A 72,089-nucleotide genomic window follows, 5' to 3' on the forward strand; every position below is an offset into this window, starting at 1 on the left:
ACTATTGCCTGGTTCAAGACCTCTGACTCATTAACTCCACAGTGGTCACTCTTCATCCTGTAGTGCCTAACTCTTACACACATCTTTCCAATAATTCTTCCAGGAACCTCCTACTTATCAGCTTTAGACTTCAAAGATGTTTTTTTCTCTATTCCTCTCAGATCTCAATCTCAAAACATGTTTGTATTTACGTGGACTGACCCTGACACTCACCTCTCCACACAGCTCACTTGGACCATTCTTCCCTAGGGATTCTGGGACATCCCACACCTGTTTGTCAGGCTTTACCTTCTGATCGTCTCTCACTGTCTCTCCCTAAGTCTAAACTCAAACGGTATACGAAATTTTACTTTGTAGTCCATATTTGGAGATCAGCAAAAGTGATACCGCTGCTCTTTTCAATTTCATGTCCAAAGGGGCTATAGAATCTCACCCTCTAAGGACCAACTGTCTATCGCTCATGTCATTTACTCGGGATTAACTATTATCCCAACCTAAAAAGCTATTACCCTAGACAGAAAAAAGCTAATTCAGTCCCTTGAAGTTCCTTACACAAAAGAAGAGGTTTATCGTTCCTAGAAATAGCTGGCTTTCTGCATTCCTGGATCCCCTCTTTTTCTCTCCTTGCCTACCCCTTATATGAGGCAGCTCTTGAATCTCTGCATGAGCTCCTTCTCAATCCTATTAATAAACCTTTCAGAGACTCCGCCAAGCTCTTATCCAGGCCCCAGCTCTTCATCTCTCAGATTTAACTTGTCTTTTCTCCCTCTATGTACCAGAGAAGGAGGGATATGTCCTTGGTGTCCTAGGACTTCAGTTGGGACCTTCCTTTTCACCTGTAGTGTACCTGTCAAAGAGGCTGGATCTCATTACACAGGGCTGGGCACCCTCTATGTGTGCTTTAGTGGCCACTTAGCTTCTTATTCATGAGTCAAAGAAACTGACTTTTGGGTCACCAACCACTGCCTTCTCCCACCACAATCCATCCCATCTGTTAATTTACAAAGACTTATAAACCTTATCCCCTTCCCAAGTTCTTTCCCTACAGGTGGCACTAGTGGAAGATGTCTCACTCACTTTCCAATGCTGCCCACCTTTTAATATCTCAAATCTCCTACATCAGCCTAACATTAATTGTTCCCCATCTCACACATGAAATGATTTTAAAAAGTATTATATTGCCCCAATATTCTAATTCTGCTGTTCTGAAATTTTATTCAGTTTTGTGCTTTTTCTCTGTGTGTGTGTTTATGCCTATGTAGACTATGTAGCACATATTTTGAAACTCACAATGATATTCTTTTCACTCTGTCTGGAGTACTGGTACTTAAAGAATCCTGGAGACATAGTTTTTATGGTATATATCATTTGTCTTATGTATTTGTTGTGGTTACTTTTACAAACTAATTGTAATCATTATTTCATATGTATTGGAGTTTTTCCAGTATGCATGTCTTTTTGTCCCATTCATGTATGGTGTCTAAGAGGCCAGGAGACGGTGTTAGAACACCTGATACTGGAGATACAGAAAGTACTGAGCTTCAATATGTACTGGAAATGACACCTGGTTACTCTGGAAGAATCTTCAGTCCACTTAACTACTAACGTATTTTTTACCCGAAGTTTTCTCTTCTTCATTGTTTCCTGTCCAAGACAACCTAATCACAGTCAGATCCCTGATACTGATTTAAAACAGCTTAACAGCCATCCATGTAAATAAGTCACCTGTACCGGGAGCTGTGGGCTGCGTTCCTGCCACCCGGCTCCCGGCCGCCTGGCTAGCTTATGCCCAGAAATAATTACACGAAAACTGTATTCTTTTAAACACTGCTTGGCCCATTTCTATTAATGTGTGTAGCACCACGAGGTGTGCTTACCAGGAAGATTCTAGTCTACGTCCATCCTGGGTTGGAGCTTCATTGCATCTGCCTCAGAGAGCAGAGCTTTGTTGTCTGTCTGAGGCATCTTACCTCATTTCCTCTTCCTCCCAGCATTCTGTTCTGTTTACTCCACCCACCTATGTTCTAACCTATCAGGGCCAAGCAGTTTCTTTATTAATTAACCAATTACCTACCTCTATCAGCCACCAGTAGGGAAAAGAATTCCTAATTGTTTATCAAATACAGTATTGTCAGCCCGTAAGCCATAAAACTACTGTTGTAATATGAGCGGTGGGGTTGCGTTCCTGGCACCCGGCCGCCCACACGGCTAGCTTTACCTGAAATAATTACATGGAAACTGTATTCATTTAAACAGTGCTTGGCCCATTAGCTCTAGCCCTTACTGGCTAATTCTGATATCCCGATCAACCCATTTCTAATAAACTGTGTAGCACCGGTCTTACCAGGAAAGATTCAGCATGTCTGACCTGGCGGCTTCATCACATGCGTCTGCCCGGGAGAGGGGAGCATGGCCTCTCTGAGCTCACTTCCTCTTCCTCCCAGCATTCTGTTCTGTTTACTCCACCCACCTATGTTTTAACCTATGAGGGCAAGCAGTTTCTTTATTACTTAACCAATGACCTTCCTCCATCATTTCCCCTTTTTCTGTTTAAACAAAAAGGAAAGGCTTTAACTTTAACATAGCAAAATTACATATAACAAAACAGTTATCAAGTAAAACTTACAATAATCTTTATCATAACTAAGGAAAACTATAACTATAACTAACTATTCTTCAACTCCATCAAAGACTTCAGAAAGATACAATATTACCTAAGCAAACAAGAAATAAGCAACTTTCAAATGCTAGAAATGACAGAGACATCTTGCTGCCTGGACAGTCACCCAAAGTTTCTCAGTACCATTAGGGCATCCATCTTTGGCTGACAGGCCCATAGTATCCATAGACATTTCCATGAAGCAGGAAATTTCAAAGTCAGTTCAGTCACTATCTGTTGTGTCCTGCAGAACGTCCCGCAGACTTTTTCATGAATCAGGAACCCTGAAAGATCATCTCACCTTTAGGCAAGTTCAGTAGTCCTCTCTCTGCAGGTTCTCTGTGTCCAGTTTATGCAATAGTCCAGGCAAGAACAATTTCTTGCCCAAATGGCTATCAAACTCCATAAGGATCCTCTTTGATGCCCATCTTCTTCTTGAAGTAGATTGGTGCTGCCAGGAAGAGAGTGTCTCATTGTCATGAAAAGTCCTAAGTTATTAAAACATTTAAAATGCCATATTCTATAATCTTTGAAAGATATAAAGAATGCCTATCTAAAATATATTTATGTACATCTAGAAAATCTTAACTAACATGACTACAAACTTGACTATTATGATTATCTATTAACAACCTATATACTTTACATTTTTACATAAACTACACAATCACAATACCTTAATCAAGAGCAGAAATACATACATACATATATATATATATATATATATATATATATATATATATAACAAAATTGACCTTAAAATCCATACCAATGCAAATTTTTCATATCTATATCATATCCCCCTTTAAATGTAAAAGAACATTTATAAACAATATTTGGGAACATGGGCGCAGTCTTTTCTCTCCAAACTGCTTCCTGCTGAATGGGGGCATCGTTAATTAGGTCTTTCATGGTATTACTTGTGTGCTAGTTTCATCTCAGTTGGCAGTTGAGTGAATCAATTTTCTGAAGGTGTTCACAGCAACCCTTCAGGAGGTGTGGTCCATTATACCATATTGGGATAGAAGCAATCCACAGACTCTCACCCTCTGTGAAAACAAAATAAGAAACTCCTTTCCAAAGCATCATGTCCTTAGATCCAAATTTCAAAGTCAAGGAATTTTCAAAATATCTATGTTGGATTAGTTCAGCAGCATTTATAAACAAATATCTTTTAGCAGCTGTTGCTCTTTTCTGAGCATTCAAATAATTCAAAGAGAGCATAATAGCACATGGTAGGTAAGACTTGGCATAACTGTAGTCTCTGGATTATTGTCCCTTCTTATGGGCTCTGTAATTACTGTGCACATACACATGAAAACAATACATATATAACTATAATTTATAGTTTAGAAAAAGTAAAGAGTCAAATTCTCTAGAGTAATGCCACAACCCTGAGACAAGAAACAGGCAGGGTTAGTTAAATAAACTAATTCTGGTCTTCCATGGAAGCAGCTGTGGCCTTCTTCTGAGCCAGCCTGCACAGAGACTAAAGCAGCTGGTGCTCAGGTTAAAGACGATAACTAGAGCCGTTCCTCTAATAACAGATTACTGATAGGTGACTCTTCCTTGATGTTATCTGTGTTTGTGTTCTCTGTCATTTGGATATGGAGAATTGTGTTATTGCCACATTTAACTTTTAGATCTAACATCACAATTATGTTAACAAAAATAACAAAAAGGCTCCAAGCATTCTGCTTCACAGTCTCTTTTATTTGATGCTCAACTAAGAAGTTTTAGTGTAAGATAAACTTGCCAGGAAATTTCTTTTCATTTTTTAAAAATTTACAAAGGTTCCTGCATGAGTTTTAGATAAGAATGCCCCTAAATATCTCTCTTTTTACATTGTGATCATGTTGATCATATTTAGAAGTGGATTTGTTGACTGACTATGCTTAGGAATTAGGCAGAATTCCACAGGAACATGTCCAGATTCTATAAGTAAAATCTCCTCCATGCTTTCCTTCTTTAGGAACAGCTTTGCTTTGGAAGTAATACCCATGTTCTCCTTGTCACCTGAGGTAAGTAAGCTGTCTCATTTCTTCAGTTTTGGCTGCTGTGAAATCTGTTCTAGGTAGTCAATCTGTCTACCTCTGGAATTAATTAAAACTCAAAAAGTTGGGCACACCTATAGGGGTTTTTCTTATTTAAGGTTTTGAAATGGGAAAACTCACCTTTAATCAGAATCTTTTGAGGTGAAAGCATCCACCTTCACCAATTCTTGGTGGTGAGGATCTTTAATCCCAGCACTTGGGAAAATGAAGTCGTTGGATTTTCTGAGTTTGTGACCAACCTGGTCTAGAGAATGTGATCCAGGCCAACAGAGATAAACAATGTCTCAAAAAAATCAAGAAAATCAATCAAACAAAAATATACACTTATTATCTGGATCCCCCCTTCTGGTGGCAGTTTACTTAATAGGGATATTGAAGGAAAAAAGCACTGTCTCTATTTGTCTGCCATAATTCAGCCTCTCTCTCTCTCTCTCTCTCTCTCTCTCTCTCCCTCTCTCTCTTTCTCTCTCTCTCTTCCTCTACCTGCTGGTTCCATATCTGGCTAGGAAGTTTATTCTTTTAATAGATTTAGAGCCTTCATCGTTGGAATTCTCATGTATACTGCAAATCTGCTGAGTCATCTAGTTCATGGATTTTCATTCAGCTTTCAATTAGTAGGTAGCCATTGTTGGAATAGCTGGACCACAACCCGTGAGACATTCTGATAAATCCACCTTCTACATATATGAAGAATTTCATTCTACCAGTCCTGTTCAAGTAAAGAACCCTGAATAATGCAAGGATTTTTTTCACCTGCTCACTGAGGAAGATGTGCTGACTCATGATACTGCCCATTAAGGCATTCTTCTAGCCCTGTTCTCTCCAGGTGTTCAACTGCCATGAGACAACACTTATTATTATTCTTTTCTCAAGATTTGGACCTCAAATTCAGGAATTAAAATCCTGGATGTATCAACTAGGTTTTTTTTTTTTTTTTTTTTGGTTTTTTTTGAGAAAGGGTTTCTCTGTGGTTTTGGAGCCTGTCCTGGAACTAGCTCTTGTAGACCAGGCTGGTCTCGAACTCACAGAGATCCGCCTGCCTCTGCCTCCCGAGTGCTGGGATTAAAGGCGTGCGCCACCACCGCCCGGCCTTCAACTAGTTTTCTTTCAGGAGAAAAATATAGTATGTTGTTGTTGATGTAGTTCCTGAATTGCTCTCATGGTTGTCAGAAGGATCTGTGACAACCAGATAAAAATTATCCTTAGTTCTGATGTCAGCCTGAAGCCACGGAACAAACTTCAACTTTTGTATTCTAAATGTGTAATTTTGTAATATTCAGGGCATCCTTCCATCTGTTGAACAGGAGAATCACTCCACTCCATAGTGTGTAATGGGCTGTGCAAGCCGGGCACATTGTGTCCAAGAGGAAGAAGTCCATGTGCCTATCCATAAATTCTGGTTTTAGCATGGAGGCCAGAACCAAGGACTGCTGCGCTGTGCCTTTAAGAACACAGTGACGCTGAGATATTTGTTCTTGTCACTCAAGTCTCACTAGCCAATCACAGCCTCCAAACTGACCTGTCAGTCAAAAGTCAGGTGGGACGTCCTGGCGCCGTATTACAGGTTTGATTTTAAAGCGGACCACGCCTCAGTGGATTGCGCACTGTTTTGTGAGTGCAACAGCTGGGAACTGTGAGGAGACCATGGGTGAACACGGAAGCCACGACGTGGTGAGTAAGGGGCTGCTGTTCCGATATGGAGAGGAGAGGAAGGTGAGCTATGTGGGACTGTGTTGCAGGTTTTTGCGGAGCTTGGGTGGGAGCTTAAGGCCACAGTCAGGGTTCTCTTAGGTCCCATGTGGTACTCGCAACTCCCCAGGCACAGTTTCTGGTCGTGAAAAAATTCCTCTGTGGGCTGTATCTGTAAAAACATTTCGACGAGGGAGTTGTGTGTAGAAACTTCTTTGTAGTCAATATCAACGTGATTTTGATGCATATGGAAGCCAAGGTGTTGGAGAGTTTTTCTAGGTTCTCCCAGAAGTTCGGCGTTTTGTGTTTAACACTTAGTAGTAAGATCCATTTGGAGTTAATTTTGTGGAGTTTGTAAATGGCATTTTTTTTTTTCGAGACAGGGTTTCTCCGTAGCTTTTTGGTTCCTGTCCTGGAACTAGCTCTTGTAGACCAGGCTGGCCTCGAACTCACAGAGATTCACCTTTCTCTGCCTCCCGAGTGCTGGGATTAAAGGCGTGTACCACCACTGCTCGGCTGTAAATGGCATTCTTGTGTTTGTTCCCACTCCACTACTAACCTTAATGCAGAAGAGTAGAAATTTGATATAAAGGCTTCACCAATGCTTAGGAGATATTTAGCTGAGTGAGAGCTGCCTCTAAATTACCCAAAGATAAGTCGTATGCTACCTAGGCCTGTTAGAGATTAGGATGCTAGGAGAAGTATTTGTTCTCCAGGATTGTCCAAACATTTGGCTGTAATCCAGGACGCAGTAGACACTCTGATTTACAGCCACGTGGCCTATTCCCATATCAAACAACATGCCTCTCACAAGCTGTTCAAGGGGACATTAGAGGGTCACAATTAACTCGTGGGCCTGGTTTGCCATAAATACCCAGTTTTCTTTTAGGGAAAATTAATGTTCTGCCCAATGCACATGATTTCAGCTGTTTGAAAAGGAAAACACTTGTACAGAGGACTGGGCTGATCAAGCAACACTTTTCATTTAAGTTCTCCCTCATGGAGATGGAACACAACCGCTTCTCAAACCCAGGGACTTTTTGGCAGAGCCAGGAACAGCCTAGTGTCTAGGCGTTAGTAGTTTCTCCGAAGTTCCTGAGCTATGCAGAATAAGACAGAGCTCCTATATTGGAAGCAAGAATGTGCTAGGGAGAGGTGGTATGGTCTGGAGCCTGTGTCCTTGTGAGCAGGGTCTTCAGATCCTGAGAACAGTACTCTTCACATCAAGCAGGGCTACAGTTATCAGTCCCAAGGCCACTGAGTGCTTAGTCCACAATATTCTAGAGATATCCTGTGATCCCTTTGTGCTGTGGTATTTGATTAACTGTCTCCTGAGTTTGTCCCATTGTATGGTAATTTCTGCTGGCTTCCATTTTCCTCTGGAAGTAGTATACAAGAAGCTATTACTTTTAAGAAGCTTACTTGGAATAAGACACATCATATGCAAGACTCCTCTGCCTCAGCTTTTATCTTTTCTTTCTTCTACTTTTTCTATTTTTCTCACCTTCTGGCACCTCCACCTCAGACCCTATCATTAAAGTATGACCTGCTCTTTCAGGTCTCTGGTATACTTATGTAATAATAATTATGGTAATATCTTTGCTTAAGTCACAGAGATCCGCCTGTCTCTGCCTCCCGAGGGCTGGGATTAAAGGCGTGCGCCATCCCTGCCCGGCTGTAAATGGCATTCTTGCATTTGTTCCCACTCCACTACTAACCTTGAGTCTCTCATTTGCCTGACTGGCTAGACAGTTTCCTGTCACTATTTAAATTCTTCTGAGTGTAAGCAAGAGTCTGAACCTAAGAGAAAGTTAAGAATGGCGGCACATGTGGAATGCAGTGTTTGTTCTCGTCTCCTCTTTGAGCATTTACTAGAGATGGGTGCATGCTATCATTGCAAAGCTTTTTCTTTATTAATCTCTCAAGTGAATGGAATGATTTCTCCCTGGAAAGACTATTCTAGAACAGCTGCACTTCTAGCCTTTTAGAAAAATATTTCTGAGACAAGCTCTCCTATATTGACATAGGTGACCTTTATGCCAGTGTGTTGCTTTCTGGTCAATGTCCTTGCTATCCTTTTGATTACATCTCCAAAATTCTTAAATTAAATGACTGCAACCTCAGACTTTTTTGTTTTGTTTTGTTTTGTTTTTGTTTTTTTCGAGACAGGGATTCTCTATGGCTTTAGAGCCTATCCTGGAACTAGCTCTCTCGACAGGCTGGTCTCAAACTCATAGAGATCCGCCTGCCTCTGCCTCCCGATTAAATCCCAGCATGCGCCACCACCGCCCGGCTAACCTCAGACTTTTAAAATTACCCACGTGAGTCATGTAGTCGACTATCCATTACAGTCGCAGGAGAAGGATTTGCATGTAGAACATGGTTTCTGCCTTCAGACCAGAGTAGAAAGAATAGTTTATTGAGTAAACTGCAGGGGGAAATGATAGGAAATCAGCTGCTGGAGTCAGCAGTATGACAAAGAACCTGGTTGTGGCATTGAATGTAATTGGCCCCTATATTCTCATAGGGTTGTGGTACTATTAGGAGGTGTGGGTTTTTTTAATTGGGTATGGTCTTGTTGAAACAAATGTGTCAATGTGGATGGGTTTGGAAACTTAATATTTTCTGGATACTGCCAAGCATGTCAGTCAACTTCCTGTGGTCTGCATTCCACGTTGTAACCAACACCTCATCATCATGCCCCCACCATGATGAAAATTCACTGAACTCTGAACTCGAAATGAGCAAAATTTATTAAATATTTTCTTTATACAGGTTATCGTGGTCATGTTGTCTCTTCACATCAATAAAAATGAAAACTAATACAGACATATTTAGTGATTTTTTTTAACATGCCAGGATGTATTCATTTATTTTTCTTTTTTTTTTATTGAGAAACGGAGAAAAAAAAAGTTTCCACCTCCTCCCAGCCTCCCATTTCCCTCCCCCTCCTCCCACCCTTCTCCCCCTTCTCCCACCCTTCTCCTCCTCCCCCCACTCCTTTCCCCCTCCCTCTCCAGTCCAAAGAGCAGTCAGGGTTTTCTGCCCTGTGGTAAGTCCTAGGTCCTCCCCCCTCCGTCCATATCTAGGAAGGTGAACATCCCCTTGATCCCCTTATGTTGTCTTATTGCTATTGCTAGAACTTCAAACACTATATTGAAGAGGTATGGCGAGAGTGTACAGCCTTGTCATGTTCCTGAGTTAAGCAGGATGGCTTTGAGTTTCTCTCCGTTTAATTTGATGTTAGCTGTCGGTTTGCTGTATATAGCTTTTATTATATTAAGGTATGACCCTTGTATCCCTAATCTCTCTAAGACTTTTAACATAAATGGATGTTGAATTTTGTCGAATGCTTTTTCTGCATCTAATGAAATGATCATATGGTTTTTTTCTTTCAGTTTATTTATATGATGGATTACATTGATAGATTTTCGTATGTTGAACCAGCCCTGCATCTCTGGGATGAAGCCTACTTGATCATAATGGATAATTTTTTGGATGTGTTCTTGGATTCAGTTTGCCAGTATTTTGTTGAGGATTTTTGCGTCAATGTTCATGAGTGAGATTGGCCTGTAATTCTCTTTCCTGGTTGAGTCTTTGTGTGGTTTTGGTATCAGAGTAACTGTAGCTTCATAAAAGGAATTAGGTAATGACCCTTCTATTTCTATATTGTGGAATACATTAAGGAGTATAGGTATTAGCTCTTCTTTGAAGTTCTGGTAGAATTCCGCATTGAAACCATCTGGTCCTGGGCTTTTTTTGGTAGGGAGGTTTTTGATAACAGCTTCTAATTCTTCGCAACCAACAGGTCTGTTTAGATTGTTCACCTGGTCCTGGTGTAACTTTGGTATATGGTATTTATCTAAAAAAGTGTCCATTTCTTTTACATTTTCCAGTTTTGTGTTATACAGGCTTTTGTAATAAGATCTAATGATTCTCTGAATTTCCTCTGTGTCTGTGGTTATATCCCCCTTTTCATTTCTGATCTTATTAATTTGCGTATTCTCTCTCTGCCGTTTGATTAGTTTGGATAGGGGTTTATCAACCTTGTTGATTTTCTCCAGGAACCAGCTTTTTGTTTCATTGATTCTTTGGATTGCTTTCTGTGTTTCTATTTTGTTGATTTCAGCCCTCAGTTTGATTATTTCCAGTCTTCTACTCCTCCTAGGTGAGTCTGCTTCTTTTTTTCTAGAGCTTTCAGGTGGGCTGTTAAGTCTCCAATATGTGCTTTCTCTGTTTTCTTTAAGTGGGCACTTAGTGCTATGAACTTTCCTCTTAGCACTGCTTTCATAGTGTCCCATAAGTTCGAGTATGTTGTTTCTTTATTTTCATTGAATTCAAGGAAGACTTTAATTTCTTTCTTTATTTCTTCCTTAATCCAGGTATGGTTCAGTAGTTGACTGTTCAGTTTCCATGAGTTTGTAGGCTTTCTGGGGGTAGCATTGTTGTTGAATTCTAACTTTAATCCATGGTGATCTGATAAGACACAAGTGGTTACTAATATTTTTTTGTAACTGTGTAAGTTAGCTTTGCTACCGACTATGTGGTCAATTTTCGAGAAGGTTCCATGAGCTGCAGAGAAGAAGGTATATTCTCTCCTATTTGGGTGGATTAATCTATAGATATCTGTTAAGTTCATTTGCTTCATTACCTCCATTAATTCTCTAATTTCTCTGTTAGGTTTCTGTCTGATTGACCTGTCCCTTGGTGAGAGAGGTGTGTTGAAGTCTCCTACTATTAGTGTATGTGGTTTGATGTCTGCCTTGAGTTTTAGTAATGTTTCTTTTACGTACGTGGGCGCTTTTATATTAGGGGCGTAGATATTCAGGATTGAGACTTCATCCTGATGAATTGTTCCTGAGTATAAAATGTCCCTCTCCATCTCTTCTGATTGATTTAAGTTTGAAGTCAACTTTGTTAGAAATTAGTATGGCCACACCTGATTGTTTCTTAGGTCCATTTGCTTGATAAGCCTTTTCCCAGCCCTTTACTCTGAGTAGGTGCCTGTCTTTGTGCTTGAGGTGTGTTTCTTGTAAAGAGCAGAATGTTGGATCCTGTTTTCGTATCCAATCTCTTAGCCTGTGCCTTTTTATAGGTGAGTTGAGCCCATTAACATTAAGTGATATTAATGACCAGTGGTTGTTAACTCCGGTCACTTTTTTAGTAGTAGGGTTTGTGTGTTTCTCTTCTTTGAGTTGCGCTGGTGAAGGGTCTCTAGATGACTGAGTTATTGTGGTCATTGTTGGACTCCTTGGTTAGTGATTTTCCTTCTATTATTTTCTGTAAGGCTGGATTTGTGGCTACATATTGTTTAAATTTGTTTTTATCCTGGAAAATTTTGTTTTCTCCATTTATAGTGAACGAAAGCTTGGCTGGATATAGTAGTCTGGGCTTGCATCCATGATCTCTTAGTTTTTGCAGTACATCTATCCAGGACCTTCTGACTTTCATGGTTTCCATAGAGAAGTCAGGTGTAAATCTGATAGGTTTACCTTTATAAGTAACTTGGCCTTTTTCCTTTGCGGCTCTTAATATTCTTTCTTTATTCTGTATATTTTGTGTTTTGATTATTATATGCCGAGGGTATTTTTTTTTTGATCCAGCCTATTTGGTGTTCTGTATGCTTCTTGAACCTTCATAGGTATATCTTTCTTCAGGTTGGGAAAGTTTTCTTCTATAATTTTATGAAGTATATTTTCTGGACCGTTGAGCTGCCCTTCTTCTCCTTCTTCTACTCCAATTATTCTTAGGTTTGGTCTTTTTATTGTGTCCCATATTTCCTGCATGTTTTGTGATGAGAATTTGTTGGTTTTGCTGTTTTCTTTGATCAGTGTGTTTATTTTCTCTATGGTATTTTCAGTGTCTGACATTCTTTCTTCTATCTCTTGTAATCTGTTGTTAGTACTTGTCTCTGTAGTTACTCTTCGTTTACCCAGATTTTCCATCTCCATTCTTCCCTCGGTTTGTGCTTTCTTCATTGCTTCCATTTCATTCTTCAAGTCTTGAACCGCTTCCCTAACCTGTTTGATTGCTTTTTCTTGTTTCTCTTGGTTTTCTTGCGTGTCTTTGAGCGATTTATTCATTTCCTCTACCTTTTTGTTTGTAATCTCTAATTGTTTATGGCAGTTTTTCACCTCCTGTTTAAGGTCCTCTATTATTTTCATATAGTTCACCTTTGAGTCGATATCTTCTATTTCTTCTGGAGTAGGGTGTACAATTCTTTTTATTTCGGGATCCCTGGATTCTGGTGGTGTCATGTTGCCTTTCAGGTTGTTGGAGGAATTCTTGCATTGGTGCCTTCCCATCTCTTCCTTCAAATGGAGCCAGGCGATGCCTGGTGTCTTGGTCCAGTCTTTGCTGTGATTGACTCTCTGGGTGTATCTCTTCAGTGTAGAAGCATGGACCGTTCCCGTCCAGATGGGATTCCTCAGCAACTAAACAGGGCTGCTGGTAGCCCAATGCTCCAGTGCCAAAAGGATGAATGGAGCAAGGGGGGGAGGGCGATATCCAGAAGAGCACAGGAAGGCCTGGCGCAGGAGGTGAAGGTGCCCAGGCTCCCTAACAGGGAAACCTGAAGCCTGCCCACTAGGCAGGCACTCACCACTCTGGGTGGGTAGCCTTAGTGTAGGAGCTTAAAACTATTCTTGAGCACTGGTCCTAGCATACAGCAGGGCAGGGTTGGGGAGGGGTGCTGGGGGGCTGGGTCGTGCGAAAGAAAGACAGCCCTGCAGAAGGAGCTGGGGGAGGGCGGTTTGTGCTTTCTTCCGGGACAGTCCGCCCCTGGGTAGCACACACTCACCCGTCCAGATGGGATTCCTCAGCAACTAAACAGGCCAGGATGTATTCATTAATGGCATGTGAATGAAGACAGACACGATTTGTGAGTTTATAATTTGGGAAGATTAGCTTGAGCCAGTGAATATTGAGTTTCCAGTTAGGTAACTGTCCTGTGCAGATGTGTTGAATCCTGCTTGACTCAGTAAAGTCAGCTGTGAGGATTGAGAAACAGGCCATTGACAGTAAGTAAGTGTATCAGGCTACACATCTCAGCAGCCAACATGTGCATTTGAGGAATACCAATCAGTCTATTATTAGTGACATTCAATCTACAATGAAATGATCTAATCTTTTTCAAAGTCAAAATACCTGAGGTATATCTTATTGCTTTTAAAACAAATTGTTTTTATTTGTTTTAAAAAGTGCATTATTTGTATCCTTTTTCAAATTTCATTTCTTTAAATGCATTCTGACACTATTTTTTATTTGGTTCTGTTCTCCACTGTTACTTGGTTATTACAGATTTCATTCTTTATTTTTCCAAGCACTATTTATTTGTTTATCTTTAGAGCAAGGCATTTTTTCAATCAGGCTTGCCCCCACAGTATATAGTTGGAAATTTGAAATTGGATGCTAAAAAGAAATCCTACACTAGCTCAGAATTGAGGATAATACAGGGTTATTTATTTAGATCACAGTCCTCTGCTCGAACAGGGAACAGCAAACAAATCTGCAGCCAGAAGTGAGAGGGAGTGCATGCTTAACATCAGCACTTATAGTATAAGAGGCCATGAACAATTGAGTGGGCCACATAAAGGCTACTGGCTGTAGGATTTCCTACAGCACTTCCCCCTTTTATTTAAATAAGAGAGTTCTACGCCTAATACAAAATTATATACAATAGAACAAATATCAAGTATAAAAATTAGAATTACAACAAGCATAAACGATATCAAGCAAGAAACATATGATAAATGTTTCAATAATTATCCTATCCTAAGAAGTTTAAGTCTTGTATTTTAAATAAATTGGCCAAGTCATGAGAGGAAAGTAACTATAGCTATCTAGTCATCAACCCCATTGAAGACCGAAGAAAGGAAATAATATTTCTTCAATAAGCAGGAGATGCAATCAAGCAACTTCTAAAATGTGCAACAAATGACAGAGACAACTGGCTACCTGGGCAATCACCCAAAGTCTTATTTGCAACGTTGGAGCAACCAAATTTGGCTAAGGCCCAGAGTAACTGGCAGACTATTTTCAGAGGCAGGAAATCTTTCAAAACCATCTTACCCTGTCTTGGCAAGAGTTGAGTCTTTTTTCTTCTATCCTGCTTGTCCTGTCTGGACATCATGCATTTTGTGAATGGTTCATGCCTGGGCAGTTCCTTGTCCAAAGGCCAGTTTTGCCAAGAAAAAAGAAGATCCAAGAGGGGTGACTTCCATGCTCAACATTCTCTCAGGTATAGATTTGATAAATCATTTCTCACGTCAACATAGCCATAAGTTATTTAAATGCCATGTTCTACAGCTCTTTGAAGTGGTTGAAGACTACTTACCTGTCTAGGCAGAATACAATCTCTATGTATCTAAACAACCTGATTAGTCTAACTATAAGTATGACAAATATGGAAGACTATTGACCTTTAATTCTTAATACCTATATAACCTAAGACTTCATATTAGAATAGTAAACAATCTTAAAACAACTGTCCAACAAATGAGGATAGTGACCTCAAAATGTAAACAACTATAAGTATCTTAATCAGAGGTAGAAATGTATATTGCAATATGATAAATACACCCTAAAGTTGTATCGATATACAAAATGTCTTTAGCAGAGGTATAAGCATGCATACATTCAATATGACAAAATAATTTTGCTTAGATATACAAATATTATAGATGAAAATAGGAACATATTCAAATTTAATTTAAGTTTATATCAATATACAAGAATCTATTCCAATGGAAATTGCTTGTTGCTCACAAGTAAAAATCAAATTTAAATGCTCCATAGCCAGACCTCCCAAAAGTGCCAGACTCATTTGTGCTGGCAAATCAGGAAGCCATGTTTTGAAACTCTGCCCCCCAAGCTGCTAAATCAGAAAGACCTCTCTTAAGGGAGTTATGACAAGCCAGCAGCTAAAAAATGAAGTGCAGATAAGGGTCAAAAAAAAGCTTAATAAAGGACTGACTTTATCATGAGACCAAATTGCTGGAGTTATACTAGTTCAACCAAAATAGAAGATTTATAATAGCCTATGGAAGAGTACAGAAGATCTTGAGCGGATCTTAATATTGGAAGGTTGGAATTCTTTAATTAACCAAGATGTTAGAGATCCCAGGGTCATAGGTTACCTGCCAAGGAGAGCTACTAATGGGGAATGAAACCAACACAGGAAAAAGAAGTGTGCTGCTCTCAACAAAGGCAAACAGGATTTGAGACCTAGAGATCTATTTGTCGTGGAATTAGTTATCATTACATTGATTTTTTTCTTTATTGTTACTTGTATTTGGTTCTACCCTAGTTCTCTGAGCCATGCAACTTCTGGATCCTGCATATCTAGGCACTTTTCCTAGCAACCCTGGTCCTCAAGTTGGACCAGTCATTGGTTAGCCACTGCACAAATCTTGAGCCACCATGTTCCTGGTGTATCTCCCAGGCACAACAAGTGTGTGCTGAATATTTTATAGCTGGCTTGGTTTCCTATTCCCACCACTGGGAGCCATATATGATTACAGAAGATGGCCAGTACAGGCCCCATATTTCTGAGTTATACAGAGTCCTCACTATAATTAACCTCAAAGATTGCAGAAAGTTGTTACTGCACTGTTTCAACATCAACCCTTGAAAGCTTTCTTATTCTATTAATTTCTTGCTGTGTTTTCCTGCTCCATCCCTCCATTTGCTTCCATGTTCCTTCCTGTTCTTGCTCTGAGTACACCCACAGATCTAGTCTATTTGATCTTCTTGTTTGGGAGCCATGAACTTCTGCTACAGCCATCTTTGTCACTTACCCAATCTGGGTCTGTGGATTGTACTATGATTAGTCTTTACTCAACAGCTAAAATCCACTTACAATGAGTACACATCATGTTTGTCTGTATAGTTTGGGTTTACTTGCTCAGAAGCAAAAAAACTCAAGAAGGAACACATCAGGAAATAAAATAATTGAATAATATTGTGGTAAAGATTTAAAAAAGAAATTCTTTTTTAAAAAATATTTATTTATTATGTATACAATTTTCTCTCTGTGTGTATGCCTGCATGCCAAAAGAGGGCAACAGATCTCATTATAGATGGTTGTGAGCCACCATGTGGTTGCTGGAAATTGAACTTAGGACCTTTGGAAGAGCAGACATTGCTCTTAACCTCAGAGCCATCTCTCCAGCCCCTTAAATAAGAAATTATAAGTAGATAAATCTAAACTGTCTTAGAAACACTTAGCTAAATGTTCAATATACTTAGCCGTCAATAAAATGTAAATCAAAAGAGCTTTTTAAATTCACCTTATACCGGTCAGAATAGCTAGGTTCAATAACACAAGGGACAACTCATGCTGGCAAGGATGTTGAGTAAGGAGAACATTCCTCCATTGCTGCTGGGAGAGCAAAGCTGTGTAGCCACTATGGAAACCAATATAGCAGTTCCTCAGATAATTGGGAATCTATCTACCTTAAGACTCAGATAAACCACTCTGATAGTTTGAATGTAGTGAGATCCAATAATCTCCTAGGGAATGGCACTATTAGGTGTGGCTTTATTGGGCTGGGTTATGGCCAATCAAGTCAATATCATGATTGTTATAAGAGACTTCACACTGAAACAAGTGTTTCAGTCTATGACTATCATTGAAGTTAGACTAAATACATTTTTTATCATGGGATGACCGTGAATATTTATGGATCAGGATTGGAATGTAGTTGATCAAAGGAAAAAGTCCTAGATTAGAAGAAGTGGTTGAACACTTATCTTTCCAGGGTGCTCTTCTTTGTTGTATTTGTAGAACATTGAGTAGGAGAAATCGTTTGGATGAAATATCTATATTGAGGATTGGATTTACATGTTTATAGCCACAACCCATTTCTGGTTATGTGTGTCCTGCTGTTATGACTTCACCGCCATTATAGATGGTGTCACTCAATGACAAAACATGCAGTTGAAGCAATTTCTGTTCACTCTTAAGCCTTTTGCAATCCTGATTTCTATTTTAATTTTTTTCTTACTTTTGTTTTTGAAAGACAATGTTTTCTCTGTAGCTCTGGGTACTGAATGTAGCTCCTTAGACCATGCTGTCCTCAACTCACAAATACAAATGATCCTGGCTTCTGCACAGAGGGATTAATGGCTAAGCAGCACACTTGTATTTTTTTTTCGTGTGTGTGTGTGTGTGTGTGTGTTGTTTTATTGTCTGATGAGCCTGGAATGTAGGTTTTTGTACATATCAAGGATAAGTTTCTATGCTGAACTTCACCTACATCTTGAAATTTGAAGTTTGGTGGAGTAGGTATCATTCTTTTTCCCAGGAGAGTAGTATCCATGACACTAATTCTTCTGCCTTCTGAATCATTGCACTGCAGGGGTGTGACTTTCTACCTGCCTCTAATTTGTTTTTGTTTTGAATGCTTTCAATGAATATGAGGTTGTATCTATATACAAGGGTATGTATCCCATGCAAGCCTGATCCTCATGTTAGTCACAAGGGGCCCCAGAAGTTGAAGTAATGGATAATTACAAGCCCCCTTTTAGTACTGGCAAATGTACCCACTTATCTGCAGGTACAGCAAGCCCTCTTAATTGCTGACCCAACTCTCTTACTTTTTGTTATTTATGATCATCATTTGCAGGGCTGATGTTTTCTTTGGTCCATTTGTAACTGTTAAACATGCACTCCCTTCTATTAAGATCTTATTATGAAACAGTTTAAACTAGACCACTGTAGGTTCTGGAGATTGAATATAGAACTAAAGTGAATAAAAACTTTCTGTAAGAACTTCAGTCAAACCTCTGATTTCTGTTAACCTTTTTATTTGAATGATTTTTCTATGGATACTGGGTTTTATTAATTTGTAACTCTGCCTTACCTGTAACTCATTGTGTAGGCTTTGGCTGACATCCAACTCAATTTAATTCATCTGCTTTTATAGTGATTGCTGGGATTAAAGGCAAAAGTCAGTATACCCAATTTTCCCATCACTTTTTGAGATAATCATTGTTCTTATTATTTCTGTAATTTTTTTCTCAGTAGTATTGATTTCTTGTCTGTCTCTGTATATCTTTTTATTGGCATTTCTTTCTCAAGGCTGTATCCCATTTAAAGGGCCAATGAATGGCTCATATGAACCTCCTCTTCAGTTTCCTTCTTAAGTGACTGGTGATTACATTAATTGTAATGTCATGGCAGAAGTGTGGGAAGCAGCAGCATTATACAAATATATCATTTAAAAAGAAGTATCCAATGTCAGGATCACACTTTGTTTTACTGTTGTTTGGATTATTCTAGACTTCAGTGACTTATGAAGATGTGCACATTGACTTCACTCAGGATGAGTGGATTTTGCTGAATTCTTCCCAAAAGAGTCTCTACAAAGGTGTGATGCTAGAGACATACAGGAACCTCACGGCTATTGGTAAGATTGTGAACTTTCCTTCACGTTTTAAAATAAGGGGACACCTCTGTATTATTTATTGATACTTTTCTATGTTTGTGTTTGAGCAAGAGTAAGAATGAGCCAAATAACTAAGGCATAGTTCACTTAAGATATTCAATTTTGTACAACATCCTTTAATATATTATCTACTTTCTGTTCCTATATTTTAGGCTACAGTTGGGAAGATGATAATTTTGAGAAGCATTGTCAAAGTGCTAGAAAACATGGAAGGTAATTTTTATTTGCAACTTGGTGTATATTTGACTCTGAAGAAATTTTAATTTGTCTTGGAAGATTTAAAGAAAAACAATAGTATAAATGAGAACAGCTTTAAGTATGTTGATGATTATTGATTTCTCATAAAATCATATGCCTCAATATGAGGTAACTGGTCTGTGTTTCCAAGGCATTCCTCTAAAAACAGAAGAGAAACAAATGATTCCTTACCTGATCCCACCATTTGAGTCCTAGTCCCATGAGAAGTATGCTGTAGAGCTGCCAATCCATTTAGTTTTCTACCACTCAGATATTGCACAGGGAACACACGTACACACATTGATTAGATAATAAGCCTATATTTAGAACTGACCAAAAAATAAATACTCAGTAGGAAAGCCAGTGTTACTCATGTACTTGTGACTTTGCCAAACTTATTGAAAGAGTTGGTTTATGAGAGTAACAAAGGCTCTTGTGGAGAAACTTTCATTCTTATACCACATTTCTGTGAGGAAGAGAAAGTCAAACTGTGTGAATTCAAGGGGCAATTGTTCTTCCTTTAATAAGAATGTCATATGTCACAAGTGAGCTTCCCAAAATGGAAAGAGGGACTGTATCTCTTTCAGAATAATGAGAAGATAGGAAAGATATTTATTATTTCAACAGTGCATAGATTTATTGAATGTGCTATAAGATTATATTTAACTGGTTTTCAATCTTCCTTGGGAAGACATCAGCAGCAAACTCACACTGAAGATAAGGCCTATGGGTGTTGGACTGTGTACTTACTTTTGTTTGTCCTAGTACACTTTCTTGTGGTAGATATTGCACTACAGGAAAACATAAAAATGTAAAGGGAATTCAAGGTTATTTAACACTGAGTTAGTCTAGTTCCTTTTAAATAAGTAAAAAAACTCATAGAAAATGATACTATAAATGTGGGTCAATTGACAAAAGACCCTTACTGTCAAAAGTTCTTCATAGACACAAAACATCCCATACTGGAGGAGAGCACCATGAATGTAAAACTTAAAATCTGATTCCTCTTTACAATTAAACAAATTTATAAAATTAATTCCTACAGATATTAATATTCATCAGTGTAATATACATGGTAAAACTTTTACATGTGCCAATTATCTTTGCAGATATGAAAGAAACCATAATGGAGAGAAACCCTCTGAATATACTCAGTATGTTAAATCCTTTGCATGTTATAGTCATCTTCAAAGGCATGAAAAAATTCATTCTGCAGAGAAGCCATATGATGATATTCAATATGATGAAGCCTTTGCAGGTACCAGCTGTGTCCAAATATTTAAAAGAACACAAGCTGCAGAGAAATCCTATGAATGTAATGAATGTGGTAAAGCCTTTACACTGAACAACAGTCTTCGAATACATCAAAGGACACATACTGGAGAGAAGCCTCATCAATGTAATCAATGTGATAAAGCTTTTGCGAGTCATGGTGAGCTTCACAGACATAAAAGAACACATACTGGAGAGAAGCTTTTTGAATGTAAGCAATGTGGTAAAACCTTTTTATATATCAGCAGTCTCCAGCTTCACAAAAGAACACATACTGGAGAGAAACCCTATGAATGTAATGAATGTGGTAAAGCCTTTACAGTGAGCAGTAGTCTTCGAGAACATGAAAGGAGACATACTGGAGAGAAACCTTATCAATGTAATCAATGTGATAAAGCTTTTGTGCGTCATTGTGAGCTTCAAAGGCATAAAAGAACACATACTGGAGAGAAACCCTACACATGTAATCAATGTGGTAAAGCCTTTTTAGCGAACAGTAATCTTCGAGTACATCAAAGGACACATACTGGAGAGAAACCTTATCAATGTAATCAATGTGATAAAGCTTTTGTGAGTCTTGGTCGTCTTCACAGTCATAAAAGAACACATACTGGAGAGAAGCCCTTTAAATGTAATCAGTGTGATAAAGCTTTTTCAGATCACTCTAATCTCCAAAAGCACAAAAGAACACATACCGGAAAAAAGCCCTTTGAATGTAATCAATGTGATAAAGCTTTTTCAAAGCACTCTAATCTCCAAAAGCACAAAAGAACACATACTGGAGAGAAACCCTATGAATGTAATCAATGTGGTAAAGCCTTTTCATGTATCAGTAGTCTAAAAAGACATAAAAGACTTCATACAGGAGAGAAACCCTATAAATGTGATCAATGTGGTAAAGCCTTTTCACATCTCAGTAGTCTAATAGTACATAAAAGAACACATACTGGGGAGAAGCCATATGAATGTAATCAATGTGATAAAGCCTTTTCACAACTCAGTAATCTACAAAAACATAAAAGACTTCATACAGGAGAGAAACCCTATGAATGTAATCAGTGTGGTAAAGCCTTTTCACAACTCAGCAATCTGAAAATACATAAAAGTACACATACTGCAGGAAAAACTCTAGGAATGTAAAGAATGTGGTAAAGACTTTTCACATCAATGTAATCTCAAATACATCAAAGAACCTTATGTATTTGAGAGAAATAATGGATAGGAACCTTATTACTTTAATCAATGTAGTAAAGCCTTTGCATATCATAGAAGTGTACACATCCATCAAAGAACACATGCTGAATAGAAACCATACAATTTTAACCAATGTGGTAGAGACTTTGTATTTGTCATCAGGCTTTAAAATCTTGAGAAAAAAATCATACTGCAAAGAAAGTCTTTTTTTCTTTTTTTGTTTATGACTCCTGTAAGGAAAGAAAGGGAACTTGCAGGCATGAAGAATGACTTTTCTGAATGTGATCATAGTCTGCTTCCCTGATGACTGTAAAACTTTCAATTAGGAGACTTGAATGGTGATGACTTCAAATGACGTGAAGGTTTTCAAGAAATTCTATCAGGAACTCTCCAAGGCCAGCTAGCCTGGGTTTGAAAAAGCATGGGATAAAACCGGACTCGCTGAACATAGCGGACTGAGAACTCAAGAACAATGGCAATGGGTTTTTGATCCTACTGCACGCACTGGCTTTGTGGGAGCCTAGGCAGTTTGGATGCTCACCTTACTAGACCTGGTTGGAGGTGGGTGGTCCTTGAACTACCCACAAGGCAAGGAACCCTCATTGCTCTTAGGGCTGACAAGGGAGGGGGACTTGATTGGGAGAGGGGGAAGGAAATGGGAGGCGGTAGCAGGGAGGAGACAAATCTTTAATAAATAAATAAATAAAAAAGAAAAGAAAAAAAAAGAAGTCCTAATTCTAGTCACAGGATGGCTCCCATCAAATGCAATCCTTCCTTAAAGTCTACTGTCATCCAACCATTAAAAACAAAGTTTTTCTTTATCATTGAGTCTCTTTTAACTCATCAAGTGACTAGCCCATACTTCTGTATTTATTCTAAAGATAGTTAAACCCAGACTCACAGAGATCAGTGCTATTATAATGTAGTTAGCTGTAATGCACTTTTTATTCATCCCATCTATCTTATGCTTGACTAAATGAAACTGGAGCAATCTAAGTCAAACATGGTGGCACAGACATGTAGTCATGGAACTAAGAAAGTGGAGGCAGGAACTTGAGGATTTTTAAGTTATCTAAGATGAGAATGGTGAATGAGGTGTGGAGGGAGGCCCAGAGTTCCAAGGAAGCCTGTGATTGTCTCAGATCAATGTTCAGAGTGTTTGCTGCAGGGCTAGAATTTCTGAATCATTAATTACACCAGCAAGTGTCTGATGAGGTATTTGCACCAAGGGTTTTCTAATTTTGAAAATGTTTCCTACCCAAGGAAGCCTAGGTCACTGTAGGGCCAGATAATTTTGTTCTTTAATGACTGGAGTTTCATTTAAGTGGGAGAATTTGACTTAGGCAGGGATGAACTAACTGAGTATCCAATGGAACATGTTCAGCCCTGGCCTATATATACACAACCAACAGAAATGGCCTCCGCAGGTTTTACAATGTATTTGCACACAGTTAGTCACACATGCTTAACAAGGAGGAAATTGGAAGGAAATAATTTATGAACAGGTGAAGAGAGAACAAAGAAGGTTGAAAGTGATATACTATATTTTATGTAAAATGTATGAAAATAAATTTTAAATAAAAAAGCAGCTGTAGAGACAGCTTATAAATTAAGAGCACTATCTGTTGTTAAAAAGGAAAAGGATCTATTGCCAGAAACCATGGTAGCTAACCATCTCCTGTAACTCCAATCCCAAGGCTTCTGATGCCCTCTTCTGGCCTCTTAGGTACTGTGCACAGAAAATGGCAGGCAAACACCCACATACCTAAGACATAATAAAGCCCTGAGACAGACAGAGGGCAGGTCTGGTTAATCTGAACTCCTGAATCTGCAAGGAAGCAACTGTGACTTTAATATCTAGCTAGCCCTCTCAGAGGAAAAGGCAGCCTTATTCTAACATTTGAAGAGCTCAGCAAATCTGTTCATTTAATAACAACATTCACGGTGGGGACTGATGACTTTTCCTGGCATTCCCCCTCCCCTGTTTTTGTGTTATTTCTCTTTCATATATGTGAGGATTGTGGCAATGGTACATCTTTGAAATATATTAGTGTCACTGTCAATTCTATAGAAATCTTGTGAAATCAAGGCATTTCTCCCCTTCAAAAAGTTATTCACACCAAAGTAGCCAAGCAGTATATGGATACCAAATTACCTTCTCTCATTCATATCTGCCATGGGGCCTTTCAGCAATAACTTTCACTCTATGTTGAATAGTCAAGTCTACATTAAATTAATACCCCAAAATTTCCTTTGCTAATATAGGAGAGTCATTAATTACAGCAGCAAGTATCTGATGAGGTATTTGCACCAAGGGTTTTCTAATTTTGAAAATGTTTCCTACCCAAGGAAGCCTAGGTCACTGTGGGGTCAGATCATTTTGTTCTTTAATGACTGGAGTTTTCATTTAAGTGGGAGAATTTGACTTAGGCCGGGATGAGCTAAATAATTGAGTATCCAATGGAACATGTTCAGCCCTGGACTATATATACACCACCAGCAAGCACAACCATGGAGGAATTCCAAAAGTATAGGAAGACAGCATGCCCACCCTTGTTGGCAAACAGGTCTGGGTGTCATCAATAGAGACTGGAGTGAGGGGAGTGGGTGAGTTCAGGGTTTGTGGATGTCTGCTGATCCTATCCAATGGTTCGGAATGTCAGATATGTCCCCTTGGATACGGGCCCTTCTTGTGTGGTGTCACTTTTCCTACAGTGCTGCTTTGTCAGGTCCTTCCTCCCTGTTTTTTATGATTCTGTAGTCCATGTCGAGATGACTGTTAATGTCTGTGTGGGTTATGTAGACTGAAACCCCATGGTGGGTGAGAACAGCAAGCACAACATAACCACCAGGAACGGCAAAGAACTATGAACAGTGTGGGTAATAGAGAGGCCATAGAAAGAATAAACAGGACGTGATAAAGGATGTATGTGAGTTAATTTATTTATTTATTTTTGTGCTGAGATTCTATTAGTCAGATTTTTCACTGCTATATCAAATCTTTCTGAATGCTGAATGGTTTAGTGGGGTTTACTCCCAAAATAAACCTTGATAGGAGGTATTGAAGCTCTAAATGATCAGTTGTGGTTCTTGATGCCTCTCTGCCACTCTGGTCATTGGTAGTGTAAGTCTGGAGGCCCCAGAAAAAGATGAATTGTCTTCTCTGGGCAGTGGGCAGATATTTAATTATTTTTCCTGCTATCTGGGAGAGTAAAACATAAGTAGTATGACTCATGACCTAAAGTCATCTATAAATTGAGGTAAAGGTGAGTATAAAGATTTAGAAATCTTTCACAGCAACGTTACTTTAGGCCAATCTATTCTCCTATCTGTAAATGTGGTAAAACCAGAGTATACTTATTTTCTACCTATTTGAGTGACTATCAGTCTACAGTCTTATGAATATAGTATTTCTATGCTATTGAATATCTACGAATGGCTTTAATGAAGTACTTTTGCCCGGACACTTAATGCTGGCCAAATGACTGCCAATAAAGATAATCACAGGCAGTTATAGTTCTGTGTTTACATTGGAAAAAAGGAATGAAAATCTGGTAGGGGGGAGCAGATTTTTTTTGACAATGTGTGTGTTTTTGCACTTAATTAGGGGAAAATGTGCCCAAAAGTGATCAAATAGTACTAAACTGTGGGAGATATATCCCAATAGGTAACAGATGTGAGTAAGCTATGGAAGAAATCTGTAGCCAGAAAACACACAGTTCATTTACAAGGCACTTATGCCAATATGCCTTATGTCTTGTTTAAATCCTTCACAACAGAATCATTGATTCTGATGGGTCGATCTCATGAAATGATGACTGTATAATTCCTGCATAATTCTGTGGCTTGTAGTAGGGCAATGATTCTGTAATTTCCCAGCATGTATTAATTCATGTCATGTGAATGAAGACAGACCTGATTACCGGGCAAACAATTTGGGGGCTTCTCTTGAGCAAATGAATATTTAAGGAAGGGGTTTTCTGTTGTTTTTTTCTTTTTTTGCAAATAGGTACTGTGGAATACTCCTACACACCATGACAATGTGTTGATGTTGTTGTTATTTAAAAAAATTAGAGAAAGGAAAACCAAACTGAGGACTATAGGAAGCACAAGGGCAAAGTCAGAGAACTCACAAACCAGATGCAGATGTATCAGGAGATGAATGTGTCGTGATAATCAATGTACCACCACATGGCAGAGCATAGATAAGAGATATGGGTTAATTTTAAATGTTAGAGTTAGCTAGCAATAAGCCTAAGCTCTCAGCCAAGCATTTATAATAAATATTAAGTCTCCACGTCAGTTATTTGGAAACTGTCAGAACAGGAAATCTCTGCCTACAAATGTGTATAGTCCTGATTGACACAACTGGGTCACCCAGAGGTTTCATATGCAGGCCATTGACTGTAGTAGTGTGTTTTATGTTACAGATATAAATCAGCTCACATTACACAAGTTCAAACTGCTGTGGGATAATGCTTTTGTACTCTTTGAAAATGTATCCCTTTCACTGGTTAATAATATACCTGAATTGGCGTATAGTTAGGCAGAATAAGGCTAGGCAGGACTGTCCAAAGGAAATACAGAGAAAAAAGAAGGACAGATTAAGGAGAGATGCAAGCCAGCTCCCAGAGGAACAAGGCACGTAGGAGAACAGGTGAAGTCATGTTGTCAGGTGCCAAAATGTAGATTAATTAGATTAATTAATTAGAAACTGGCTAATTTAACTCTAAGAACTAGCTTGTAATAAGCCTGAACTAAAGGTCAAAGGTTTTCTATTAATATAAGGTGCTGGGAAGTGTGGGTGCATCTTTAATCCTAGCACTCAGGAGGCAAAGGCAGGCATATCTCAGTGAGTTCAAAGTCAGACTGATCTACAAGATCTACTTCCAGGATAGGCTTCAAAGCTGCTGAGAAACCCTGTCTCAAAAAAGCAAATACATGTATAAGCATTGTATGATTATTTAAGCCTGGGCAGTCCAGACAAAGAAAAACTCTGCCATTATTAATGCCATTCCTCTACCAGGGAGTGCCCTTCTCATCTCCAAAGGTAGGATAGCTATGTGTTTTTTCAATTATATATAGCTTTTTAAAAAGCTGATTATTAGTTTCATGGTTTAAATTTGATTTTCTTTAAATGCATCATTGTTGTAATCTCTTAAGTGCTTTTATTCTCCAGTGTTTCCTAGTCATTAATAATTTATTTTCATTTTCTCAGGCACTTTTGATTTTTTTTTTTCTATTTAGAATGGTTTCTTCTAAAGATCAGCTTGCCTTGTATTACGTAATTGAGAATTGCTTTGAACATTTATTCCTGTATCCATTGTACAGAGCTGGGAAGAAAACTGTGAAGGCACATAAATGTGAGCCTGTTCTGCTTTGACTAAAAGTCAGAGAGACCGAGCTTATTTTTACTATTTCAAGGTTCTTGACGAGAAGTGTGGCTACAAACAAGAAATATTGACTAGTGTGTAGTTACTTTGTGTTTTGGACATTAAGATGGTCCATTGCAGAGAATATGCCCCACCCTGAACAAAGGTCACAAAATTAAAATCTATTCCTTGTCCTTCATTTTAAAATAGGAGGTTTGACATATGGAGTGGTTTCTACAGAATATTTGGTCTGGGGTGTATTTGTTGCATATCCTGCCCAAAACATCAAATGTTTTACTCAGGAAATAATGGCTTGATGTCTCAAGGATTGAAACAAATAACTCTTCTGGTTATCCTTTGTGTCACGTTAAAGCAGTCTTTTGCCTTCTTCTCCCTTTATTTATTGTATTACAAAAGAACATGAAAATTAATTCTGATTTGAATATTCAGAATTCACAGAATTGCCCTCTCACTACTATCCTATGTCTCTGTATTTCTTTTGTATCTCTGAGTAAACCTTTTCCACAATGGCCCTCCTTTTTATTGAGTGGATGTTTCAAAATCATTGAGTGGGGTTTTGAAGGTCTGCATGGACAAAACAAGTGATCAATAACCTCAGTCCTCATGGATTTCATTGACCCTATAGAGAAATGGGATAAATACAAATCCTTTTAATTCCTCTAAACACTTTAGGATAGCCTCCAAACTGATTATTGAACACGTAGAAGATCAGCTGTACACCATTTGGTACTTTTAACTACTGTGCAATATTTATTTTATTTTATTTTTTTTTAACTTTTTTTTTTATTGAGAAAAGAGAAAAAAAAAACAAATTTCCTCCTCCTCCCAGCCTCCCATTTCCCTCCCCCTCCTCCCACCCTTCTCCCCCTCCCCCCACTCCTCTCCCCCTCCCTCTCCAGCCCAAAGAGCAGTCAGATTTCCCTGCCCTGTGGTAAGTCCTAGGTCCTCCCGCCTCCGTGCATTTCTAGGAAGGTGAACATCCAAACTGGCTAGGCTCCCACAAAGCCAGCACATTACGTAGGTTCAAAACCCCGTGCCATTGTCCTTGGGTTCTCATCAGCCCTCATTGTTGGCCATGCTCAGAGAGTCCAGTTTTATCCCATGCTTTTTCAGTCACAGTCCAGCTGGCCTTGGTGAGCTCCCAATAGATCAGCTCCACTGTCTCAGTGGGTGGGTGCTCCCCTCGTGGTCCCGACTTCTTTGCTCATGTTCTCCCTCCTTCTGCTCCTCATCGGGACCTTGGGAGCTCAGTCCAGTGCTCCAGTGTGGGTCTCTGTCTCTGTCTCCATCCATCACCAGATGAAGGTTCTATGATGATATGCAAGATATTCGTCATTATTGCTCTAGGATAGGGTCATTTCAGGTTCCCCATCCTCAGCTGCCCAAGGAACTAACTGGGGACCTCGGCTTGGGTATCTGGGAGCCACTCTAGGTTCAAGTCTCTTGCCAACCCTAAGGTGGCTCCCTTAACTAAGAACCGTGCTTCCGTGCTCTCCCATCCAACCTTCCTTCATCCCAATCCTCCCCCTTTCCCAAGCTCCCCCCATTCTCCCCCTCTCCCCCCTCTCTCCCCATCTCCCCTTACCCCCATCCCACCCCACCCCCAAGATCTCAATTTTCTCCCCGGCAATTTTGTCTACTTCCCATAGCCAAGAGGACAACTATATGCTTTTCCTTTGGTTCACCTTCTTACTTAGCTTCTTTGGGATCACCAACTGTAGACTCCGTGACCCTTGTTTATGGCTAGAAACCAATTATGAGTGAGTACATCCCATGTTCATCTTTTTGGCTCTGGGATACCTCACTCAGGATAGTGTTTTCTATTTCCATCCATTTGCATGCAAAATTCGAGAAGTCATTGTTTTTTACCGCAGCATAGTACTCTAATGTGTAGATATTCCACACTTTCTTCATCCATTCTTCCATTGAAGGGCATCTAGGTTGTTTCCAGGTTCTGGCTATTACAAATAATACTGCTATGAACATAGTTGAACAAATGCTCTTGTCATGTGATAGGGCATCTCTTGGGTATATTCCCAGGAGTGGTATTGCTGGGTCCAGGGGTAAGTTGATCCCGAATTTCCTGAGAAACTGAAACACCGATTTCCAAAGTGGTTGCACAAGATTGCATTCCCACCAGCAATGGATGAATGTTCCCCTTCCTCCACAGCCTCTCCAGCAAAGGCTATCATTGGAGTTTTTTATTTTAGCCATTCTGACAGGTGTAAGATGATATCTCAAAGTTGTTTTGATTTGCATTTCCCTGATTGCTAAGGAGGTTGAGCATGACCTTAAGTGCCTTTTGGCCATTTGAACTTCCTCTGCTGAGAATTCTCTGTTCAGTTCAGTGCCCCATTTTTTAATTGGGTTAGTTAGCATTTTAAAGTCTAGTTTCCTGAGTTCTCTATATATTTTGGAGATCAGACCTTTGTCTGTTGCGGGGTTGGTGAAGATCTTCTCCCAGTCAGTAGGTTGCCTATTTGTCTTGGTGACAGTGTCCTTTGCTTTACAGAAGCTTCTCAGTTTTAGTAGGTCCCATTTATTCAATGTTGCCCTTAAAGTCTGTGCTGTTGGGGTTACACATAGGAAGCGATCTCCTGTGCCCATCTCCTGTAGGGTACTTCCCACTTTCTCTTCTATCAGGTTCACTGTGTTCTGACTGATAGTGAGGTCTTTAATCCATTTGGACTTGAGTTTTGTGCATGGTGATAGATATGGGTCTATTTTCATTCTTCTACAGGTTGACACCCAGTTATGCCAGCACCATTTGTTAAAAATGCTTTCTTTCTTCCATTGTATACTTTTGGCTCCTTTATCAAAAATGAGGTGTTCATAGGTTTGTGGGTTAAAATTCGGGTCTTCTATATGATTCCATTGGTCAACTTCTCTGTTTTTATGCCAGTACCACACTGTTTTCATCACTGTAGCTCTGTAATAGAGTTTGAAGTCAGGGATGGTAATGCCTCCAGACAATCCTTTATTGTATAGGATTGTTTTGGCTATCCTGGGTTTTTTGTTTTTCCATATAAAGTTGATTATTGTCCTCTCAAGATCTGTGAAGAATTTTGATGGGATCCTGATGGGGATTGCATTGAATCTATAAATTGCCTTTGGTAGAATTGCCATTTTTACTATGTTGATCCTCCCAATCCAAGAGCAAGGAAGGTCCTTCCATTTTCTGGTATACTCCTCAATTTCTTTCTTCAATGCCTTAAAGTTCTTGTCAAATAGATCTTTCACTTCCTTGGTTAGAGTTACCCCAAGATATTTTATGCTGTTTGTGGCTATTGTGAAAGGTGAAGCTTCTCTGATTTCCCTCTCTGCTTCCATATCCTTTGTGTATAAGACGGCGACTGATTTTTTGGAGTTTATCTTGTATCCTGCCACATTACTAAAGGTGTTTATCAGCTGTAAAAGTTCTTTGGTGGAGTTTTTGGGGTCGCTTATGTACACTATCATATCATCTGCAAATAACTAAAGTTTAACTTCTTCCTTTCCAATTCGAATCCCTTTGATCCCATTATGTTGTCTTATTGCTATTGCTAGAACTTCAAGTACTATATTGAAGAGGTATGGCGAGAGTGGACAGCCTTGTCGTGTTCCTGAGTTTAGTGGGATGGCTTTAAGTTTCTCTCCATTTAATTTAATGTTAGCTGTTGGCTTGTTGTATATAGCTTTTCTTATATTTAGGTATGACCCTTGTATCCCTAATCTCTCCAATACTTTTATCATAAAGGGGTGTTGAATTTTGTCAAATGCTTTTTCAGCATCTAATGAAATGATCATATGGGTTTTTTTCTTTCAGTTTATTTATATGCTGGATTACATTGATAGATTTTCGTATGTTGAACCAGCCCTGCATCCCTGGGATGAAGCCTACTTGATCATAATGGATAATTTTCCTAATGTGTTCTTGGATTCGGTTTGCCAGTATTTTGTTGAGGATTTTTGCATCGATGTTCATGAGTGAGATTGGTCTATAATTTCCTTTCTTGGTTGAGTCTTTGTGCGGTTTTGGTATCAGAGTAACTGTAGCTTCATAAAAGGAATTTGGCAATGACTCTTCTGTTTCTATATTGTGAAATACATTAAGGAGTATAGGTATTAGGTCTTCTTGGAAGTTCTGGTAGAATTCCGCATTGAAACCATCTGGTCCTGGGCTTTTTTTGGTAGGGAGGTTTTTGATAACCTCTTCTAATTCTTCGCGACTAACAGGTCTATTTAGATTGTTCACCTGGTCCTGGTTTAACTTTGGTATATGGTATTTATCTAAAAAAGTGTCCATTTCCTTTACATTTTCCAGTTTTGTGGCATATAGGCTTTTGTAGTAAGATCTAATGATTCTCTGAATTTCCTCTGTGTCTGTGGTTATGTCCCCCTTTTCATTTCTGATCTTATTAATTTGCAAATTCTCTCTCTGCCGTTTGATTAGTTTGGATAGGGGTTTGTCAATCTTGTTGATTTTCTCTAGAAACCAGCTTTTTGTTTCATTGATTCTTTGGATTGTTTTCTGTGTTTCTATTTTGTTGATTTCAGCCCTCAGTTTGATTATTTCCAGTCTTCTACTCCTCCTAGGTGAGTCTGCTTCTTTTTTTTCTAGAGCTTTCAGTTGGGCTGTTAAGTCTCCAATGTGAGCTTTCTCTGTTTTCTTTAAGTGGGCACTTAGTGCTATGAACTTTCCTCTTAGGACTGCTTTCATAGTGTCCCATAAGTTTAAATATGTTGTTTCTTTATTTTCATTGAATTCCAGGAAGACTTTAATTTCTTTCTTAATTTCTTCCTTAATCCAGGTATGGTTCAGTAGTTGACTGTTCAGTTTCCATGAGTTTGTAGGCTTTTTGGGGGTAGCATTGTTGTTGAATTCTAACTTTAATCCATGGTGATCTGATAAGACACAGGTGGTTACTAATATTTTTTTGTAACTGTGGATGTTTGCTTTGTTACCGACTATGTGGTCGATTTTTGAGAAGGTTCCATGAGCTGCAGAGAAGAAGGTATATTCTTTCCTATTTGGGTGGAATGTTCTATAGATGTCTGTTAAGTCCATTTGCTTCATTACCTCCATTAATTCTCTTATTTCTCTGTTAGGTTTCTGTCTGTTTGACCTGTCCATTGGTGAGAGAGGAGTGTTGAAGTCTCCTACTATTAGTGTGTGCGGTTTGATGGCTGCCTTGAGTTTTAGCAATGTTTCTTTTATGTACGTGGGTGCTTTTAAATTAGGGGCATAGATGTTCAGAATTGAGACTTCATCCTGCTGAACTGTTCCTGTTATGAGTATAAAATGCCCCTCTCCATCTCTTCTGATTGATTTAAGTTTGAAGTCAACTTTGTTAGAGATTAGTATGGCCACACCTGCTTGTTTCTTAGGTCCATTTGCTTGATAAGCCTTTTCCCAGCCCTTTACTCTGAGTAGGTGCCTGTCTTTGTGGTTGAGGTGTGTTTCTTGTAAACAGCAGAATGTTGGATCCTGTTTTCGTATCCAATCTCTTAGCCTGTGCCTTTTAATAGGTGAGTTGAGTCCATTGACATTAAGTGATATTAATGACCAGTGGATGTTAACTCAGGTCATTTTTTTAGTCGTAAAGTTTGTGTGTTTCCCTTCTTTGATTTGTGTTGGTGAAGGGTCTCTAGATGTCTGAGTTATTGTGGTCATTGTTGGACTCCTTTGTTAGTGATTTTCCTTCTATTACTTTCTGTAAGGCTGGATTTGTGGCTGCGTATTGTTTTAATTTGTTTTTATCCTGGAAAATTTTATTTTCTCCATTTATAGTGAACGAAAGCTTGGCTGGGTATAGTAATCTGGGCTTGCATCCATGGTCTCTTAGTTTCTGAAGTACATCTATCCAGGACCTTCTGGCTTTCATGGTTTCCATGGAGAAGTCAGGTGTAAGTCTAATAGGTTTACCTTTATAAGTAATTTGGCCTTTTTCCTTTGCAGCTCTTAATATTCTTTCCTTATTCTGTATGCTTTGTGTTTTGATAATTATATGGCGAGGGGATGTTCTTTTTTGATCCAGCCTATTCGGTGTTCTGTATGCTTCTTGAACCTTCATAGGTATATCTTTCTTTAGGTTGGGAAAGTTTTCTTCTATAATTTTATTAAATATATTTTCTGGACCATTGAGCTGCACTTCTTCTCCTTCTTCTACTCCTATTATTCTTAGGTTTGGTCTTTTTATTGTGCCCCATATTTCCTGAATATTTTGTGATGAGAGTTTGTTGGACTTGCTGTTTTCTTTGCTCAGAGTGTTTATTTTCTCTATGGTATCTTCAGAATCTGAGATTCTTTTCTATCTCTTGTATTCTGTTGGTTATGCTTGTTTCTGTAGACTCTGTTTGTTTACTTAAATTTTCCATGTCCAGCCGGCCCTCTGTTTGTGTTTTCTTCTTTGCCTCCATTTCAGTTTTCACGTCTTGCACCGTTTCCATTATCTGTTTGATTGTTTTTCCTTGGTTTTCTAGGGTATCATTCACTGATTTATTCAGTTCTTCAAACTTTCTGTTATATTTCTCATCCATTTCTATAAGGGCATTTTTTACATGCTGTTTAAGGGCGTCAATCACTTTCATGAAGTCAACCTTTTCTACTTCTTCTTGATTAAGGTGTTCATGTCCTCCCGTTGTGAGGTCGCTGGTTTCTGGTGGCTTCATGTTGCTTTTCAGCTTGTTGGGTGAATTCTTGCCTTGGTGTCTACCCATCTCTTCTTCCAAATGCTCCCTTATGGATCTTCTTTACCGGATCAGGTCTCCTTGCCTACCCAATGCTGGATCTCCCCAACGTTGTCTCTCCCCAATGCTGGGTCTCCCCAAGGCTGGGTCTCCTGGCGCCGAGAGATCAGGCCTCCCTGCTGATGGGCAGGTGGCAAACAAAGCGCCTACTCTGCTTGGTGCAGGCAGGCCAAAGAAACAAAGGAAGTCCCGCCTGCTTGGGTGCCCCGAGGATTCGGACCCAGTGCCCAGACAGGCTGGGCTGGGTGATGTTATGTGCAGAAAGAGGGCGGTGGGGCAAATTGGGGAGGGTTCTGGATGGAAGCTGGGTGGGCTAGGAAGAAAGAGGAGGTATGCAGGGAGTGGGGGCCCTGCCGAGAGCTCAAGAAGGATAGGGGGCCAAGGAAGCTCTGAACTCCCCTTCCCGGGCTGGCACCGCAGGGTCAGAAACTCACCCCAATGCTGGGTCTCCTGGCGCCTAGAGATCAGGCCTCCGTGCTGGTGGGCAGGTCGCAAACAAAGCACCTACCCTGCTTGGTGCAGGCAGGCCATTGAAACAAAGAGACTCCCGCCCGCTTGGGTGCCCCGAGGATTCGGAACCAGTGCCCAGACACCCTGGGCTGGGTGATGTTATGTGCAGAAAGAGGGCGGTGGGGCAAATTGGGGAGTGTTCTGGATGGAAGCTGGGTGGGCTAGGAAGAAAGAGGAGGTATGCAGGGAGTGGGGGCCCTGCCGAGAGCTCAAGAAGGATAGGGGTCCAAGGAAGCTCTGAACTCCCCTTCCCGGGCTGGTGCCGCAGGGTCAGAAACTCACCCCAACGCTGGGTCTCCTGGCGCCTAGAGATCAGGCCTCCGTGCTGGTGGGCAGGTCGCAAACCACTGTGCAATATTTAAATAGTCAGATATACCTCAACAATTTTTTGTTTGATGTACATTTTGTCAAGTTGTTGAAACAGTTGAAACCTGATCTTACCAATTTTAGTACTATATATCATCTTTAAATCTCATTTTTGTGAATCATAAATAACTTACTCAGTTCTTTTTAACTTGGAAATCTATTGGATATCTTTATTCTGATACCATCAAGTCATTATTATTTTCATGCATCTATAGCCTTTTTACTAAGGCAATTTTCATTAGATTCTTCTAACATGTTCTTTTATGTACTGGTTCATTTTGCCATCAACATGACATACAGGGATATTAACAAATGTCTTTATGATTCATGATATGTTGTGAGAATTTTCTCCCCAGCAAGGGGGGCAAAGCAGTTGTCTATCCCATCCCTGTAAATACCAATAACATTGCAAAGTACAACTTCACCAAAATTCATCCCGGGGAACCAATGAGTTTATTGAAGTTATTAATGAACACGATTGAGGAGATACTTATAGGAGTTTGAATACTGTGGCAGTTTTAATCAAAATGCTCTCTATAGTCTCAAAGGTAGTATTATTATTAGGCAGTGGGGCCTTATTGGAGAATGTGTGGCCCTGTTGGAGGAAATATATCACAGTCTCTTTGTGTTTCCTGCTGATCTAGATTTAGAAATATTAGCTTTTTTTCTAACCCAGGTCTGCATGCACACTGCCATACTTCCTGTCATGTTGATAATGGACTAAACCCTCTGAAATTATAATATTGCAGGTATTTGATTTTACTGTGAATACTTAGATTTAGTTATTTCCTGGAGAAACCCGACTCTAGCTGTGTTGTGTTTCAGACTGTTACAGGAGAGAGGGCCTTGTTGGTTCCTGGCCACTTAACTCTGAAATAATCACACAGGAACTATATTAATTAAATCACTGTTTGGCACATTAGCTCTAGCTTTGTATTGGCTAACTCTTACATCTTAATTTATTAATTAAATTTTTATTAATCTGTATATCACCATGTGGCAGTGGCTTACTAGCAAAGATTCAGCATGTCTGACTTTGGTAGCAGCTCCACAGCATCTCTCCCTCTACCTTCCTTCTCCCAGCATTCAGTTTCCTTTTCCATGCCTACCTAAGTTTTGCCCTACAAAAAGGCCAAGGCAGTTTCTTTATTCATTAACCAAGAAAAGCAACACACAGACAGAAGGAACTCCCACACCTTCAGACCTAGCACACACCTTTTATCCAAGAGCTTTCTGCTTGAATATTGTAAAGAGGATTAAATAAAAATAACTCCAGGACCAGACACAGAACAAGTAACCATTTGACAGGAGGAAAATTTTCTAGAGTTCGGATGAATTGGGAAGAAGGATGGCGAGGTGCACAAGGAATATAAACGAAGACCACTCAGTAAGAAGAGGGTTATTTGGGAGATCTTCATGTATCATTCCTGTACTATTGGTAACAACAGAAAATGAAGGGCAAAACAACACAGGACATGCAGAGGCAATCAACTTCAAAGGGTCTTTATAATAATCTGCTCAGTGGTATGTGAAGAAGAAACATTAAATATGAAGCTTCATGAAGAAAAAGTTGTTACAGAAATAAGATGCAAATGTATTATTATTTATTTTGCTGGTATGTGAACTTTCTGTCAATGAACCATGATGAATAGAACAGTAGAAATAAGCAGCAGAAAAATTTGTTTTGTTTTTATTTAAATAATGACACAAAATTTTAGTTTGACAAATATGTAAAGTACTAGACAAGTGAAGATTCTCTTTATTTTTTAATAAGAAATTAACCCACCTTAAATAGTAAGAACTTCATTTTTGCTTTGAAGAATGTATTTAAAAGTTTAAGATTTTTATATATTAGTTTTTAATACAGCATATAATTGGTGCAGCAATGCTCCATCATTGCATATGTATTTATTATTTGATTATTATGCAAACATTTGATTTTCTAAAGAGTGGCAAGAATATTCTTTTTGAATTAAATGAGGAAGAAACACTGTAATCACACATTTCAAACTAGTGAAACATAACACAACGAAAATGACATGGATTTGTTTCCTGCATGATATATATTTCACATTGATGAGCAAAAAACTCATGATTTCACAGATCTATTCAACACCCAAGTGTGAGCTTTTCATAAGCTCTTGTGTAATGGTCATATTGTACACATACAAAGAACTGTATCTCTCAAAATCATTCTTTCTCAGTCTTCACTATTTTGCTTCTCTTTGTTCATTTTGTTTCCATTCTTTGCATTTTCATTTAGGAAATGTTGTATTAATATTTGAAAATTGAAAATAAATTCTCCTCTCATACAGTACATCACGAACAAGAGTCTCCCCTCTCTCCAGTTGTCCTGGTTTCCACCAAGCTTTTCTCCTCCCTGGATCCATCCCCCCAGAGGTTTCTCTTCAGAAAAGAACAAGACTCCAAGAGTGGCCAAATAAGACAAAAAGATACAAAAATCCAAAATGAAATCCTTCATAATGAGTCTGGACAAGGCAACCAAATAGGAGAGAAAGACTCTAACAAGCAGGTGAAGAAGTCAGAGATACACCCATTCCCACCATTATGAGTTCCACAGAAACACCAATATAACAGCCATAACTCCATTGTGTATATGTATCACATTTTCTTAGGTGGAAGCAGGAGTTTGACATCATGGATCTTCCTTAATCCTTATTCATTTGAGGATTTTTATTGTTGTTGCATTTGCCATTCTCTCCTTGAATGCAGTACTCACCTGCAGCTTACAATACTTGCTCATCAATAAGGTCTGGGGCCCTAGTGTCTCCTACATTGTCTTAGTTTTCCTTTCCTTGCTGAAAAAAAAACATTGACTAAAAACATCTTCAGAAAAACACATATACATTAAACCTTATAATTTATGTTCCATCGTGAATAGAAGTTATGGCAGAAACTCAGGCAGGTAACTGAAGACAGGAATTGAAGCTGAGACCATGGAGAAACACTGTTGAGAATAGTTAGATTTTCTTTTAATCTAGCCCCCTATTGGAATGACAAAAAGTTGTTGGTATTTTCCTCTTTACTTTTTAATTTTGGGGGATCCACCACCTAAAGCATGATTAATAAAACGTCACACACTGAAGTTGGGTTTCAACCTGTATGTCAGAAAAGCAAAACAGGTAGTCACTGGCTCTTATCTTGACCTAAATCTGAAATGGCGATCTAGCTTCCAGCAAGTGCAGAATGAGTCTGTCAGAGAACCATCTTCTCCCATTTTATAATCTTCTAGATCTGGGATTACAGGCGTGCTCCACTGGGATTAAAGGCACACATTGTTCGGTTCCTATGGCAACTAGTATGGCTACTGGGATAAAAAGTGTATCTTCCCACTGACTGGTCTATAATGCTGACCAGTGAGGCTATTTTACTCTCTAATCTTCAGACAAGTTCGTTTATTGACATAAGATAGAAATTCCAATACAACTACACAGCTTCCAAATATCTCACACAGAGAGAGACCGATTCATACTTATAAACATCTGGCCTCATCTTGGCTTGTTTCTTTTCAGGTTCTCTTATATTATCTCAACTACCTTTTTTCTCTGGGCTTTTATCTTTCTGTTATTTCTGTAAACCTTGCTTTCCCTCTTATTCTGTGTTTTGCTGTGTAGCTGGGAGACTGACCCGTGATGTCCTCTTCTTGTTCTACCTTGTTCCTTTCTCCTCTGCTCCCAGATTTCTCTTTCTATGTATTCTCTCCTATTCCAGGGCCATTCTTTTTCCTCTCTAGCTTTTTGACATTCAGTTCTTTATTAGTCCATCAGGGATTTTAGACAAGGCAAAGAATCACAGCCTTAAACAGTAAAATAAATGCAACATAAATAAAAGCAACAGTAAATCTTTGCAACATTAAAACAAATGTTCCACAACAGAAAAAATAAAACCCACCTTAAAATGGTATTCCCCTCCAGCTGACTGGCCTGCTCTTCATGGTTTGCTCAGCTTTCTTTCTTAAACCACCCAGAATCACCAGTGCAGGTGTAGTACCGCTCATAGAGGGCTGCCCATCCCAAGTTAAGCACTGAGCAAGAAAATGCTCCATAGACTTGTTTTCAGACTGCTCTGATAGAGGTATTTGCTTGACTAAGGTTCCCTCTTCCCACCTGACCCTACCTTGTATCAAGCTGGAAAAGAAAAACAAACTTCCAGCATATACGATAACAGATGCAAACAACCATAACATTATTCAAAATATGAGTGCTGGGTTTCCATATTATGTCCCTATGCTTTCTAAGCAGGCAGCATACTGACAGCCATCTCCCTATCACCAATGTGTATTGTTTTCAGGCTGTATCAAACCTGCATAGGGACATTGACATAAGCATTCCCACTGCTATTGATAGTAATCAGATTAAATGTATAGATTGATTCTTATGTCAATAATTAAAAGAATGGTCATTTAATTAAAGGAAGGTCATGAACCTACTATTTCTGCATCTATTGACTTTTCTTGTCTTTTTGTTCCATGTTATAATTTCTGTTACACGTCTTACTCATTGCTTACCTTTCCTTCAATATTTCTGGGGGGGAAATTAGGTACATGGTGGAGAGCGGTGGATGAAGCAGTAACAGAATTTATGACTGCTTACATGGCTGGATCTGCCGTTGAACACATATATTTAAGCTACGTGACACTTGTTTATATTTTTATCATCAGAACTCTTTTTCAACTAGCATCATTATCAATTGGACAGTACAACATGACAAGAAATTATCTTCATAGTAATTCACCTGTTAAAATTCCAATATAATGAAAAGATTCCATGAGCCAAATCACTACATTATAGGCAGTGGTCATTTCCCCACATCCTGTGAATTCAATGATAAGGTAATCCTTTTTTTTTTATTTTACTCTTTTCTTCAATTACATAAACATACGTATCCAGATGTAAAATTTTGTAGATATGTATGAGTGCCTCTTCTTTTCTGTGGTAAAACAAAATGTCTAAGTCAATTTCTGAAAGACTTTAATTTGACCCTAGGTTCCAGGGGTTTACAGGACCACTTTGAAAGCAAAGGCTTTAACTAACCTATTACCCACTAAAAGTTTTACTCCTGTATAAAGAAAGCCAAAAAGAAGAAAACTTTATCACACTGGTTACCCTTAAAAAGGTGCTCTGGCCAGACTGTATTGGCATAACCCTTTAATTAATCCCAGCGCTCAGGAGGAAGAGACAAAATAATCTTTCTGTGTTCAAGGCCAGCCTGGTCTACTAGTGTCACATGGCAGCTACATTGGGAGCCTAAGAAATCACATCCTCAGCATTCAGCATTAACCAGGGACAGGAACTTGAAACAGTGTGGGGATACTTTCTCGGGTATAACCTTCATGACATATTTCTTCCAGGAGGACATTGTTTTCTAAATCTTCCCAAATGTTGCCACCAGTTGAAAAAGATTTATTTCTCTAACTTCAAGTCTACATGAGCCCATTCTTAATGCAGAAAAACTCTGTAAGTAAGCCTTTAAATGCCTCAACACCTGGGTTACAGGAAAGAATGTTCATAGAAGACAAACATTCATGTGTGAAAATTTGTTTGCTTAAACATTGGATTTATTTTAATTATGTGATGTCATTGTGTCTTTGTGAGGTATGCGAATGCTCGTGATTGTTCCCAAAAAGGTTAGACCCTTGTGTATTCCTGCAGCATGAACTACAGGATATTCTTAAAAATTGGACCATAGGGGGGCTGGAGAGATGGCTCAGCGGTTAAGAGCACTGACTGCTCTTCCAGAGGTCCTGAGTTCAATTCCCAGCAACCACATGGTGGCTTACAGCCATCTATAATGAGACCTGGCACCCCCTTCTGGCTTGTGGGCACACATGGAAGGAATGCTGTATACATAATAAAAAAATAAATATTAAAAAAATTGGACCATGTTGTCTGGCAATGAACTTGATATACCTGCTTGTCCATGTATATCGGCCTGTAAATATTTTAACAACTTTTTGTTATCTTGATATCAGGTAAAAGGAAAAAATACTGCAAGAGAAACACCATCTTTGTGTAAATTATTTGGCAAAGATTTTAGACATCACAGTTGTTGGTAGTTTCAAGAAATTCTAGTTTCATGTCTTTTTCATTTTGAAGAAAGTTAATTATTTACTATCATCACTCAAGACTTATGGAGATCACAGCATTGTTGTATCTAAATTGCAGCATTTGACACAGATATTAAAATGTTCTCTACATTTAGCAAATCTATTTATTAGTATTTATTTTGTGGTCTTTGTGTTCCTTCTCAGAGTCTTCTACCTCTCCTATTGTGCTTTTTCTTAGTGATAGGTACTCTTCTGCTGAAATATATAGAATAAGATGCCCATCATCTAAGTGTTACATTGTTCATTTAAATATGCAGTGTGTGATCATGCTTTTCAAGTAAGGGTGAATGTGAAAGGGTAGCAATTGTTGTTGCTGGTTTTGTTTTTCATATTTTTCTTTTTTTGGAAATAGAATGTATATTTTATTTTATTTATTTATTTATTTTTGGATTTTCGAGACAGGGTTTCTCTGTGGCTTTGGACCTGTCCTGGAACTAGCTCTGCAGACTAGGCTGGTCTCGAACTCACAGAGATCCGCCTGCCTCTGCCTCCCAAGTGCTGGAATTAAAGGCGTGCGCCACTACCGCCCGGCTTTATTTTATTTTTTTATTTTTACTTAAAAATTTCCACCTTCTCCCATTTCCCTCCCCCTCCCCCCATTTCCTCCCCCTTCCTCTCCAGTCCAAAGAACAGTCAGGGTTCATATTTTTCAAATTCTCTTGAGATGTTGTTTGTTATCCAGCCTATCTTGTATGTCAATAATTGGTTATGGCTATATTTGTACTAATAATCATCATGTGTAAGTCTCTTGAGTGTAAGTCCAAGGTATATGACCTATACCAATATTTGATGCTATGTCGACACCTTCTCACAAAGTTAGTGTTAAGGTGCTTAATAGAAGAGAATATAAGAAACATTAAATACCTCATATGTGTATCCAAAGCAACCTTTTCATCAAATGTGTACAGATAGGATAATGTAAATAGTCAGTCATTAGTTGTATGTTTCATAGTAAAGCTTGATGTCCTATTGAAATGTATATGTTATTTGAAGTTCTATTCATCTTCTTGTGTCCATTAGTTATCCATTTCTCACTTTGTCATGAAGTGCTTCCTTCTAAGGAAATTACCCAGAGATGCCATTTAATGTAATATTAATGATATTCATTTGAAAAAAAAGCTTCTGTTATATATATGTGTAATATGATTATGGGGTTTTAGGCCTGACAGGTATGTGAAGACCATAAGACAACATTGTGGTGTTGACATTTGTCTGACTTCATATGTTCAAGATTAGGTTACTAGCTGGGTGGTGGTGACACACGCCTTTAATTCCAGCACTTGGGAGGCAGAGGCAGGTGGATCTCTGTGAGTTTGAGGCCAGCCTGGACTATAAGAGCTAGTTCCAGGACAGGCTCCAAAGCTACAGAGAAACACTGTCTTGAAAAAAAACAAAAAAAAATTAGGTTGCCAGTTTTGCATACCATATACATTTCCCTATAGCCATCACCCTGATAAGTTAAAACATTAAGTCAATAAAATGTTGCCTTCTTTCCAGATTGTAAACATATTTTTATTGAAGGGTAGAGGAAAACAGAACAATTGGAATAATAAAACCTTTTTGCAATTGAAAATGATAAACTGCTATCTCTTTTTGTTCTTTTTTCCTTTTTTTTTGTGGAATGTGTTATTTTGAGTACTAAAAACATGTTCATAACATTTTCTCAGAACCCCAAATAAATGCTTTCTCAGTGTGTAAAATTTGTGGCTGTTAAGCCTGATGACTTGAGTTTCTCATTGTATATACCAAGTGAATGCCAGGTACCAGTGGAGCCTCAAGAGGGTATCTGATCCCCTACAGCTGGAGTTAAAGAGAATTGTGAGCTGTCTGGTAGGTTCTGGGAAACAAAGTCAGACCCTATGGATGAGCAGCCAGTGTTCTCATCTGCTGAGCCATCTATTCAGCCAAGTGAATATGTCATTATAGCAGTGAGGTGTGAATGGATGATAATGAGTTCATCTCTACCTTACCCCTTATGACTCCTCCCCCCAAAATACAAGATGGGCCTGGCAGTGGTGGCACACGTCTTTAATCCCCACACTTGGGAGGGAGAGGCAGGTGAATCTCTGTGAGTTCAAGGCCAGCCTGGTGTACAAGAGCTTGTTCTAGGACAACCAGAACTGTTACACAGAGAAACACTGTCTCAAAAAACAAACAAAAAAAAAATACAAGATGGATATAATCAGAAATTAACTTAGACATGATGCATAAAGATGTCTCTGGGCCCAAATCTCCACAAAACATGGGAAGAGTACAAAATTCTTCAGGAGAGAATCTGTCAATACAAGTCTTTAGAAAGTGACAGACACATGATGAAACCGCAAGATTAGTTTTGCCCAAATGTGGTAAATAATCAGCAATGGGAACCACAAAGAAAAAGCCTAGGTGTAACTCTGCTGGAGTTTATGCCTCCTGTAAGGATAGACAGGGAATGCAACATGAAGAACGACTTTTCTGAATGTGATCATAGTCTGCTTCCCTGATGACTGTAAAACTTTCAGCTAGGAGCCTTGAATGGTGGTGACTCCAAATGACATGCAAATTTTCAAGAAATTTTGAGACTTAAAAAGAAGACACTCTAAGGCTTGGACAATCAGGCGTTTACAGAGAGCTATGGAGTATTGAATGGTTAGTGGGGTTGCTTTGCTTATGGAAGCCAGATCAAATGGCCAGAGGGCAATATTGGGGTGTACCTGAGAACAAGTTTATTCTTACTGTGCTCTCTGAATTCACTCAGTTGTTGGGTGTCAGGGACCAGCCTCGACAAAAATACCTCTTGCCAGATTAGAGGCATGAGGATTCAGGAAATATTAGTGAAGAATATAAAGACATGAATGAAAATAAGAAAGTGGGAAACATATAGGATAAGATTGAAAGGGAATTCCCGTGAGTACTGACATTCTCCCATGTTTAATTTCCAATTGCTTTAAATACCCCCGAGGAGAAAGACAAAAGACTACATCAACACGATACAAGGAAATAAACAGACCAATTGAAAGTTGTGGCCTACATTCATAGTTACACATTTTGTTCATAGAACAAAGAAAGTCACACTTACACCCTAGACCAAAATATTCTGTAGGCAAACCACTCCCTTGGTGGAATCCAACCTTAACTTCTTCTTTTTTTGGTTTTTTGAGACAGGGTTTCTCTGTGGTTTTTAGAGCCTGTCCTGGCACTAGCTCTTTTAGACCAGGCTGGCCTTGAACTCACAGAGATCCGCCTGCCTCTGCCTCCCAAGTGCTAGGATTAAAGGCGTGCGCGACCACCGCCCGGCTCCAACCTTAACTTCTTAAGGAAACTTAAACTTAGTTGGATCTTTAGACTTTTGTTTGTGTTAGGAACAGATCTACTTCTCCATGGACTACAATAACTAGCTATTAGCCACACCTGTTGACAATAACCTCGAGAGAGCTGAACTCTCTGTCTGACCTACCTCTAGGTAGGACCTAACTCTAGGTAGGATCCCACCCTTTCAATCACTGTACTGGGCCAGCTTGCTGGGAAGAAGGATTTTATAAGGAGACTTATCTCTCTCCATGGCTAACACCTAGTGAAATTGTGGATCCCATGAAATTTAAATTTGCTTAGGATTCTCATTCTGGGAAAAGACTGAGTGAGAACCCAGGGTAAAAATTTCCTGAATGAAGAACATTACACCTTATCTGACCACCTTGCAAGGGAAACAGGAGGTGAGAATCAAGGAGAGTTTTGCATGTGGGAATAATCATTATAAGACTTCATTAGAGCTGGGCGGTGGTGGCGCACGCCTTTAATCCCAGCACTCGGGAGGCAGAGGCAGGCGGATCTCTGTGAGTTCGAGACCAGCCTGGTCTACAAGAGCTAGTGCCAGGACAGGCTCCAAAGCCACAGAGAAACCCTGTCTCGAAAAACAAAACAAAACAAAACAAAAAGACTTCATTAAATTGCTTTTTGCATGTATTTTACATTCTATCTAAACCTGTTAGGACACCTAGGGTGAACTTGTTAACTTACATTTTCATCACTGTTCCAAATTAGTCACACTGGACAAAGACCATGTTTTAATTGTTATTAAGAATTTGCTTTGGTCTTTTCTACTGTTTTTATTTTTCAAAAATTATTTACTTGAAATTTGTTATTCATTTTACATACCAACTTCAGGTGCCCCTCCTCCCGTCATCTTGCTCCAGTCCATCTCCCCTCCACCTCACTCCACACTCACTCCGCCTAAAGGGCTGAGGCCTCCTATGCGGAGTCAACAAAGCCTAGCACATTAAGTTGAGGAAGGAACAAGCACCCCCCCCACCTCCATCAAGGTTGAACAAAGGGTCCCACCATAGGGAATGGTTTCCAAGAAGCCAGTTAATGCATCGGGGGTAGATCCTGGTCCCACTACCATGGACCCCTCAAACAGACCAAGGTACACATCTGTTGCCCACATGCAGAGGGTCTAGTTTAGTACCATTCAATCTTTCCAACAGTTGTTCTAGTGTCCATGAGTTCCCATTAGCTCAGATCAGCTCTCTCCATTAATGTCCCCACCATGATCTTCATACCCCCACTTGTTCACATTATCGTTTCTTCCTCTTTTTGACTGGTCTTCCAGACTTCCGTCTGGTGCTTGGCTGTGAATCTATGCACTTGCTCCTTACAAATTACTGGATGAAGAGTGTTTAATGACAGTTAGGGTAGTCACCAATCTGAATGCAAGGGAAGGTCAATTCAGACACCCTCTCCACCATTGCTAAGATTCTTAGCAGGGGTCATACTTGTAAATTGCTGAAAATTTATCCAGCACCATATTTCTCCATAAACTCATGATTGGTCCCTCTTTGAAGATATCTTTTTCATTTCTCTCCCACTCCGTTCCTCCCCCACCTTAAACATCCTGACCATAAGCATCTCCTCACCAAACTCTGTTCCCTTTTAAATGTTTAGATTATCTTCTTCAATACTTTATCTCAAAGCTATTTGAGAAAATATTTTCATTTAACATTCAGTTGTTTTTAAAGCCTTGTTCCAGCTGTGTTGCACCCCAAAACACATCTCCCAATATTAAGATTGAAAGAATTTAAACTAGTTGGGCTACTGGGACTTGACAGTTTTCTTAATTATTGCCCTATGTAACAGTCTATACAGTCCTGAAAAGAAACTCATATGTTCTAGCTATGTGACACTTGTTTATATTTGTATCATCAAAATTCTTGTTTATTTAACATTATTATTATCACATATACAGTATAGCATAGGAAGAAATCATCTTCATAGTAATTTACAGGTAGTAATTCCTATAGAATGGGAGGCTTCCATGAGCCAGACACACTGCATTATACACAGTGGTGATCTCCACACACATTCTCACCATGCCAGATCCCACAGAATGATAGCAGCAGCAAACATGTAAGGACACAGAAGAAGAGAAACACATTCTGGGATCCTTGGTGTAGGGGCTTTGCTTATATAAGATTCACCCATCAGAAATTCTCCTTCTGGTGTGCTGATGCCTTATATTACAGTTGCCACCTGCTGCTCCTCTAACATGACCACAGGCAATCATTAAAACAGTCATCTCAAAAAGAGCTAACTGGACTAGGAAGTGGTTGCACACGTCTTTATTTCCAGTACTTGGGAGACAGAGGCAAGAGGATCTCTATAAGTTTGAGGCCAGCCTAATCTACAAAGTGAGTTCCAGGACAGTCAGGATTGTTATATTGTGAAAACCTGTCTTGGAAACAAAATTTAAAAAGCCCTATAAAATAAACCATAACTGGAAGTAAAGTAATGTCTCATTTGGCTCCCTGTCCATTTGGAAGACAAGGAGTCAGCTTGCCATTATTCCTACATTTTGTCAGCTGTAAGCTGATTACTTCACATCTATCCTGGGAGCTCAGGTGGGTCCCCCTTAATAAGGTGCTACAAGATTTGATAATTTTCCTTCCCGGTTTTGGTCTAGCTTTGATGTGATCAATTCTTATGCTCAGATTCATTCTTTGTGAACTAGGAATGGTCATTCTGTGTCATAGAATTTTGGAAACAGTAGTCTCACTTAAGTAGAAGGTAGAGTGCAGTCAGATAAAAAGTTGTTGTCACTGTCTAAGTCTTGGATAAATGTGTTGGTTAGAACATATGGCATCCATAGCCAGATTATTTTCGAACGAGTGTTTCCCCAGTTGATAGACACTTTTAGGAATGAGTAGTGTTGTTACTTTTTGAAAAAGGTGTGCCCAAGTGGGTGCACTTTAAGACTTCAAAAGCCTGGAGTCATGCACAGTTGCTCCTTATGTCCTTCTTGAGCTTCCAAATTTTTTTCTTCTTTGTTTTCTAGGCAATCATTGGTTTTAGCTGTCTAGATCTCTAGACCTAATTTAATGCTTTATTTTATACATTGTCTTGGACATGGTGTATTTTATAAAGAAGTGTTCTGTGGAAGATCAGAACACAGAAAATCTCCCATTCCAACTATAGAAACCAGGGAGGAGCTTTTTCGTAAATTTAGTTTTAGAGCAAATCTCGTGCCTTTGAAGATAGAAGTGATCCCAAGAATTGCAAGACTTCGATGAAGAAACTATACTGTAATAAACGTTCTAATTTATTTTTATTCAACCAACATGAAATTATTTGGAAAATCTCTCTTTTTCAGTAGAGTGCCATGCTAAGAATGATGGTTCAAAGGCTCAGAATTAATATGTATTAAATAAAAACTCAATATGTGGGCTGGAGAGATGGCTCAGAGGTTAAGAGCACTGTCTGCTCTTCTGGAGGTCCTGAGTTCAATTCCCAACAACCACACGGTGACTAACAACCATCTATGATGAGATCTGGTGCCCTCTTCTGGCCTGCAGGCATACATGCAGGCAGAACACTGTATACATAATAAATGAATAAATAAATATTTTTTAAAAAAAACTCAAAATGTGTAGTATTATTCTTAGTGTATCAGCATCAACTGGGGGCATCAAATGAGTCCCTGTTTTAATCAAAGAAAATAAATCACAATTATATACTTATTTACAAATAGTTTTAGGATTTTCAGTGATGAACCATATTTGGAAGTGAATATATAAAATCACCATTGACTCAGATTTACAGGTACCAGTTTGAATTTGTCTACCAACGCCTGGGATTTATAACCTGAGTTATCATGTTTGCAATTTTTAACTTTGAAATTTTTTCTGTCAGCACCAGTGGTAGACAACTGTAATGATTTTAAAAGGTATTGCATTGCTCCAATGTTCCAATTCTTCTTTTTAGCTGTGTTAATTAGTTTTGTACTTTTCGTGCGTGCGCGCGCGTGTGTGTGTGTGTGTGTGTGTGTGTGTATGTGCTGATATCGACTATGTAGCACATGATTTGAAATTCACAGTGATCTTTCTGCCACAGTGTCTTAAGTGCTGATACTAAAAGAGCGCAGTACTATGCACAGCTGGAGAAATAATTCTTTTTTTTTTAAATTTATTTATTTTACATATATAGTGTTCTGGGCACCAGATCTCATTATAGATGGGTGTGAGCCATCATGTGATTGCTGGGAATTGAACTCAGGACCTCTAGAACAGCAGTCAGTTCTCTTAACCTCTGAGCTATCTCTCCAGCCCTGGAGAAATAATTCTTATGGTTCATATCATTTCTTCTTGTGGTTTAGCTTTGGTTATTTTTTTATGAATCTAATTTCATTCATAATTTCATGCGTATGGGTATTTTTCCTGTATGCACATCTTTGTGTCCCCTAATGCCTGGTGTCTAAGGAGGCCAGTAGATGGTGGTAGAGCACCAGGCACTAGAGATACAGACAGCACTGAGCTTCTGCATGTACTGGGAATGGAACCTGTGTACTCTGGTAGAATCTTCAGTCCTCTTAACTACTTAGATATTTTCCCACCAAAGTTTCCTGTTGTTAATCATTTTCTGTCCAATGCAGCCTAGTCATGGTCAGATGCCTGAAGCTTATTTAAAAGACTTGAATTCTCCTCCAGGTGAGAAAAAGATCCCAGGTAGGGGTGAAGTTCCATAGTATTCATCGAATAGATTATTGTCAGCCCCTGAACTGTGAAATACAACTAATAAAACAGACTCATTGGATTTTATTTCAATATTTCAGTGGACATGTTCACACATACCTAACAAGTAAAACATTGGAAGGGAAATATATGAGAAGGAATGAAGGGAAGACAAAATAGAGGAATGTGATGTAATGTCTTTCAATTAAAAGTTACAGAGACAAATTTAAATGAAAGAAGTATGGTTGGAGAGATGGCTCAGCAATTAATAGAACTGTGTGTTGTTACGGAAGACTCGGGTTCAGTTCCCAGATACCGCATGATAGCTAACCATTTGCTATAGTTCTAGTTTCAGGCATCTTATATCTTCTGTCCTCTGAAAGCACTGTGCACTTACACATGCAGAAAAAGCACACAGACAACAAAAATTTTAAGAAAAGGTTAGGAAAAAATAATCATGGAATTCTTTCCAGTGAGGTCACAGCCCTGAGACGAGAAGCTGCCAGAGTTAGTTAAAAGAACTCCTGGTCTACAGTGGAAGCAGTTGTGGCCTTTTCTGAGCCAACATGTTGAGACTAAAACTGTCTTTTTCTCAGATTATAATTAATCCCTAGAGACATCCATCTAATAACTGATTACTGATTGGTTACTCTTCCTTGATGCTCTCTGTGTTTGTGTTCTCTGTAATATACACTTGTGGAATTGTGACATTGGTACACTTTCTTGTTAGATCTAACATCCTGATAAACAAGGAGGATATGTTCCAAAGCATTCTGCTTTCATAGTGACTTTTACTTGATTATCAGCTAAGAACTTGTAGTACAAGAAAAACTTGCCAGAAGCATTTCTTTTTTTTTCTTTTTTTTTTTTCGAGACAGGGTTTCTCTGTGGGCCAGAAGCATTTCTTTCCATTATTTTTAAAATTTACATATTTCTGTATGACTTTGAGATAAGGATGTCCCTAAATGTCCCTGCTATTACATAGTCATCATGTTTGTCATGGATTTGTTTAGGTGGATTTGTTGACTGACTATGTTTAGGAGTTAGGGAGAACTCCACAGAAACATGCCCAGACTCCCTAAGTAAAATCCCCATGCATTTCTTGTTTAGGAAAAACATTGCTTTGGAAATAATACCCATGGTCTACTTGTCAGATGAGGTGAGAAATCATACACATTTCTTTTGTCTTGGCTGCTGTGTTAGATATTCTGTCTAGTCAAGGTAACTACCTCTGGATCTGAAACCAAACAACAGGGTACACCTATAAAGGTTTTTTCTTATTTAAGGTTTTGAAATGGGAGGGCCATCTTCATTCAGGATCTATTGAGGTGATAAAAACCACCTTTACCAGCTTGATGGTAATATGCATCTTTAATCCAAGCACTCTGGAAGCAGGAACAGTTGGATTTTCTGAGTTTGTGACCAGCCTTGTCTAGAGAATGTGATACAGGCCTACAAAGATAAACAATGTCTCAAGAAAACAAAAATCAAGAAAACAATCAATCAAAAAAATTCCACCTGTAATCTGGATCACACCTTTTGGTGGCAGTCTATTTATATAGGGATATTAAAGAAGAAAGCATTCTCTCTATTTGCCTGCTTGACATAACTCTGGCTACCAAGTTCATTCCTTTCATAGCAGTAGAGCCTATTCTTCAGAATCCTCCTGGATACTGAAAACCTGCTGACACACCTGATTCATGGACCAGAAAACTGCTGAATTCTTCAGCTTTCCTTTGGTAGGCAGCCATTGTTGGAATAACTGGACCACAGCCTCTGAGAAATTCTAATAAATCTACTTTCTACATACACGGAAAGTTCCATCTACCAGTCCTGTTCAGGTAGAGAACCTGGAAAAATGCAAGTAATTTTTCACTTGCCCACTGAGGAAAAGGTGCTGGCTCACCGTAGTGCCCATGAAATCATTGTTCCTAGTTCAGTATTCTTTAAGTATTCAACTTACCATATAGACTACACTTTTTATTATTAATGTTTAGTGAAGAGTTTGACCAGAAATTCAGAAATAAATATAGCAATGCAATGGAGCTTTCACCCAGTCTTCTGGCAGAATAAAAATATGTCATCGTGGATGGAATCTGTGCTTGGGTTGCTCTCATGGCTGTCAGAAGTGCCTGTGACTCCTGATGTCAGCCTGAAGCCACAGAACAAACATCATCTTTGGTTTCCTAAAATCTGTACTCATTAGTATTCTGTGTATTCTTCCATCTTTTGAACAGGAGAATCAGTCTACTCCATATTGTGTAATGGGCTTTGCTAGCGAGCCACGTCATGTCCAGGAGGATGAAGGCAATTTGGTTGTGGATTGCAGGCAGTTAGCTGTGTCATCTACTTGAGAGATGCATCAGTGATTTTGAAATTCATATGTCTGCAGATCTGTAACCTTCTGGGTCTGGGATGGAAGCCAGGCCAAAGAACTCTGTACTGTGTCTTGAAACATACTGTAAGGCTCAGGGAGGTGCTCCTGTCACTCAAGCCTAACTAGCCAATCCGGGCCTCCATGCAGACCTGTCAGTCAGAAGTCAAGTGGGACACTTCCTGGCGCCATGTTGTGAGCTTGATTTTACAGCAGAGCAGATGCCAGTGGATTGCTTTCTGTGCTGTGTGTGCTATCGCAGGGTGCTGTGAGGAGAGCATGGGTGAGCATGGAATCCACGGCATGGTGAGTAAGGGGTTGCTGTTCCAAGATGTGGGAGGAGAGAACCGTGAGCCATGGGAGACAGTGTGGCAGGCCCTTGCAGAGTCAGAGTAGGAATCTGCTGCTACCTTCAGTGTTCTCTGAGGTCCCATGTGGTCCTTGCAACTCCCCAGAAAGAAGTCTTGGCCTCTAAATAACTTCCCTTTGTGGGCTGCATCTGTGAAAAGCATTTTCAGCAGGGAACTGTGTGTTAGAAACATCTTTGTGGACTGCATTTTGACATATGTGGAAGGCAATGTCCCAAACTTGGAGATGCCTAGTGTTTCTAATATCTTTTAGAAGCTCTGCCCTTTGCATTTAACATTGAGGAGTAAGATGCATTTGGAGTTAATTTTGTGGAGTTTGTAAATGGCATTCTTGCATTCTTTCTTACTCCACTACTAACCTGTGGTACAGAAGAGTAAGAATTGTTGATATAAAGGCTTCACCAATGCTTAGGAGATATTTACCTGAGGTAGAGTTGCCTCTAAATTACCCAAAGATAAGTAGGATGCTAATGAGGCTTGTTAGAGATTAGGATGCTAGGATACAAAGTTGTTTACAGGATTGTTCAAATATTTGGCCTCTAAACCATGACAAAGACAGCAATGATTTATAAACAGCCACCACACCCATCACCATATCAATAACAAGGGGGGCATTATAGGATCATAATGTACATTAGGGCATGGTGTGACTTAAATGTCCAGTTTTTTTTCCAAGATAATTATAGTTCTGCCAAATGTGCAGGATGAGACAAAGTGACAACTATTTGAAAAGAAAAAAAAAACTGTTGTGTTGAGAGCTGGCTTGATCAATGATGTTTTTACATTTAGGTTCGAACTCATGGAGATGGAACATAGCTCCTTCTCAAAATCAGGGCCACTCCTTGCAGAGTCAGAAACAGCCTAGTGTTATTAAGGATTATATTTCTGTTTTTTCCAAGTGTATTGATTTATTGATTTCTCTTTATACCAGTGTGTTTTCTAGCTCAGGCTTGCCCCCACATTCTCTACCTGAGGATTGCTTTGAACACAGCTAATTCTGCCTTTGCTGCCCTCTGCTGGGAAAACACTCTTGCAACTCCTTCCAGGCTGGGCTTTGACTGGACATTGTGAAGGAAAAATAGACCAGTTAATGAGAGTCCTCTAATCCATCTGACTTTTCCTGGGGACTCATAATTGAAGAGAGATATGTGAAAGAATTGAGTTCATTTACTTACTCTGTAGCTGTTGAAGGGAGAGTGCAGAAAGGGGAGGAAAGGAAGCAACATGAGAGGTTTCCTGCTTTGTAGCTGTTAAAATTTATTGGAGCCCATAAGAGTATACAGTCAATGCGCTGACTAATAGGCAGATCCACGGGAAGTGTATATGTACTCATCCACATGGAAAACCTAGTTTGCAGAGCTGTGGGAACACTGGTCTTTTGGAAAAGTCACCATCATATCTGTAAAAACCTCATTAGGCCACCATTCTTCCCTTTGAAATGGGCCACATTCCCAGAACACCACAGCAGAGCAACCTCTGCTTGATCAGTGGACCGACCTTGCTCCATTTCCCCACACAATGAGGCCTTGGAGCAATGGCATTCACTCTTTGTTCTAGCACTCAAATTTACATAGAGTCAATCCAACAAAATTATTTGCTAACAGACCACATAGAAATTTCTCTAGAAGACAGGCACTGAACAGGAAGGCAGCATGCCCCACCTGTGCTAACAAACAAATCTGGGTGGTCCTAGAGGTGTGTACCACAGCAGAGATTAGATGAGGAGTATGGGCCAATCAAGGATTCAGCGATGTTTACTAACTTTATCTAAGGGCTGGGAATGTCAGATACTTCCCTGTGGATGCTGGCTCTTTCCTAGGGTCAGGTCACCTGTTCTGGAGAACTGCTTTGTCAGGTTCTACCTGCCACTTTTTGTGATTTTTATATGCCCATGGAATTTGTGTTATTACACCTTGTGTGTAATAACTAGAAATCTCTTGGAAACCAGCTTTTACTCTTCTTCTTCTCACTACTTCTACTTCTTCCCCTACTCTCCTTCTTTCCTTTCTTTATTCTTCTACTTTATTATTCTTCTTATTCTTCCTCTTCTCACTTGACGGTGTGACCACACAGAATCACTAGTTACTATGTCTGTGAGAAATTGGGTTGGTTGGTGATTGATGTAGGAACACTCGTCCACTGAGTGTGGCGATACTCGTAAGCAAGTAGGCCTGAAATGGATAAGAGAGCTAGCTGAGCTTGAGGGAGTGACAGAGTGGGAGAGAAAGCTAAGGAAACTGTTTCCCCACATTTTATTTTACTTCAGTTGCTAACTTGAGTTTCTAACCTGAGCTTCCACAATGATGTTGTGATGACAGTATCAACCAAATAAACCCTGAGATGCTTTTGGTTAGAATGTAATCACAGTAAGTAAAAAGCAAGTTATAACAAAATGTGGTACAGTAGAGTGATTTTCTTGTTGCAAAGGACCTAGGATCGATGACTTTTGGAGGACTGTTGAAGGTATTATGACTTTACTTGGTATAAGCCCTAAAAATTGTACACAGTGCTACATCAGTTATTATTAGGGAACTACAAAGATGGAAATCTGGAGAATAATGCAGACAGTGAAGGTTGAACTCAGGGGATTTCAGTGGAAAATAGACTCCATGAAAAATTAAGCTAGAAGCCTAGGCAGTTTGGATGCTCACCTTACTAGACCTGGATGGAGGTGGGTGGTCCTTGGACTTCCCACAGGTCAGGGAACCCTGATTGCTCTTCGGACTGATGAGGGAGGGGGACTTGACCAGGGGAGGGGGAGGGAAATGGGAGGCTGTGGCGGGGAGGAGGCAGAAATCTTTAATAAAAATAAATTAAAAAATTAAAAAAAAGAAAAATTAAGCTAGAGGTCATTTGTATTGTATTTATATTATATATATTTTTGTCCCAAATAATTCTTCTTTTTATTATACCTTAGAATTTGTGTAAGACTAAATTAAAAAAATTAAAGAGTTGATTTCTTTTTTTTAATATTTTATTTATTTATTATGTATACAATATTCTGTCTGTGTGTATATCTGCAGGCCAGAAGAGGGCACCAGACCTCATTACAGATGGTTGTGAGCCACCATGTGGTTGCTGGGAATTGAACTCAGGACCTTTGGAAGAGCAGGCAATGCTCTTAACCTCTGAGCCATTTCTCCAGCCCAAGGGTTGATTTCTTAGACAAAATGTTGATGCAGTTGGGTAGTTTTTACTGATGACTCACTCAGGTCTACAATGAATATTGAAACAAGTGGGACAGAAAGAAATAAGAAGTCTGTTTGATAGAGGAAAAAAGCACTGGGTAGTTTTATGTGGCAGTCCTGTGGAGAAACAGGCAGAAACTTTCAAGTAGGTTGTCACCATTAAAGAAAAACCCATTGCTCCAGAGTGGAAGCCTAGCAAGGTGTTCTAAGGGTAAGACTCCTTCCTGATAAACCTTCAGTTGACGGGAGGAGTAAGCAAAGTGATTTCAAGTTAAATGAATCAACTTCATGCAAAACCTACTGTGACTCTGGTCTGCGCAACTCTGGTAGGGTCCATTACAACTTAGCAGCCAAACTTGGCTTGATCACCCTGTCGTACTGGTTCTAGGAACAATAAAGATGCCAGATGTAAAAGTCATGGATTCTTCCTCTGTGCTTTCATTTCAGGACAGTTGCACCCATTTGCATTTTGCAGGGTCAACAACCTAGTGAGGACTCTTTGTGAGTTCATTGCATGAAGCTGTGAAGATAAAGCTTCTGTTCTTTTGAGAAAATAGGATAGTAATATACCTAAGCCATGAGACATTTGCTATGGATAGCTGCATACAGATAGAGGAAATAGCAAATGAGAGACATGAGTGAGAAGTTACAGGGATAGAGCTTTCTAAATTCTTTGAAAATGAAACCCCTTGTCTCTGAGACACAAATACAGGATTTTGTCCTGCTGGATTTTAATCTTGCTTTGATCCAATCTTCCCCCACCATCTCCACATTCTGCTTTCTTTTCTTTTTAAAATTCTTCCCTCATAGACTACATCTGAACTACAGTTTCCCGCCTTCACTCCTCTCGGTGCCCTTCCCTGCTTCATTCTCCTTCAGATCCCATCCTCCTCCATTTCCATTCTTAAGTGATATCTCCCAGTGATATCAACCAAATATGTCATATCAAGTTACAATAAGACTATGTGTAAACCCTCTAGTGACAGGTGTGGCCTGTGTTCTGTCAAACTTTCAGGAGGTCTTTGTGCAAGTTGGGGGATAAGAAAATGTGAAGAAGGCATGGGGACAGTGTGGTGTGGGGAACTTTGAGAGTGGGGATGTCTGCAGGCAGGTGGCCTACATGGACCTTTCACAGCTCATGTGACTTTTTTATAAACAGTACCTCCACCTATGTTGAGAGCTAGAAAAATATAACAAGACTGCAAGTGGGATTGGGAACAGTGTTTGGGGGAGCTACTCAAAGAGAGAAGAAGATCCATGGGTAGGATGACACAGGCAAAATATTGTCTTGAGTATCCAAAGAAGCTTTGGATATTTGAACAGTGTTAGGGCTGTTAAAGATTGTGAGGATCACTGATGTTAGACTTAAAGCATTTCCATTTCTTTTTGTTTATTCTTTTTCTTTGTTCCTCTCTCATACAGTACATTCTGGCCACAGCTTCAAATTGGTCTACCTCTCCTAGTCCCTCCCCAAACTTTCCACTCTCCCTCAGATGCCCTGTTCCCCCTTTTCCCTTCAGAAAAGAGCAGACCTCACAGGGATATCAAATGAACGTATCATAACAAGATACAATAACTCTAGGCAGAAACCTCCATATCCAGACAGGATTAGGAGAAAAAGGGTCTCAAGAGCAGGCAAAAGTGTGAAAAACACCCACACTCCTACTGTTAGGAGTTGCAGAAAAATATCAAGCTAAGCAACCACAACATCCATGCAGAGGCCGGGATCCAGACTCTGCAAGATCCATAATTGCTGTTTAAGGCTCTGTGAGCCCATATAATCCCTGCTTAGTTCTTTCTGTGGGCTGTGTTCTTCTGGTGTCCTTTACACCTATGGTTTCTATAATCTCCCTCCCAAATTTCGGCAGGATTCCAAGAGCTCCAGTTAGTGCTTGGGTGAAGATCTTTGGATCTGCTACAATCAGCTGCTAGAGAAAGCCCCTCTGTTGACAATTAGGCTAGGACCCAATCTATGATTGTATCAGAATTGATCTAGCAATCATTGTATTGGTCATTTTTTCTTTTTTTATTACTTGGATTTTGTTCTGCTCTAAATCTCTGAGCGATCTAACTCCTTGTTCCTTGCCATCCAGGCAATGTTGGGTGTTAGTTTCCTCTTTAGGCTTGGGCCTCAAGTTTGTGCAGTCATGGCTTTGCCACTACACCAATTAAAGCCAATTCCCTGGTATAACTTCCACACAGAACAAATGTGTGTTGAATATTTTATGACTGGGTTTTTTTTCATAATCCCACCATTGGGAGATAGCTATATGTGATTACAGATGATGATTTGTTCAGGTTTCATGTTCTTAATTACTGGGACCCTAGTCCTCACTAGGGTCACCCTCATAGTTTGTAAAATTTTCCAATGCACTAGGCTTCCACATTAACCCTAAAACCTTTCTTATTCTAGTCGTCTCTCCCTGTGTCCCTCCACTGATCCTTCCTGTTGCTGCACCCAGTCCACCCATAAAATCTAGTCTATTTTCTCTTCCCATGGAAGATCAATGCGTCCCCTGCTGCATCAATGTTTGTTACTTACCCTCTCTGGGTCTGTGGGTCGTACTGTGATTATTCTTTACTCGACAACTAAAATCTACTTACAAGTGAGTATGCATCATGGTTGTCTATGTGGTTTCAAATTTACTTGCTCAGAATAAAATGAAGTCAGGAAACTAGATACCACCAAATCAAATAATCCAATAAAAATGTGGTACAGATCTAAACAAAGAATTCTAAATAGGTGACTTTAAACTGGCTTAAGAACAATTAAATAAAGGGTTGACATCCATAGACAACAAGGAAATGCAAATCAAAACTCCTTTAAGACTTACTTTCATACCTGTCAGAATGGCTAGGATCAATAACACAAGTGACAGCTTATGCTGACAAGGATGTAGAAAAGGGGAACATTCTTCCAGTGCTGCTTGGAGCAGAAACCTTTATAGCCACTATAGAAATCAATATGGCAGTTCCTCAGATAATTGGGAATCTATTGACATCAAGAATGAGCTATACCACTGTGGTAGTTTGAATGTAGTTGGACCCCATAATCTCTTAAAGGGTGGCAATAGTAGAAGTGTGCTTATTTTGGAGTGAACACGCCCTTGTTAGAGGAAGTGTGTCACTGTCATTTGTTGAAGTATCTTATTCTTAGAATACTTCCCAGAGTGACAGATAACTTCCTGTTGTCTCTGAGTCAACATGTAAGAACTCTCGGTTCCAGCACTACATCTGGCTGCCTGTGTACATGTCCCAAGCCATGATGATAATTGCCTCAACCTCTGTAATTGTAAGTGAGCCACCTCAATTAAATATTTTTTTTCTTCAGAATTTCTGTGGTCGTGGTGTCTCTTCACAGAAATAAAAACTTAACTAAAACAAAAGTTGGTTCCAGGCACTGGGGTATTGCTCTGATAAATGTGACCATAGTTTTGCTTGGAATAAGATGGACTTTTGGACTTTGGCTTAGGAAAGGTATTCAATGCATTAAACACTTCATACTGGGTCATATTAGGAGCATGGGAGACCTTGATAATGATGTGAAACGTTGGGAAACACCTCTATCAATATCAGAGTAGGATTTTTGTATGTTGCCTAGAAACCATTCTCATGACATTTTGATGAAGGAAGTGGCTGAATTTTGCCTTGGTCCAAAGAATCAGCCCGAGGCTAACGTGAAGAGTTTTGATTAATACCCTTGGCAGAAAAAAAATCTCCAAACAGCCTAGGATAGACTCTTTCATGTGGATATTAGTGGTAACTCTACTGAAGATATATAATTAAAGGAGCAGCTGATCAAGGAAAAATACTTGAGGAGAAAGGGGGCTCTTGAAAGTGGAATGCAATTAAATCCTCTGTTCAAGGACATAAACAGATGAAGAAATGAAATAAGGAAAGTGGTGATCTGAGTGGGTGGTGGCACATGCTTTTAATCTTAGCAGGCAGAACACAGAGGCAGGCCTATCTCCATTAGTTCAAGGCCAGTCTAGTCTACTGAGCAAGTTTCAAGGAGAGCCAAGCTTAAGCAGTGAGAGACAGAAAGCTGGTGTCATTAAACAAGTGGCCATGTTCCAGCCCTAGTAAGCAGCAGAACCTGACAGATTTGGCCTTGTGGTTCTGGGTTGAGAGCTAAGGATAGAAGAAATACGTTCAGATCCTCTGGTTCTGGTTAGCTGGGGCTTAAGTATCAGCTGGATGATCAAGTTATCAGAAGTATTTAAATGAAATTTTGTTTTGCTGGGTACTTGATGCTGGTTGGCCAGAGCTAAGAAATCAGTGATGAATAAGGGACCAGCATCACTGATGTGAAAATGTCTGGGAAGTGTTTCCTAAGAGCACAGAGAAGCTGTCTTCCAGAGGTAGCCAAGGTTGTACCTCATGCTGATAGATGGAGTTTGTAATGTGTCTCACCCAGATGGTATTGGTTTTGAAGGTTGATGGATGTAAGACTTGGCACTGTGAGAGGCCAGGAAAGGACATCACTGAAGGTGTAGTCTCGTTGGCAGTTGAATGCCCAAAACTGTGAATGTTATGCCAAGAAGTAGACATGTGGCATCCTGAGAAGAGCCTAGGAGAGACCACTGGTGAAAGTGCAGCCCAGTTGCATCAACAGGCCCCAGTGTTTTTAGATGCCAGTACTGTGAAATGGTCACCGAAACAGCAGTGGCAGTGGAATTTAACCAGTCAGATTCTAGAAGACCAGCTGTGTGCACTGCAGAAGGCAGAGACTGTATTGACATAAGACCTGTGAAAAAGTCCAGAAGATCGTGACGAATCTAAGATATTGGAACACTGGAATTTTTTAATTACCCAAGATGTTAGAGATGCCAGGGTCATAGGTTACCTGCCAAGATGGGCTGTTAATGAGAAGTGGAACCAGCCCAAGAAACAAAAAGTGTTGCACTCAACATAGCTGATTACAGTAGGAGACCTGGAGAGCCATTGAACATAGAGTTAGGTATCATTATATTGATTTTTTTTCTTTTTTGTTACTTGTATTTGGTTCTACCCTGATTCTCTGAGTCATCCAGCTACTGATTCCTACTGAACTCTGAACTATATGATCATCCTGGCAGCATCGTGCTTCAGTTTAGGGCAGTCATTGGTTTGCCACTATACCAACCTTGAGCCACCATTTCCCTGTATAACTTCCAGACAGACAAGTGTGTTTCAAATATTTGAGGGTTGGCTAAGTTTCCTACTCCCACAACTGGGAGTTGTAGGTGATTTCAGAAGATGACTGTTCAGGCTCTATAGTATGAGTTACAAGGATTCCTCACCAGAGCCACCCTCATAGCTTTCAGAGGGTTGCTATGCATTGTTTCAACATCACTCCTTGAAAGCTTTGCTATTCCAGTCATCTCTCCCTTTGCTTTCCTGCTCTGTCCCTCCATTTACTCCCATGATCCTTTCTATTCTTGCGGTGAATTCACCCGCAAAATCTAGTCTATTTTCTCTTCCCATGGAAGATCAATGCACCCCGTGCTGTACCCTTTCTTGCTAATTACCCTATCTAGGTCTGTGGATTGTACTGTAATTATTCTTTACTCAACAGCTAATATCCACTTACAATGAGTATATATCATGTTAGTCTATGTGGTTTGGGTTTACTTGCTGAGAAGGAAAAAAAATTCAAGAAGCTACCCATCAACAAATAAATTAATGAATAAAAATGTGGTACAGATCTAAACAAAGAATTCTAAATAGATAAATCTAAAGTGGCTTAGAAACATTTAACTAAATGTTCAACATTCATAACCATCAAAAATGTAAATTAAAACATCTTTTAGAATTCACTTTATGCCACACAGAATTACTAGATTTAATAACATAAGGGACAACTCATTCTGGCAAGGATGTGGAGCAAGGAGAAGACTCCTCCATTGCTGCTGGAAATACAAAGCTTAAGGCCACTATCAAAATCAATATGGTAGTTCCTCAGATAATTGGGAGTTTATCTGCCTCAAGATTCAGCTATTCAACTGTGATAGTTTGTATGTAAGTGGTCCCCATAATCTCCTAGGGAGTGGCACTGTTAGCAGGGATGACTTCTTAGGAATGGTTATGGTCAAATAAGTCACTATCATGAGTGTTTTAAGAAACTTGATATTTAAACATTTTAGGGACTGTCCTAGCCTATGACAATCATTGAAGTTAAACTAAATACTTTTCCATCATGAGATGACTGTGAACATTCTGGGATCTGGGTCATAATGTAGTTGATTGAAGAAAAAGATCCCAGATAGAATGAAACATTAGAACATCTGTTTCTCCTTTATGCTCTTCTTTGTTTTTTTGTCAAACCTTTAGTGGGAGGAGTCTTTTGGATGAAATTACTCATTGGGGATAAGATTTACACGTTTATAGCCTCAACTTATTTCTGGTTATTTGTGTTTTGCTGTCATGACTGTATAACTAAATGGCAAAACATACAATTGACACAATTGTTATTCATTGTTAACCCTTTGTGTTATCTTGATTTTTATTTTAATTTTTTGTTTTAAGTTTTATTTTTAAAGACAATGCTTTTCTGTGTATCTCTGGCTGTTCTGAAGGGAGCTCCTGAGACCACGCTGACCTGAACTCAGAGATCCACAACAGAGGGATTAATGGTGGAACAACATACTTGTTTTTCTGTATTTAATATTGGCTAATGAGCCTGGAATGTAGATTTTTGTACATTTAAATTATATTTTGGTATGCTGAACTTCACCTATATCTTGAATTTTGAAGTTTGGTGGAGAGTATCATTCTCTTTCTGAGAATAACAGTATCCATGGCATTAAAACCTGTGCCTTCTTCATCATTGCAGGTGTATGACATTCTACCTGCCTGTTATTTTTGTTTCAATTCTATTGAATGAATAAGAGTTTTTGCCTACATTCATGGGTATGTACTGTATGTGTGCATGTTACTCAGAGTAGTCATAAGAGGCCTCAGAACCCACGAAGTTGAAGTAATGGATAGTTATAAGCCTGATGTAAGTACTGGGAATTGACCGTTCCTATCTGCAGACCAGCAAGACCTTTTAATTTCTGAGCCATCTCTCCTGCCCTATGTCATTTATAATCAACAGTTATAGTGCTGACGTGTTTTGGACCATTTGTAACTGTTTAAATATGCACTCCCTTTTAGCAAGATCTTATTATGTTACAGTTTAAACTGGGCCATTGCAGGTTCTGGAAGATGAATGCAAATCTAGAGTGAATACAAAACTTTTTGTAGGAACCTCAGTAAAAATATCTGATTTCTTTTTACATTTTTTGTTTGAATGATGTTTTTTGAGTGGAGGTGTTTTATTATTTGTAACTCTGGCTTACCTGAACTCACTGCATAGGTTTTGATTGGCACACAACTCAATTTAATTCATCTGCTTTTACATTGAGTGCTGGTATTAAAGGCATGAGAAAATATACCCAAGTTTCCCATCTCTTTTCTAGATAATAATTGTCCATACTATTTCTCTGATGAATTCTCAGTAGCATTTATCTGTTTGCATATCTCTCTCTGTATGTGTGCTCATTGGCACTTCTTCTTCAAGGCTGTATCCTAGTTAAAGGGCCTAGAAATGGCACATGTGAAACTCCTTCCTATTCATTTTCCTTCTAATGTGACTTGGTGCTTCCATTATAATGCCTTCATCATGGAAGAAATGAGGGAAGCATCAGAATTATATGAATATATTATTTGAAAGAAGTATCCAGTTACAATGGCAGAATAACACATTATTTTATCATTGGTTGGATTATTCTAGAATGCAGTGACCTATGATGATGTGCACATTGACTTCACTTTAGATGAGTGGGCTTTGTTGAATCCTTCTCAGAAGAGTCTCTACAAAGATGTGATGCTGGAGACGTACAGAAACCTCACTTCTATAGGTAAGACTGTGAATTTTCCTTCACGTTTTAAATTAAGGGGACAACTGTGTCTTGGTTATTGACACTCTTGTGTATTTGATTGAGAAGGTGTAAGAATGAGGTGAATAACTTTACTTAAGATATTAAATTTTGAACAATTTCCAATAATATATCATACATTTTCTGGAACTATATTTTAGGCTACAGTTGGGAAAACCATAATTTTGAAGAACATTGTCAAAGTGCTAGAAGACATGGAAGGTAATTTTTATGTGCAACTTGATATAAATTTGTCTCTGAAAAAAAATTGTCCCAGAAGAGGTAAAGAAAAGCAACAGTATTAATAAGCTTAACATATATTGATGATTATTCATAGGCTTGCTTATTAGGTAGCTAATCTGTATTTTTAGGGCTTTCCTCTAAAAACCAAGACAAGTAAACAATGACTTATCTGATACCACCAATTGAATCATAGCCCCATGGGAACTATGCTGTAGAACTGCCAATTCATTTAGTTTAGTATCACTCTGAAACTGAACAAGGTATACAGATTGACTAGATGATAATTATGTATCCAAAACTGTCTAAGAAATAAAAGGTCTGCAGTAACACTAGTGTCGTTCATATACTTGTTACTTCGCTGACCGTATTGGAAGGGTTAGTTTATGAGACTTAAAAAACCTCTTGTGAAGAAATCTTAATCTCTATACCACATATTTGTGAGGAATAGAAAGTCAAACTGTATGAATTCAGTGGAGAAATCTTTTATTTGTTCTTCCTTTAATAAGAATATCATATGTCACTCTGGCTACAAACAAGTGACCATAGGGATATGGAAAAATGACTGGATCTCTCTCAGAATAATGAGAAGATATAAAAGATATTTGATATTCTAACATTGATTAGACTTTTTGAATATGATACTAGTTTATATTTAATTGCTTTTCCAACTTCATTTGGAAGACATCAACATACTCACAATAAAAATCAGTCCTATGAATTTTGGACTGTTTAGTTACTTTTGCTAGTCCTGGTACACTTACTTATGTATTATGTATTGCACTATAAAATAACATAACAATGTAATACATATGGTAATGTTTATTTAAAACTGAGTTGCTCCAGTTCCTTTCAAATATTAAAAAAAAATCATATGAAAAGATTCCATAAATGTGGGCATGAAATAAAGGCTCTTATCATTATAGGTTTTTCAAAGACACAGAACACTACTTAATGAAGTAGTGCATTGATTAGACTTTTTGAATATGATACTAGTTTATATTTAATTGCTTTTCCAACTTCATTTGGAAGACATCAAAATACTCACAATAAAAATCAGTCCTATGAATTTTGGACTGTTTAGTTACTTTTGTTAGTCCTGGTACACTTACTTATGTATTATGTATTGCACTATAAAATAACATAACAATGTAATACATATGGTAATGTTTATTTAAAACTGAGTTGCTCCAGTTCCTTTCAAATATTAAAAAAAATCATATGAAAAGATTCCATAAATGTGGGCATGAAATAAAGGCTCTTATCATTATAGGTTTTTCAAAGACACAGAACACTACTTAATGAAGTAGTGTACCATGAATACAAAACTTAAAATCTGAGTATTCTTTACAATTAGACAAAATAATAAAATTAATTCATACAGATATTAAGATTCATCTGTTTAATGCATGTGGAAAGCTTTTCCTCTGCCAATTTTCTTTGCAGGTATGAAAGAAGCCATACTGGAAAGAAACCCTGTGAATATACTCAATGTGTTAAAGCCTTTTCATGTTGCAGTCATCTTCAAGGATGTGAAAAAATTCCTGCAGGACAGAAACCATATGATGGTATTCAATATGATGAAGTGTCTACATGTCCCAGTCATCCCCAGATACTTAAAAGAACACATGCTATAGGGAAACCCCATGAATGTAATCAATGCAGTAAAGCTCTTGTCAGTCATGTTCAGCTTCAAAAACATAAAAGAAGACATACTTTTGAATGTAATCAATGTGATAAAGCTTTTTCACGAAACTATAAACTCCAAATGCACAAAAGAACACATACTGGTGAAAAACCCTATGAATGTAATGAATGTGGTAAAGTCTTTGCATATCACCATTATCTACAAGTGCATAAAAGAACACATACTGGTGAGAAACCCTACACATGTGATCAATGTGATAAAGCCTTTTCACAGAATTGTAATCTCCGAGTACATCAAAGAACACATACTGGCGAGAAACCCTACAAATGTAATCAATGTGATAAAGCCTTTTCACAGAATTGTAATCTCCGAGTACATCAAAGAACACATACTGGAGAGAAACCTTATCAATGTAATCAATGTGATAAAGCTTTTGCAAGCCATGGTGACCTTCGCAGACATAACAGAACACATACTGGAGAGAAACCTTATCAATGTAATCAATGTGATAAAGCTTTTGCAAGCCATGGTGAGCTTCGCAGACATAACAGAACACATACTGGAGAGAGGCCCTTTGTATGTAATTAATGTGATAAAGCTTTTTCAAGGCACTCCCAACTCCAGATACACAAAAGAACACATACTAGAGAAAAACACTATGAATATAATCAATGTGGTAAAGCCATTTCATAGGTCAGTAGTCTCTAACTTCACAAAAGAACATATACTGAAGCTAAAACCTATGAATGTAATCAATGTGGTAAAGTTTTTTCACAACTTAGTAGGAACCAAAATAATAAAAAATACACGTGATGGAGAGAAGTCTTATTAATGTAATCAATGCAGTAAGGCTTTTGCAATTCATTGTGAGCTTCACAGACATAAATGAACACATAGACGAAGGAGCTCTTTAATGCAATCAATGTGATAAAGGTTTTTCATGATGCTCTAAACTCCAAATGCATGAAAGAAAATATATTGGAGAGAATTCTTATCGATGTAATCAATACAGTAAAGCCATTTTATATGTCAGTGTTCTCCAACATCAGAAAAGAACACATACTGTAGAGAAACCTTATAAATATAATCAATGTAGTAAAGGCTTTGTATGTCACAGAAGTCTTTATATCCATGAAAGAACACATACTTAATAGAAGCAATACAAATTTAGCCAATGTTGTAAAACCTTTGTATGTATTATCACTTTTAAAATCATGAGAAAGAATCACACTGCTGAGAAACTTTTTTGTACTTTCTTTTTTTGTTATTAAAAAATTTCCACCTCTCATTTCCTTCCTCCTCCCCCACCCCATCCCCCTCCCTCTCCAGTCATAAGAGCAGTCAGGGTTTCCTGCCCTGTGGGAAGTCCAAGGTCCTCTCCCCTCCATCCAGGTCTAGGAAGGTGAGCATCCAAGCAGACTAAGCTCCCACAAAGCCAGTACATGCAATAGAATAAAAACCCAGGGCCATTGTCCTTGGCTTCTCAGTCAGCCCTCATTGTCAGCCACATTCAGAAAGTCCAGTTTGATCTCATGCTCCAGCTGGCCTTGGTGAGCTCCCATTAGATCAACCCCACCGTGTCAGCGGGTGGGCACACCCCTCACAGTACTGACTTCCTTGCTCATGTTCTCCCTCCTTCTGCTCCTCATTTGTACCTTGAAAGCTCAGCCCAGTGTTCCAATGTGGGTCTCTGTCTCTATCTCCATCCATTGCCAGATGAAGGTTCTATGGTGATAAGCAAGATATTCATCAGTGTGGCTATAGGATAAGGCCAGTTCAAACACCCTCTCCTCAGCTGCCCAAGGAACAAGCTGGAGACATCTCCTTGGACACCTGGAAACCCCTCTAGAGTCAAGTCTCTTGCCAACCCTAAAATGGCTCCCTTAATTAAGATATCTACTTCCTTACTCCCATATCCACCCTTCATCCCAACCATCCCATTTCCCCAAGCTCTCCCCATTTTCCCCTTCTCCCTTCTCTCTCTCCATCTCCCCTTACCCCCCCCCCCAAGCTCCCAATTTTTGCCTGGCCATCTTGTCTACTTCAAATATCCAGGAGGATAACTGTATGTTTTTCTTTGGGTTCACCTTATTTAGCTTATCTAGGATCGTGGATTATAGGCTCAATATCCTTTATTTATGGCTAGAATCCACTTATGAGTGAGTACATCCCATGTTCATCTTTTTGGGTCTGGGTTACCTCGCTCAGGATAGTGTTTTCTGTTTCCATCCATTTGCACCCCTTCCCTTCTGCGGGGTCATAAGATCCCCCAGCTCAACCTGTTTTGGGGCTGGGACGGGGTGGTGAGTGCAACTGGGCAGGCGTTCCTTTGTTTCACTAACCCTGCACACAGCAAGCTAGTCTTTTTGTCTTCGAGGTCCATGGCCAGCAAGGGGCCCTGATCCTGTACCAGAAGATCCATCGGAGGGGTGAGTGTGTTCCTGACCAGCCGGCAAAAGCCCCAGAAAGGGAACACAGACATTCCTCAACCCCCTTAACTTTCTGGTCCTTCTGCAGGGGCTTCTGTCCCCTGCTACTGCCTCTCTCTATCCCATCCCAGCTTGCTCCCACATACCCCTTCCCTTTCTTTGGGGTCATAAGATCCCCCAGCTCAGCCTGTTTTGGGGCTGGGACAGGGTGGTGAGTGCAACCAGCAGGGTTTCCTTTGTTTCACTGAGCCTGCAGGCAGCAAGCTAGTCCTTTTGTCTGTGAGGTCCCTGGCCAGCAAGTGGTCCTGATCAGAAGATCAGGTGAGTGTGTTCCTGACTGGCCGGCAGAAGCCCCGGAAAGGGAGCACAGACACTCCTCAACCCGCTAAATTTTCTGGTCATTCTGCAGGGGCTTCTCTCCCTGGCTGCTGAGAAAATTTTTAAAAAATTTCTGAGACAGGATTTCTTTGTAGTGTTGGAGTCTGTCCTGGAAATTATTCATTGACCATGCTGGCCTTGAAGTGTCTGTCTATTCCTTTCAAGTTCAGGGATTAAAGGTGTGTGACACCATAGTCTGGCCAGAGAAAATGTGTAATGAGTATGGTAAAGTTTTACTCTTCATAGTAATCTTTATATAAAAAATGAAAGAGAACTTACGTGGTTGGCACCTAGATCTACTTCTCAGGGTCCACTATGGTCACTGAAGGTTATTTGCCTTTTGCTGTTTGGCACAGGGCCTGCCAGGCTCCAGAAGATCCTGTGGGATTAGAAATCTGTCGAAAGACAAGCCTACCTTGACCTGAGCAGTGAGGCTGTTGATTCCAGTGATTCTTTCCACTGTCTGGTGATCTTCGGTTCTGATGAAAGGCAGTTTTTTCCCAGTGGTCAGTGCTTGGCAGTTGAAGCGAACTGCAGAAGGATGTAGTTCTGTGCCCATTTATCTTCTGTCTTCTTTGGAGAAAGTAGAGTACTACTAGGAGCCAAACTGTCTCTTTGTGTTATAAAAAGTTTTTTCATAATTAAATATTTAAATGGAATATTCCCCAGATCTCTGAGCAGTTGAGGGTTGTTTATCAGGTGTAACTACAGTATAGAATCTGCCTGGAGAGCTGGGTCTGAGCTTGACTGTACTGGTTCTTAACTTAACCGGTAAGACTTACACTCATAAAAAGATGGAAAGAAGACAAAACTGCTTGCAGTAGAAGGTTAATGGCAGAACTGACAATATAGAGAACATCTTAATATATTTTAAATGAGGGTTGGATTAAATATAAAGTATTTTTGTAAGAAACTTAAAAGTACATATTAGTTTAAAACATAAGACTTAATTTTTTTATAGTCTGAAATGAGATGCAATGAACAATTATAATATTTAACAGTAAACAGGTGCATTTAAGTCACATGTATGCACACACACACACATGCACAGTGAACAGGAATTGGACTAAGTGGATGCTTTTTGTGGGTCCTACCAAAGGCATGCCACTGCACAAAACACACATGCAACAGAGTCATCAAGAGGAATTTAGAGACAAAAACATAAGTAAACTGGGGATACCTCAGTAAAGATGATGGGACTTGGTCATCTGACCAGGCTCTCAGGTAAGTTGGCAGTGAAGTCACCTAACCTCAGTTAAGATGGCTATCAGGTCACCCATGTAAAAGAGTTAACACTGGGGAACCAGGCATGAAACACCTCAGAATGGCAGAAGTTGGTCACCTGACCTGGCTCTCAACCAAGATGGTGGCAAAGTCACCTTGACCTCAGTCAAAATGGGAGTGGTCACATGTTGTCTGGAAAAGCCACAATTTATGAGTTGAAGGGATTTCAAGTTAACTAATAAGAGAGACCTAGAGGCATGATATGCCCTGTTGCGGAGCAGCCATGCCACGTGCCATAATGGGAAGCAAAAGGCTGGAATTGAAAACAGCCACCTCTGCCGGGCAGTGGTGGTGCCTGCCTTTAATCCCAGCCCTCAGGAGGCAGAGGCTGGTGGCTCTCTGTGAGTTCAAGGCCAGCCTACAGAGCAAGTCCCAGGACAGGCTGTTAAAAGCTACAGATAAACCCTGTCTTGAAAAGGAAAAAGAAAAAAAAAACCTGTGAAAACAGCCATCTCATGGGTCCGACCAATCTTGTTGGCAGCACTAGTGGTGATGGGGCAATTTGAGGAAACTCCTTCAATTTGCCTGTGTTCTGACAGTAGTTAGAAAACTCCTGCAAAAGTGGAGCTGTTGGGACACCAGCAGAGTGAGGGTAGGAGCTGAAGAAGTAGGGCATTAAAACCTAGGGTTTTAGGGCCTCTAAAAAGCATCCATCCCAGTGTGAGGCTGAATTGATGGGCATTGATTGCTTGCTAACCGTAGCTGAAACCATGTAAACCTGTGAAAGCGGTGATACCACAAGGCCTATAGGAAGATGTCTCCCTGTGAATACTGCATGGATTGTAGGAGAGTGTCCTCTGCCTACAGCCAGGATACTAAAGCCTGACTGATTCTGAGGGTGGCTCAGAAGCCAGAGAGGCCAGAGGCTACTCTGAGTAGCCTTTCACAGCATGGGGGGAAAAGCAAAAGAGAAAAGGAGAAAGAAAAAACTGAGAGACCCTTGTCCTTCAGTGGCAAGATGACTGACCCCAGGTCATCCAAACAATTTTAACTAAGGGAAGCAATCTAGAGATGAATATCAGTGAAGGGCTCAACCATAGTTGTGAAGATGATGGTTGGGGGCTGTGCCCCCATTTCTAGGAATACCAGAAGATTGCCAGAAGCCCACTAGTCAATTCCTTGGGTTCAGATAGTAAAGGTGACAAGAATGGGGGAAACTCACCAACTGAAGCCAGTGGTGTGTGTAGAAACTTTGCTCAGGCAGATGGGATGGAGAGCTGTTCTAAAGAAACATGGTTCCCAAGCCCAGGGTCCCACACATCCCAAGCCAGCCCACCTGCAGGCCAGAGGGAATTTGGAGAGTTTGCCCAAGTAACAGCACCATTGTTATGGTTTAAGTAAAAATGCTGTGGATCCCCAAGTTGCTGGAGGAGCAGATCTCGAGACCATGGCAGGCCATAAAGGCAGCCACGTCCCAGGCAGGAAACCACAACAAATCCAACAAATTCTTAACACAAAACATCCAGGAAATCTGGGACACCATGAAAAGACCAAACCTAAGAATAATAGGGATAGAAGAAGGAGAAGAATTACAGCTCAAAGGCCCAGAAAATATATTCAACAAAATTATAGAAGAAAATTTTCCAACCTAAAGAAGGATATTCCTATGAAGGTACATGAAGCATACAGAACACGAAATAGACTGGATCAAAAAAATCCATATAATAATCAAAACCAAAACATACAGAATAAAGAGCGAATATTAAGAGCTGCAAGGGAAAAAGTTCAAGTAACATATAAAGAGAAACCTATCAGAATTACACCCGACTTCTCAATGGAAACCATGAAAGCCAGAAGGTCCTGCATAGATGTGCTACAGACACTAAGAGACTTTGGATGCAAGCCCAGACTACTAAACCCAGCAAAGCTTTCATTCACCATCAATGGAGAAAACAGATATTCCAGGACAAAAAAAAGATTTAAACAATATGTATCCACAAACCCAGCCATACAGAAAGTACTAGAAGGAAAACCTCAACTCAAGGAAGCTAACTATACCCAGAATAACACAGATATCTGATAACCCCCCTCCAGCATAAAATTTTACTGAATACTGTTCTCTACAGCTTATATAATCCATCAAAGTTTTCAAGAAAAATAGGAATTACAATGTATTTACATTGTATCCTTTAAGTGAATGATTATAATGAATACAGGTAAAAGCATGTTTCCATATCCCTTACATGAATAAACATTTTCATATTACAGGTGAAAAATATCCCAAGTGCCCTCATATATTCATACCAAAGGAACTTATATTATAGTTTAACCCTGTAGGCAAACAAGATATTCTTCTCCATCATTTCTTTCACTGGCAGGCTGCATTTTGCACTTACAAAGAAAGGACCAAATACTTTATTACTGTACTTGAGAGGTAATCTTATGATAAATATTAAAGAAATCAAATATCAAAACTTCTATATGTGAAATAGAATCAGTCAGCTCTACTTTAAATCTTTAGTGTGCATATCCATTTCTTCAATAGATTTTTTTTATTGAAAGAAAAAAAAGAAATTCCCGCCTCCTCCCAGCCTCCCATTTCCCTCACCCTCCTCCCACTCTTCTCCTCCTCCCCCCACTCCTTTCCCCCTCCCTCTCCAGTCCAAAGAGCAGTCAGGGTTCCCTGCCCTGTGGAAAGTCCAAGGTCCTTCCCCCTCCATCCATGTCTAGGAAGGTGAACATCCATACTGGCTAGGCTCCCACAAAGCCAGAACATGCAGTAGGATCAAAACCCAGTGCCATTGTCTTTGGCTTCTCATCAGTCCTCATTGTCCACATGTTCAAAGAGTCCGGTTTTATCCCATGCTTTTTCAGTCACAGTCCAGCTGGCCTTGGTGAGCTCCCATTAGATCAGCCCCACTGTCTCAGTGGGTGGGTGCACCCCTCGTGGTCCTGACTTCCTTGCTCATGTTCTCCCTCCTTCTGCTCTTCATTGGGACCTTGGGAGCTCAGTCCGGTGCTCCAGTGTGGGTCTCTGTCTCTATCTCCATCCATCACCAGATGAAGGTTCTATGTTGATATGCAAGATATTCATCAGTATGGCTATAGGATAGGGTCATTTCAGATTGAAGCTAAAAGTGGTTATTTAAAATTAATCACTACTTTTGATAATTAACCAATCCTAACAAGAAAAGCATGTCAGCTAATATTAATTGGGCTGCTTTGTTCTTGCTCCCTGACCTTAAAAAGTTCTTCATTCAACTCTGTACCTTTCTAAAACTTTAGATTGTCTTCTTGGGTATTTCACCCCAAACCTATTTGAGAAAACATCTTAGTCTCACTTTAAGTCATATTTAAAGTTTGTTTCAGCTGTGTTGCACCCCAAAACCTGTGAACTCATCTCCCCAATGGTAAGGTTATAATAATTTAAACTAGTTGGGCTCCTGAGACTTGATTGTTTTCTTAAGTATTAACCTAAATCTCAATCTATACACATCCTCAATAGAAACCCATATGTTATGTGTTTAGGCAGTGTGACACCCACTAATATTTTTATCATCAAAACTTTATTTAGATGAGTGTTATCAATTAGACAGTACAGTATAAGAAGATACAATCTTCAAAGTAATCCACAGGTAGTAATTCCAATAGAATGGAATTCCATGAGCCAAACACACTACA

General features: G+C 39.3%; 2 protein-coding genes across 2 annotated transcripts; both read left to right on the top strand.

The window, feature by feature from the left end:
* The first annotated feature begins 6,357 nt into the window (after positions 1 to 6,357).
* On the top strand, positions 6,358 to 21,500 carry LOC121464645 (zinc finger protein 431-like). Its single transcript, XM_041677678.1, has 5 exons — positions 6,358 to 6,426; positions 18,686 to 18,812; positions 19,004 to 19,064; positions 20,270 to 20,342; positions 20,394 to 21,500. Exons 1-5 carry the CDS (start codon positions 6,358 to 6,360, stop codon positions 21,498 to 21,500), a joined length of 1,437 nt encoding a protein of 478 aa, XP_041533612.1.
* A 37,637-nt stretch (positions 21,501 to 59,137) lies between these two features.
* LOC121464646 (zinc finger protein 141-like) lies at positions 59,138 to 64,366 on the top strand. The gene is made up of 3 exons (XM_041677679.1): positions 59,138 to 59,320; positions 62,345 to 62,471; positions 64,176 to 64,366. Exons 1-3 carry the CDS (start codon positions 59,138 to 59,140, stop codon positions 64,364 to 64,366), a joined length of 501 nt encoding a protein of 166 aa, XP_041533613.1.
* The last annotated feature ends 7,723 nt before the right edge of the window (positions 64,367 to 72,089 follow it).

Source organism: Microtus oregoni, unplaced genomic scaffold, assembly GCF_018167655.1.
Source record: "Microtus oregoni isolate MIOR12 unplaced genomic scaffold, Mior012 000029F_ref0000214, whole genome shotgun sequence".
Taxonomy (NCBI): Eukaryota; Metazoa; Chordata; class Mammalia; order Rodentia; family Cricetidae; genus Microtus; species Microtus oregoni.

Bases quoted from the DNA above. Each gene is read 5' to 3' on its own strand.
- LOC121464645 (XM_041677678.1), top strand. From the start codon at position 6,358: ATGGGTGAACACGGAAGCCACGACGTGGTGAGTAAGGGGCTGCTGTTC. The intron at 6,427-18,685 runs GTGAGCTATGTG...GGATTATTCTAG, and splicing joins GATATGGAGAGGAGAGGAAG to ACTTCAGTGACTTATGAAGA. The intron at 20,343-20,393 runs GCAGGTACCAGC...GCTGCAGAGAAA, and splicing joins TTCAATATGATGAAGCCTTT to TCCTATGAATGTAATGAATG.
- LOC121464646 (XM_041677679.1), top strand. From the start codon at position 59,138: ATGTGGCATCCTGAGAAGAGCCTAGGAGAGACCACTGGTGAAAGTGCA. The intron at 59,321-62,344 runs GTATTGACATAA...GGATTATTCTAG, and splicing joins CACTGCAGAAGGCAGAGACT to AATGCAGTGACCTATGATGA. The intron at 62,472-64,175 runs GTAAGACTGTGA...TTTTCTTTGCAG, and splicing joins CAGAAACCTCACTTCTATAG to GTATGAAAGAAGCCATACTG.